Raw genomic sequence first — 70,655 nt, forward strand, 5'->3', positions numbered from 1 at the left:
CATCGGACGAGGATCGGGCAATGAAGTTTGCTCGAGGCTTGAAGGCGGGTTTGAGGAACCGTCTGTACACTAGAGGGCCCAAGAACCTCGATGAGGCTATCCAGGTAAAAGATCATTTCTTTTCATGTTATAAGTTGTATCAAAGTTTACAAGGTACCGTTAACCCTTAGATTGTAATGGATTGTTCCTGTCTGTCTCGGACATACAGGTGGCGACTCTCCTTGATGACGACTGGAAGGAGGGGCAAAAGTCCAAAAGAACAGAACGGGGGTTCAAAAACCCGAGTTCAAGAAGAGGTTTGGTGGAAAACGTTTCAACCATCAAACTAAGAAACCAAGGCATGACGGAGGTACCCGACACATGCCAGGACAAAATCAAAGGTGTCAGAAGTGCAATCGCTTTCACCCTGAACAACAGTGTCCCCGTGAGACAGGAGGTTGTCTCTACTGTGGAAAAATGAGGCATTATATCAAGGAGTGTCGAAAGAAGTAGACCAATGATGCACGGCGCGGCACTGGAGGACAACAGCCTCAGCAACATCGTGCACCACCACAGCCTCGGGCAGCTCCACAACGCGTAGCGGGACGTGTGTATGCTACTACAGCTGACCAACTGGAGAAGGGGGACCTTGTGCAAGGTACCGTGCTTGTTTCGGGTCAAGCTGCACTTGTCTTATTTGACTGTGGAGCTTCTCATTCCTTCATTTCTTTATATTTTGCAAAACAACTTAGAATCCCCACAGAATCATTGAATCAAGAACTAGTAGTGTATAACCCTATAGGATTCAATGAAGTTTGTGTGAACTATATGCCAGAAGTAGAAGTTATTTTAGGAGAACACAACTTACCTGCCAACCTAATCATACTTGATATGACCGAATACGATGTCATACTGGGTATGGATTGGCTCTTTGAACACTATGCTAGAGTTCTCGATTAGCAAGGCCTAGTAATTCTTTCTCGACCGGATATGCCTAAAGTTGAATTTCGATTAGCAAGGCCTGGAATCAAGAAAAGGGTTATTTTGACCCTCAAAGCCCAAAAGTATCTCCGTCGGGGAGATATGGCTTTCCTGGTTAGTATGATTGGAGGTGAAACAAAACTAACTCGGCTAGAGGATTTGGAAATTGTTCGCGATTTTGCTGAAGTATTCCCAGAAGAACTTCCTGGACTTCCTCCTCAGCGGGAAGTCGAGTTTGGGATTGAACTAATGTCGGGTACAAAGCCAATATCAAGAGCACCTTATCGGATGGCACCAACAGAGTTGGAAGAACTGAAGAAGCAGTTGCAAGAACTGATGGAGCGTGGTTTTGTACGACCGAGTATGTCTCCATGGGGAGCACCGGTCCTGTTCGTGAAAAAGAAGGACGGGTCTATGAGACTATGCATTGACTATAGAATGCTGAACCAAGCAACTGTGAAGAACAAATATCCTCTACCCCGTATCGAGGACCTATTTGATCAATTGAAAAGAGCAAAAGTCTTTTCTAAGATTGATTTGAGGTCAGGTTATCACCAGTTGAGAATAAAAGATGAAGATATCCCAAAGTCAGCATTTCGAACCAGATATGGGCATTTGGAGTTTGTGGTAATGCCATTTGGACTCACTAATGCCCCAGCAACATTCATGGACCTGATGAATCGGGTATTCAGGCCATACTTAGACTCCTTTGTCATCATCTTCATCGATGACATACTGATATACTCGGAAAATGGGGAGGAACACAAAGAACATCTGAAAATCGTTTTAGAAACCCTCCGGACACATCAGTTATACGCAAAGTTCTCGAAATGCGAATTCTGGCTTGAAGAAGTCATGTTCCTTGGATATATGATCTCGAAAGATGGAGTTTCAGTAGATCCTGCGAAAGTTGAAGCTGTGATGAATTGGTCACAACCAAAGAATGTCAGTGAAATCCGAAGCTTCCTAGGATTAGTTGGCTACTATAGGCGATTCATCCAAGACTTCTCCCGAATTGCTATGCCAATGACAAAGTTTCTACGAAAAGGGGTAAAGTTTGAATGAAATGATAAAAGTGAAGAAAGTTTTCAAACCCTTAAAGCAAAGCTTACCACAGCTCCAGTGTTAGCCTTACCGTCTGGAAGCGGGGGATTCGTGATGTACACATATGCTTCTGGTACTGGATTGGGGTGTGTATTGATGCAGCACGGCAAGGTCATTGCCTATGCATCACGACAACTGAAGATTCATGAGAGGAACTACCCCACTCACGACCTGGAGTTGGCGGCCGTGGTTTTTGCTTTGAAGGTTTGAAGACATTATTTATATGGGGAGCAGTTTGAAGTCTTCACTGATCATAAGAGCTTGAAGTATCTGTTTTCTCAAAAGGAACTTAATATGCGACAAAGAAGGTGGCTCGAGTTCATCAAGGACTATGAGTTTACAATCTCGTACCATCTCGGGAAAGCAAATGTTGTTGCTGATGCCCTTAGTCGTAAGGTTGGGGGGAATCTTTCTAGCCTGGTAAGTCTTGAATGGAAGATGATTTCTGAGTTCATAGAATGGAGACCTTTCTCCGACGATCAAGGCATACTTAGGCTGACTAGCCTGACGGTACGATCGGAACTGCAAGAGTGAATCATGATTAAGCAAAAGGAAGATTCACAGTACAGGAAGATGGAGGCATTGGCATTAAAAGAAGACACTGCTTTCCAGCGCAAGGAGGATGAAAGTATATGGTTTAAAAATCGACTATGGGTACCGAGTGATCGAAAGACCAGAGAAGAGTTATTGGCAGAGGCACATAAAAGCAAGTATACCATTCACCCGGGCAGTACCAAGATGTTCAAAGATCTTCAATACTGGTACTAGTGGAATGGTATGAAGCGCGATGTTGCAAGGTAACCAATTCACGAGAAAAATTTATGTGTTCTAATTAGGTTGTTCTTTTGTGATATAAGATCGGAATTATGCTAATTTTTTATATCATTCTAGATACGTCGCAAAGTGCTTGACATGTCAACAAATCAAGATTGAGCATCAAAGGCCAGGAGGAACGATGCAGCTGATGGAAATTCCTCAATGGAAATGGAAACATATCACAATGGATTTTGTGATGGGGTTACCGCGAACCCGAAAGAACCATGACTCTATTTGGGTAGTGGTTGACCGACTCACTAAGTCAGCGCATTTCCTACCAATGAGGAAGAATCAGTCACTTGAGAGCTTGACCGACCTGTATATCCAGGAGATAGTAAGACTACATGGGGTGCCTGTCTCGATCATATCCGATAGAGACCCTCGGTTTACCTCACGACTGTGGGGGCAGTTACAAACGGCATTGGGAACTAGGTTGAAGTTCAGCACTGCTTTTCATCCACAAATCGATAGACAGTCAGAAAGGACCATACAGACACTTGAGGACATGCTATGTGCCTGTATGTTGGATTGGAAAGGCGAATGGGATGCTCACGTGGTACTAGCAGAGTTCGCCTACAATAATAGCTACCATGCAAGTATTGGCATGGCGCCCTTCGAAGCACTGTATGGGAGGCCTTGTAGGTCACCAGTATATTGGGATGAAGTTGGCGAAAGAACAGTTGAGTCACCAATGGTACTTCAACATTACACTGAACAAATACAAAAGATACGAGATCGACTTAGAGCAGCACAGAGTCGACAGAAAAGTTATGCGGATCAGCGACGCAGAGAGCTTAGTTTCGAAGTGGGAGATGCAGTGTTTGTCAAGGTATCGCCGACCAAGAGCGTTTTCAGATTCGGAAAGAAGGGAAAGTTGAGTCCTAGATATGTCGGACCTTTCCCGATATTGGAGCGGATCGGCGAAACTGCTTATCGAGTTGAGTTACCATCTCAACTTGCTAAGATTCATAATGTATTTCACGTATCAATGTTGAGAAAATACATTCAAGATTTGTTACACGTGATTCAGTTCGAGGACATCAGTGTGCAAGAAGATCTGACCGTGGAAGAGAGACCGATTGAAATCATGGATCGCAGTGAACGGGTGATACGAAATAAGATCATCCCATTAGTCAAAGTGAGATGAAGACATCATGGCTTAGAAGAATGCACGTGGGAACCGGAAGCAGCAATGAAGGACAAATACCCACAATTGTTTGATTGATTTGTATTACAAATTTCGCGGACGAAATTTCTTTTTAGAGGGGAAGGATGTAAAACCCGAGAAATTTATGAAATTCTAAATGAATAAAAGGGATCAGTTATGTGAAATAGTAAGATTTTAAGTTAGAAAGTACAAATTTTATGACTTGTGGTTTCTAGAACGAAACCGAGAACAAACTCTCACAAGTGGTTTTGGATCCGGATCTTGGCAAGATCCGATGATCCGACCCGGTTTACGAGTCCAAGTAAGGAAACCCGATGGTTTCGGGATAATAGCGTGAGATCCGAAGCACATTTAACGTAAGCGAGTGCAAGTTTAAAACCAACGGGTGAAAAAAAAATCCACTTGAAAATGGAAGAAATCCATCAACAAGGAAAAACGTCACAATACGACATAAAAAGAATATTTTCGCAAAAGTAAACAACAAGTGGTGAAGTGAAGTTATGGTAGGACACATAGGGTTGTAGAGTTGCAACCTCAATTCAAAACCCCCTGTGCACAAATTATTTTTTTTTCACAAGAAAGTGATGTTTTCTACCTTGGTGAAAAGGGTAAAAACGTGGGATTATGTTAAGCCTAAATTTTTGGCTTTTCCATCTAGCTCTACCAAGGATTGAGGAGAATCCCAGGTGACATGGAAGAGGGGTACCCATAAAGCAAATGGTGAGGGAAGTTAGAGGAAATCATGCCAAAGACAGGAGGGGGCATTGTTGGAAATAGACATCACCCACCAAAAACGTAAGATTTGGGTGAGGTTTTAATGCCTTGTAAATTTGGTAACTTCCCCCTAAATAGAGGAGTCAAATGAGAGATTTTTGGTAAGGAGTTACATTAGAAGTATCTCTCTCTTTCTCTCTCTCTCACGGTGGTGGTCGACCTCCATTGGTGGACGGTGTGGACCTCTCTTGCTGAACGCGTGAACATTCATTATCGACGTGGGGTGCCGCTCTAACGAAGAGAAGGGGTTGCAGCCTTGCCGTCGTGAGACTCCAAAGAGGTAAGGAGCATTGCTATTTGTATGTAAGTGCTTGATGCCTTGTTTCACATCTATGTTGCAATAACATGGAGTTTACGTGACAAGCACCACCTATATGCAGGTATGTTTAGGGCCTTGAGACCCAGGTGGCATGAGTTGAAACACCTACTCGCCAATAGGTCAATATGTAGTGGTTCAGCCAATGGTTCTCACCCTTGGCCAACGTTGGGGCACTGTGGTGTTCTTTGTAAGAGCATTTTGTTCCTATGTGTGTGCCTGGTAATATGTAGTACTCATATTAAAACCTAGAGTTCGAATCTATGTAGGAAGATGCATATAGTTTTGGTGTGGGTGTTAGCCACGACGAATTCAAGATCGAAACAAAAATAAAGTAGGCAAATGGCGTGGAACCATAAGTATCTTGGATTATTATTCATGAAATTATTGTTTGGTTGTATTTTCTTGTTCAATACACCTTTCCTACTTTGTAGATTGAATGGTTTTAATCAAGTTTTAAGTTATGTATACGTGATTGCTATTTCACGTCATGGTAAAATAAAGATATATCATTCTTGTTGGGTAATTCGATTGGATTCGATGTTTTTGAGTGTGGAATGCACTCATATTTATAGTTGAAAGATTCCATACATTGAGGATGAAAGGGGTGGCAAAACAGTCTATTTTGAATGATCAAAATGTTTGAAAAATAAAAAGATACGCCCTTTTAAAAAGTTATAGAAAAAACGGCAAAATTAGTCGACTGAGACAATAGTTAGTCGACTGATAATATGTTCAGTCGACTGATAAAAACCTTCAGTCGACTGCTGCAAAAATTTCCAGAAAACAGACATTCTGTTCAGTCGACTGATAAAACCTACAGTCGACTGATGCTAAAATTTTTCCAGAAAATAGACATTCTGATCAGTCGACTGATAAAACCTTCAGTTGACTGATGCTAAATTTTTTCCAGAAAATAGACATTCTGATCAGTCGACTGATAAAACCTTCAGTCGATTGATGCTAAAATTTTTCCAGAAAACAGATATTCTGATCAGTCGACTGATAAAACCTTCAGTCGACTAATGCTAAAATTTTCAGAAAATTGATATTCTGTTCAGTCGACTGATAAACCCTTCAGTCGACTGCTGCTAAATTTTTTCAAAAAACGGACATTCTGTCCGGTCGACTGATAAAACTTTCGGTCGACTAATTTTATGATCAGTCGACTGATAAACCCTTCAGTCGATTGCTGCTAAACTTTTCCAGAAAACAGACATTCTGTCCAGTCGACTGATAAATTCTTCGGTCGACTAATTTTACAAAAAAAAATAACGTTTTGCTTAGAAGATTTGAAGCCAAAAGGGTTGGTCGACCGGTGAGCCTATTGGTCGACTAATAAACATGAAAATTTGAGTAAAGAGTTTTCTAAAAGGATTTTCATGAAGGGTTCTTTTAGAAAAGTTTTCTAAAGACTTTTTAGGTGAAATGCAACTGAAATATCTATGAAAAAAATAGTTTTGATGGTAAACTAAATAAGTGATTCACATATGGACTTTAAGATTATGTCCAATACATGAAACACACATGATAAAGTTGGATATTGCCATGTTGCGGAATAACCAGTGGGGGTACGAAACGTACACTCGAGCTCATAAACAAAACTGAAAATGCCGAATGTTTAAGTACTCGACACAAAGTTGAACCAAAATTATGAGAAATTGTTGTCGGTGCCTTTGAGGCATTCGATGGGTAATGTGCATATACTAAGATCAACTTGAGTATGAATTGGGGTTGTGAAAGTCCCCTGTGGTGCAAAGACTTGCATATAAGAATAAATACACATTAAATATGAGATTCTAGGTATACCTGAAAGATGGTATATGTTACTGGTTTCCTAGGGTTCTGGGTACATCTGAAAGAAGATGTATGTTACTGGATCCAAACAAACAAGAATGAAAATTTATACACATATAAATTAAATATGTGGGATTCTGGGTATACCTAAAAGATGGTATATGTTACTGGTTCCCCAGGGCTCTGGGTACACCTGAAAGATGGTGTATGTTACTGGACCCATGGTCTACCTTGGAGAGGGTAGGTAGTACAAGCTTCGTGGACATTCTTGTTCTTGTGAGAGCTAGGCGTCTCACCCGGTCCCCAGTCCACGAAGTTAGGGGACCAAGACTACCAGTATGTCCTAGGTGGTAGATCCAAGTCTTCTGCAGAAGTACAGGGTGCATCCTAATTTTTGTTCTAGCCACTGGTGAGTTCTCTCTCGGTCACAGACCGTCCCCTTTGGATATCCGTACGGCTAGTCATACGGGTTATTAAATAATAGACCCCCGTATGGTCTCGGTCCGCTACGAGGTCTATGCCTGTGCGTACCCACAGGGTAAGAGTAAGATAAGCATTAAATAATTTAAGTTGACTAGAAACTTATCTCTGAAGAATTATATTCTGTTGAGTTGACTTTAGTAAAATTTGTGAAATCTACAGCTTGTACTAATGTGGATAAATATACCTCTAGTTCAATCATCCTTTGCACTGTATCATGAATTAGAGAGCATAATCATCTTCTTAGAATGTTATAAACTTCCATGCTAGTTATATTTGCTGTACTTGCACATATTTGTACACAGGTCACTGAGCACCATATATAAATATAATGCTTCTTACGCAGACAGGGGAGTCTGACCCTTCTGCTTTAAATGTTTTTCAGGTAGCAACTAATTGGAGCATCGGGGTGTCATTTTGGATAAAGCCAAGAGATCTCATTTATTCAGTATTTTATGTTTGAACTCTGATTAGTAGATTTACATTTCTGTTATGGGATGTAATTAATGACATTAATGTTTCAATTAATGAATGGTATGTTTGGTACTTCTCTGTTTTACCCTGTAATGCGCCCGACTTGTGTTTTTCGCACTTCCGCTATTTGAAAAAAAAAATTTACTCCAAAAAGTTGGGGCGTTACATCTAGCATCACGTCTCCTTGATATTTTATTGGACCAAATTTTCATCTTTCTTCTCTTGATGGTTTCTGGCTCCTGTATGTTGGGCATATTGTTTCTCAAATTAGACCTTCCTTACATGCTGTGTTTCTTTTCTAATGTTCTCTTGTTTTAGAACTTCCTTTGTTTTTTGAGGAGTTTGCACCACTAACCACTCTCATTTCTCCATTTATTTTTTCCCTACCCTCACCATCTTTCTTGATTTCTCGTGTTCTTTTAGTCAATTTTCCACCATTAGGTTCTATTGGTCTGTGCCCATTTGCGTGCTTACCTGGCTTTTTACTTGCTACTGATCTTTTTTTTTATTCTTTTTTTCTTGAAAAAGGCAATTCTTCTGGTTAATTTTGCCACCACCATGCACTTTTTTCTTCATGTCTTACAGTTCTTATAAATTTAAGGGAAATTGTCAATAAAAAATTACCATTTTACTCTTTGGAATGTGCTGTGTATGATCATGGTGCTACCGTGTTGCCATAAGGGTGGTTCCCATCTGTGGTGGAATTGAAAAGAGTCTCCATTTGATCTTCTGAGAAACAAAACGGGTTGGTGCTGAAACCAAATATTAGTTTGTTTTTTTCATATTCAGAGGATTTGTGCATGAAATCTCTTTCTTTGACCATTGTGGGGAGTTTCGCATTCGCTCCCGGAGTTTCCCATTTTCCAGTGTCATGGATGAAGCTAAGAAACTAGCAAGTGACATGAGCTTTGAACCTAAATTTCGAGAAAAATGCATAACCCGAAGAAAGAAACAGTTTGATGAAAGTGGCAGTGACGATGTAATACTATCAAGTGAAGAATCTTTTAGAGTAGAATATTTTCTGTTTATAATTGATCAAGCTCGATCTTTCCTTCAACTCCGGCTTGAACAATTTAAACAATATGAAGAGACTTGGATTTTTGTTAAACTTAGAGATGTTGAAGACTGAAGCTGATCCCTTAAATAGCTTAAAGAAGTATTGTGAGAAGCTTGATAAATTTTTAAGTCATGATGGACGTTCAAATATTGATGGTTATGATCTATCTACAGAGTTGATGACCCTGATGTGTTATTTAACTACTGAAAGAACGACAATTGATGTACTACGTTATTTGGCGAAACTGAATTTTTTATTCTCAAATGCTTATATTGCTTATAAGATTTTGCTAACAATACTAGTTAGCGTTGCATCATCGGAAAGAAGTTTCTCAAAATTGAAGTTAATCAAGAATTATATTGGATCAATTATGTCTCAGGACAGATTGAATGGATTGGCTATGTTGTCAATTGAGAAAGAAATGGTTGAACAACTTGATTATACTGATTTGATAAATATTTTTGCATCTAAAACAGCTAGATGAGTAGTGTTTAAGTAGTTTATATAAATACTTTAGACATTGTTATTTGATATAATATAAATATTTAGAATATCATATTTGTTTAGTAAAAATATAAATCTTATCATTATTTGAACTCAGGTTGTGTCTTATTCTCTTGACTTTCTTGTTTCACTGTAATTTCTAATTTCTAATTCTTGTTAGCAGTTAATTTTTGTTAATTAATTACTATTAATTATTGTTAGTTAATTTTTGTTAATTGATGTTATTGCTAGTTAAATATAAAAATAATATAAATATTTGTATTAGTTAATCTCTGTTAATTAATGTTGAACAACTTGATTAAACTGATTTGATAACTATTTTTGCCTCTAAAACAATCAGACGAGTATTGTTTAGGTAGTTTATATAAATATTTTATACATTTTTATTTAATATAATATAAATATTTGGAATATTATATTTGTTTAATGTGAATGCAAATTTTATTGTTATTTTGATTCTTTAAAAAAAAATTGGAGGCGCTGCCCCCCGAACTCCTACTATTAATAGGGGGCCCATTTTTTCCCTCCGCCTCAGGCCCACTCTGATCCCATAGATGTGTTCAACATGATTGATTTACTAGAAATTGATACTTTGATCATGCATTTTGAATGAAAAAAATAGTAGTTGGAGCCTAAATTTTTTATGAAAATTGTAAGCCCTTGATTTTTTAAATCTTATAAGAACCTATCGTGCATTAGAATCAAATGCTCCAAAGAGTGATTCCTATAAAAACAAGCATATAGATCATAGTTGTATGGTCAACATTTCAAAAAAACACTGAAAATTTAATAGCATGTTTCATTTAGCATTGTCCGGTTCTGTTGGTCTCTCTCTCTCTCTCTCTCTCTCTCTCTATATATATATATATATATATATATATATATATATATATATATATATATATATATATATATATATATATATATATATATATATATATATAGGAAAACATTAATTGGCAATGGCACCATTATGTACAAACACCTTTCGATCTCCATGTACAAGTTTTTTTATCCAATGACCACAATGATGGATTCAACCTAACCAAAATAGTGAGAACTAGCTTTTGGATTATGTTATTTCGACAAAAAAATATGATTTTGTGACATGGAAAAGTATCGCACATGGTAGGCCTCTGATTTTTGAAGCCTCATAGAAACTGTATATGTGTAGATCATATATGTAAATGTAAGGTTAGTTTCATGAAAACAACCAAAACAAATGAAAAAAGGTGTCTTTGTACTTCAGGTAAGGGAGTGCATAGTTGGCTACTTTTAATAAAAATAATAACATTAATAAATAAAGTGTTTAAGTGCAATATAAGGCTTTAAGTGCACAGGTTTGGATTTTAACATACATCCCCACCTCCATTCCCAGTCCAAACGGGGCGAGGTGGGGTGGCGCCCCATTTTCCCTTGGTCCATTGCTATCCCTAAAAAAGGATTTAGGACGGTGCGGGGTGGGGCAATGCGGGAATTGGGACGGAGATAGGTGGGGCGGGGGAAAGAATAAGTCCATCCCCGCACGGGTTTTGATTTTAACCTCCATCCCAGTTTCATATCTTCCATCCCCGGTCCAAACGGGGTGAGGCGGGGCGCAGCCCCGTTTCCTCCGGGTCCACTGCCATCCCTAATGGAAAGTAGAAGTCAGTGTCCCAGTGCCTCACAAACAGTGTCAAACGGGACACGCTTGTTGGGGGTAGATTACAACAAGTCGGACACTGCGTTACAAAACGTGTCAGTTGTAAGTTATATATTTTGACCATTTTTATGTATTTTATTATTCTTAAGTAACCTGATGCCAACTTTTTAAGGGTAAAACCGTAATTTTCTTCTACAATGTTGCCGGTACTGGTATCGGCCCTGAATTGATTGAGCTGCATCAGCCGATACCGATACTCAAGTGAAGCGTTCTATATCGGCCCAATAATAATAAAAAAAACATTAATGTCAATCAGAATATGACATGTGTTAAAACCATTAAAATATTATTTAAAATTATTAAAAAAAATTAACTTTTAGTAGTTTTTACATTTATTAAAAGATAGCCGATTCAGCGGTGACGCATATCGATTTTCTGCAGGTACGATACGCATTGGCTGATACAGCCCGATACGAACCGATACTGAACATTGTTCTTCTACCTAGAAATAGAGTTTTGACCAATCTCCAGTTGAGCTTGCTAATTCAGGGTCTGAACCAGATCCATCCAAGACTAGATCTCAAGTATTAGCTAGGTTTGACCTGGACAATGCTTAAGACATGTTGGATAAGGAACAGGGCCCAAGATGGATTCGGACCATTTATAGCACTAATATCCAATGTTTCTTCTTAGTTTGGATAAGCTGTTAGGGCTTTACCAAATTGAGGGTCCACAGAGCATCTCCAATGAGGTGGGGCCCGGCGCAAGGTGCTCTGCCATCAAGTGTCCATCCCAAAGTAGTCTTGTGAGTGTGGGTCCTACATCCGACACGTGGGGTAGGCCCACATTTGTAATGGCCCATTTGGTACTACCCAATGGTGTGGAGTTCTAATCCCAAAATATGCTTGTGTGGTTGTGTTTAAGTGGGACCCACATGGCAAGACAAGATGCAAGCCAAAAGCTTCAGGTAGGGCCTACCTGTGCAATGATATTTGGTACTTCTATGGAATAGATCCAAAATATTCATGTGATTAGTGGACCCAGTATGTTGGGGTCGGTTTGGCTTCATGTAGAGCAAGACACAGGTGATACAGGATGGTCACTTGTTCAGCATGGGCATCAACAGAGGGGTTTATTAACATCGGACCGGCAGTGCCTGACCCGACCCGGAGCCCTTTATGACCTGACAGGTTCGAAGCGGTGGTTGACCCGCCTAAGCCAGAGCCCAGAGTTATCGGGTCCGGCTGGGCCTGACACTAAGGCTTGGGGCCAAAATTACAGCTACTCAAGCATGGAACAATTTTTTGGGGTACATGAAAGTCGTCCATTCAGGTACCCAGCCCCGTGTTGGGATCAGGTGCAATGACACTGCACAAATGCAATGTGCCGCTACACCTGATCACCATCGCTGTTGGGCCCCACTCTGACAGGCTGTACAACAGACGATGGAGGGCAATCAGGTGCCGCAGCACATTGCATTTGTGCAATGTGATTGCACCTGATCCTCCCTCAGCCTGCTCTTAGGGGATGTTTGATTGTGTGGGTGCAGCCTGTAATGGTGGGCCCTGCACCCTGCATCAAATGTAGAACGCTTGGTTTCCTCCGGTGAGAGGATTAGGTGCAATGTGATTGCACACTTTTAGAGTACTACAGCACCTGATCATCCACCATCTTTGGGGTACAGCCTGTCAGCTGTGGGGCCCAGTGGGTTATCAAGCGCAGCAGCACTTTTGAAGTGTGCATTCACATTTCACCTGATCACAATTCTGGGATGCAAGAGTCCATTTCGGGGTGCAGGATGTGAGTATAGGCCTGAAAGTCTGGAACACTCACCCTCCGTCTCTTGCGTCCCAGACACCTATATCCAGGACGCACTCGTCTGCGATGCGAACTCCCTCTTATGGTTTATAACAAATGCCACAAGACCCGGGTATCGCATTATCAGATCCGTTCTTGAACTGGGACTCAATTTTGGGAACCTCACATGATCCAAATCATAGCCACAGATATCGGTGATATTTTGACAGAAAACATGATAATCTCAAAATACCATGATTTTATAGCAGCATTACGCAACATTAATGCTTTTCAACCTTTTATGTTTAATATTTTCTTTATACTTTATATGTTTCTTTTTAATTTTATATATGTCAACATTTTCTTGATATTTTCCCCAAATACAAATTTTTTTATTTCTTGAGAGATTTTCATGCTGTGTGAAAATCTTTTATTTATTTATTTTTTGAATGCTATTAGGCGGGAAATCTTGATACCGTGATTTCATGGACTTGATCCAAGGTTAACTATCTTCCCACCCTTGGATCTACATTTACATGTGAAATGGTGTAGCTGAATTTCAAGTAGTTTTTTAACGGATTCGGGTTTGAAAACCTTTTTACTATATCCGACAAATTATTTTTTATCGTACATGAATACAAGTATCTTGGATAGCGGATCCAAATCCGTACCACTCAAAACCCTAGGTGAATATTTCTCAAGTACTAGAAAAACCTTTTGCTTTTGAATTTCAAAAAAGAGATTGCCAAAGCATGCTTATATGCACATACCCACAACACCCCAGGCTTGGCCGTGTACTGGGTAGCATGCCAGTACCTATGATCCAAGATCCAGATTTGGATCCTAATGGAGCATCCCCATAAAGGGCACATTGCAGAGCTGCACATGTACAGTATTGATTGTACGTGTACGGTAAAGTGAAGGCACAAGGGAGATTTCGTTCACTTTGTGGTGCTGGTTCATCGGTACCTGAAATTTGTTTGGTTGTTGTACGGGTTTGGATTGGAGATCTAATAGACCCGAAACTTACTCGATCTGATTTCGTTACCATGAATGGTAATGGCCTTTGAGTTGGAAACGGAAACCCAAACCCAAACAAAAAATCTTTTAGGTTATTAAGGCCTTGTTTGGATGACAACATATTTTCTTTAAAACCTGGTTTTTAGCAAACCAAGTTTGCTAAAACCAGGTATTGTTGGTGTTTGGATGACTCAAAACCTAAAAAAATGGGTTTTCATTTTTTATAAAACAAAAAAAATAAAATTAAAATTAAAAAATGACAGCCACCAGCCAAGAAATGGCCTAGAAGTTGCTACCCAGCAAGGGAGGCACCAATGTGGGAGAGGGTTGTGTATGTTCGCCCCCGATGATTCACTGAATCCCACGCCTGTGTTCGGGGCTTTGAATGAGCACCACGTATACAAGCACATGGGGCTCGTATTCCTGTGTATGTTGACATAACTTTGCATCGGACTCTGGTGTTGTTGCAAAGACTTAAGTACCCTTTATTGTTATTCTTCTCATAAAGTGATGGTTTGAGAAAATGACAAAAATGCCTTTCATTCAAAAAAGAAAAAACAAATAGTTCAAAAAAAGGACAAACATGTCCTCCATCCAGAAAGTCGAGGATGATATTGACTCTTCAAAGTCTTCTTCTTTTTCTGTTAAAAAAAAGGACAAACATGTTTTCTTCTTCTTTCTCTGTAAAACACTGTAAAACCCTTTCTCTCTCTAGAGAAGAAATCAAGGGAAACAAAGAGTTCTTCCTGGAGAAGGCCATGAACATCAACCCTCTCACTCTCTCTCCCTTCTCTCTCTACTTCTGTGCACATCCAACAGACGATCCTACATTGCTCCATCGTCATCTTCTTCTTCTTCCTTCTTCGTAAAACACTGTAAAACCCTCTCTCTCTGTAGAGAAGAAATCAAGGGAGGTAAAGGGTTCCTCCTGTAGAAGGCCATGAACACCAACCCTCTCACTCTCTCTCCCTTCTCTCTTTACTTATGTGCCTGATTTAAAGCTTTTGCCCTTACAGGAGGGGGTCCGGGGGCTCCCCCCCCGGCGCGGATCCCGCTACGCGGTCAGCGGGCGGGGGTCCAGGGGGGGCCGCCCCTGGCGGGGGGCTCGGGGGGCAGCGCCCTCCGGACCAATTTTTTTTTGGGCCTTCCAACAATGATTTGTAGTATTATCGGGCTTTCCTACAGCAATTTGTAATATTTGTAGTGACTTCCGTAAATCGCGAAACGCTATAGCGATTTGTAGTGTCTTCCGTAAATCGCTATAGCGATTTGTAGTATCTTCCGCAAATCGCTATAGCGATTTGTAGTGTCTTCCGCAAATCGCTATAACGATTCACAAATCGCTATAGCGATTTGTAGTGTCTTCCGCAAATCGCTATAGCGATTCACAAATCGCTATAGCGATTCACAAATCGCTATAGCGATTTGTAGTGTCTTCCGCAAATCGCTATAGCGATTCACAAATCGCTATAGCGATTTGTAGTGTCTTCCGCAAATCGCTATAGCGATTTGTAGTATCTTCCGCAAATTAGGACCAACTTGTCAGAGCCATATCTCCCTAACCGGAGGTCATATTCCAAATCCGTAAAAAGTGGTGTCTTCGTTATTGAGTCTAGTTTATTTTTGTAAATTTTCAGCAATTTCTATTGTCATTTTATTCCTCATTTTAACTTCAACGATACATTACAACCACAATCATCAAAAGAAAGATTGCCCAAGCTAAGAGTCACCGTTCTCGCCCTCCTCCTCGACAGCAACCCAGTTGGTGCAGTCGCGCTGAGGATGGCCAGCAGAAGCTCCACCACGTCATCTTCCTCTCCCTAGCGAGGAGGTCTCAGCGGAGCCGTCGTTCCGGTGACGGGTGTTCATCTTGTTCCGATGACGGGTGTTCTACGAAATGTAAATCCCCTCTTCTGTAAGGGCAAAAGGCCATGAACACGCTGGGAGGAGCCCCTTAGACCCCCTTCTGTAAGGGTAAAAGCTCTGAATCAGACTTCATAACTCTTCAAGTTGAATGATGCTACCCACACTGGGAGGAGCTCTCAGACCCTCCTTTCTGTAAGGGTAAAAACTCTAAATCAGACTCCACAACTCTTCAAGTTGAATGATGCTACCCACGCTGGGAGGAGCCCCCAGACCCTCCTCCTGTAAGGGTAAAAACTTTGAATCAGGCTCCACAACAGTAAATGTGCAGGTCAGTCGGTGCTTGATGGAGCAATGTATGATCTTCTAGTGGATATGCACAGAAGCAGAAATAGAAGGGAGAGAGAGAGTGTGTGAGAGTTGAATGATGCTACCCACGCTGGGATGAGCCCCCAAACCCTCCTCCTGTAAGGGTAAAAACTTTGAATCAGGATCCACAACAGTCAATGTGCAAGTCAGTCGGTGCTTGATGGAGCAATGTATGATCTTCTAATGGATGTGCACAGAAGCAGAAATAGAAGGGAGAGAGAGAGAGTAAGAGGGTTGATGTTCATGGCCTCCTCCAGGGGAGATTTCTTTCTCGGATAATCCTGCAGTGCAGAGACTGGGTCTTAAATAATCATCTTCGGGGCACTTAAGTCTTTATAACCACTCATTTTCAAGAGCCGTCATTTTTTTTTGCACCAATAGAGGAGAGGGTACTTAAGTCTTTGCAATCGCATCAAACTCCAACGCTAATTAATGCTGACAAACATGGGGATACGAGACGCACATGCTTACATACATGGTGATCTTTGGGACCCCCGATCATGAGATGTAGCTAACTGCCCTGTTCGGGGGGGAACATATAACCTGCTTCGCCAATGTGGTCATTCCCTGGCATGGGGTTGGCCTGAAAAAGGAAAAATAATAAAAAGCAAAAAACATAACAATTTAAAAAATGCTGGCCATTTTCTGGGCAGCCACCAACCGGGAAATGGTTGGTTGAAGCCATCAGCAAAAGGCAGCACAAGTCTAGCCAATTTCTGGTCGGAGGCTAGTCGAAAATGGCCCAAAAAAAACAGGAAAAAACTTGAAAATAAAAGAAAATAAAAGAAATACATCTAGTCCATTTTTCAGCCGGTAGCCATTTTCCAGCCATCGACCAGCTGGAAAATGGCCGGCATGGTACCAGCCAGAAACTACCAGGCCAGCCAGTGCCATCCGAGCCATTTTTTGGTCGATAGATGACTAGAAAATCATTAGGCGTTAAAAAAACGAAAAACGTTTGGCCCATTTTCCAATCAGTAGATGGACAGGCTTGCAACAAAAGTGGAAAAAAAAGGGAAAAAGCTTGGGTAGATAGCCAAAAAATGGTAGGGTTGCATCGGCCGGTGCCAACCCTGCCGTTTTCTGGCCATCTAGCTGAGATATTTTAAAAATAACGTTGGCTCCATAAATGATGGTGTGGCCCCGTTGGGATTATGTCTCAAAACTACGTAAGTTTGGTACCCAAATTCCTTCATTTGCCTAAGTTATGAGTTTTTTTACTTTCCTACAAAAGTTTAATATCATATTAAAATTTGTAGAAACTTTTATTGTTCTTATACGGGTGGTGCCTTTGAGGGCACATTAGATTTTAGACATTGAACATTGGATTTTGAATCTTTACCTTGAACTTATTTTGACTCTTGACTTATGACTTAGATTTGGATTTTGGATCTTGGACCTTGAGGTTGGGGCTTGGGTTTGATCTTTCACTTATCTTTTTAGCACTTGGGATGAATTTAAACCTTAAGTCTAAAATCGTCTTTGATCAACTCATTAATTGATTTTGACCCAGCATTAAACTTCTTTGGATCTTTTTGGATTTGACTTGGATTAGTTTGGACCTTGCCCTAACATTTTGCATGGGGCTTTAATAGTCTAGATGATTCAATAGCCACCCATTTAATTAATTGTTGACCTATTGACTCAGTCAAGGTCTATATTGACTCAGTCTTTGTTAGATTTGACCTTGTCACAATCATTTGTTTTCTTATTTGGTGCCCTCCTTAGCCAATTGATTGGGTTTTTATGGCTGGCCATTTTCGCCAACCATAACCCATTTATAGTTAATTGTTTTGTCCTTTATGGGTAACTTTGATATGGGGCCTATATAAACCCTAGTCATCTCCCATTTTTCTCATCATAAGGTCTTTCTTCTTCCCTCTCTCTCAAGTGCTTGCTCTGTCCCACGAGCTCTACTATGCTCTCTCTCTCTCTCTTCTTTGGTTTTAGAATTATAGTTTGAATCTAGATCTGATTTTGGTTCAGATTTAAACCTGATATCTAAATCCAATTGTAGTTCAGATTCAGATCCATTTGTTATTCTTAACTAAATCTAGTTGTTATTCAAATCCAGATTCAGTTATACTTTGGATTCCTATCTAGGATTCAAATCTAGTTTTTGTTTGGATCTCTATCCAGGATTCAGATCTAATTGTTGTTCGGATTCCTATCCAGGATCCAAATCTAGTTATTGTTTGGATTCCTATCTAGGATTCAGATCTTATTGTTGATCAAACCTATTTTCAGTTGTTGTTTGGATCTTGATTTAATTGTTATTCAGATCTAGATCCAAATCTAGTTTTATTCATATCCAAATTCAGTTGTTATTCGGATCAAGATCCATATGATTTTCAAAACTCAGTTGATGTTCAAATCCATTACTAAGATCCTGATCTAGTTGTTGTTTGAATCCATGTGTACTTATAGTTTGGATTCATACCCATATACAAACTGAGGATCTATACTCAATTCAAACCTAGATCTTCCTATCCTAGTCAAGAGGTTGTTTAAGGTAGTTTGTGTCGTAGTTATTGGTCTCACTCAATGCAGGGAGTGGACCAAATTTTTGTGAGTAGGCGAAAACTTAATTGTATCCTAAGAGCATAGTTGCATGACTACCCATTGCACCGAGGACTAGATCCTGAGTGGGGCAACTATCGCTTGAAAAACAGTGTATTTATGCATGCCTTCGAGCTTACTGGTTCAATCTCAGTTACCTAACCTGCTAAGTTAAGGTAAATTTTTCAACAATTTTCAAATGATAGTTCTGTAAAATGGTGATCGTGAAGGTTGAAAACCAAGAGTTGTCTCAGTTTGATGGTACAAATTTCAAACGATGGCAACACAATGTGCTCATCTTTCTCATGATTACAAAAGTCGTGTACGTGATCACATAGGACTATTTATAAGAATGGGAGGACGACACCATTATTGAAAACTATATGAAACTAAAGTGAAAATAGGATAACTTTGTGTGTCACAGACACATACTAAATGTACTCTCTGACACCTTGTTAGACCTCTACTCAGATGTCAGCACTTCAAAGAAACAATGAAAAGCCCTTGAAAACAAATACAAAATGGATGATGCAAGAAATCCTAAGTTTTTAGTTAACAAGTATATGGATTTCAAATTCTTCGATGATAAGTCACTGCTACCTCAAGTTCATAAGATGTAGATCTTGGCTAATTAGATCAAGTCTGAGGGTATGAATCTTGATGAATCATTCCAAGTGGTTGCAATCATTGAAAGATTGCTCTCATCTTGAAAAAATTATCAAAATGAATTGAAACATGAGAATAAGGAGTTTACCTTAGAACAACTTCTTCAACATCTTAGAATCGCTGAGGAATCTCCATATCGAGCTAAGATAGATGAAGTTAAAGAAGTTCGTGCTAAGGTAAACTTGGTTGAATAAAAACTAAAGTTTAAACCCAAATTTAGGAAAAAGAACAAGGAATCCATGTTCATTAGTGAGAAGAAAATAATGTTTTCTGATATATTTATGAAAAAACAGGTCACTATGCGAGAGAATGTCATCATAAAAAGAAATTTCAAGGCAATAAAACTAGTAAACTCGATGATGACCTAGTAGTTGTAATTAGTAAGATATTTATGATTAATTTAGATAAAAGGTAATATATGAATTCTGTATCGACGATCCATTCATGCAATGATAGAAGTATGTTCAAAACATGAAACCATGGGAGAAGTCCATATGATCTATATGGGTGATAAATATGAAGCTAAATTTCATGAAAAAGGGAGTGTGAAACTTTATTTTACCTTCAAAAAATGCTTAGCCCTCCAAAATGTGTATCACGTATCTACTATCACAAAAAATCTTATATCTATCTATCTACTTACAATTCATGTTTTCAAAATTGTAATAGAATTTGATAGTATTATATTATCAAAGAACCACAAGTTTGTAGGCAAAAGTGACACCATTAATGGGTTGCTCAAACTCAATTTGAATAAGAAAGTTGATTATTCTTCTCTTTACATGCTTGACTCATATAATTTATAGCATGTTAGATTAGGACATGTTAATTATAAGTCTTTTAAGAAGTATGGATAACTTAGGATGTATCCTTAAATGCAAATGTGATGTCTAAATTTTTAGATTTAATACACAGTGATGTATATGATTTAAAAAAAATACTCCAACTTGTGAGGGGAACAATTATTTTATAACTTTTATTGACGATTTTATAAAATATGCTTATGAAAATAAAAGATGAATCATTTGAAAATTTTAAGATTTTCAAAGCTAAGGATTGAAAGCTTTCATAATTGAAAAATAAAGTCTTTTAGAATTGATAGAGACGATGAATATATTTTAAATTAGTTTATTGAATTTTATAAAATTCATCGAGTACATAGACAAAATATTGGTCAAGAAAAGAAAGTTTATAAACTATTAAGGTCATTGTAAGGTTTGAAACAATCACCTAAACAATGACATGATTAATTTGATAAAGTATTCATTTAATATGGTTTTAGAATTCATGACTTTGATAAATGCATATATAGCAAAGTAGAAAATAATCATATTATAATTATCTGTCTCTATGTAGATGATATGATAATCATGAGTAATAATGTAGAATGCATAAATAATACCAAAAGTTTTCTTTCATCTAAATTTGACATGGAAATAGTTCTTCATTGACTCAATCTCACCAATGCAGGAATACAAACATTCCCTCAAACAACCAAGTTTGCGAAAAGAATAGGGTTTAGTCATCCAACACAACAAAAAAAAATAGAGACGGAAATGCAGGTCTAGCTACAAAATTTTAAATAAAAATGGGGTCCCATCATGATTGCCAAAAATTATTGATAAATAAATTTGGAAGCTTACATTTTAAATCTAAATTTTTTTTTTAAGTAATTTAAGGATGTCATTCGAACTTTGACCATCCTTTACTAAAGGGAAGGTAAAGTCGAAGCACATCTTTTGATTCTGTAGCATAACTCACACAATGGATAATGCAAATAAACAATAGAAATGTGTAACAATTTGCTCTAAACTAATAAAACTAACTAAGTGAATAACATAAACAAATAAAAGAAAGAAATGGGGAAATAGATAAACAAACGCACCTTTTTCGAACCCGAGGTCCATTTTAGGCTTTAGAGTTCTTCTCGTCATTCTCATCCATTCAGCAGCACTTCCGTAGGAAGGTGAGCGTTTTCTGCAGTTATTTCGGCAGAACCTCAGTGCAAGTACGTAAGATCGAATATATGAGTTTCAACGATTTTGCGTTCATTATTCTCAGTGTCAATGCTCGAATGTCTTCCTTCCTCCCCCTTGATCATAGAGGTGGGCCCCTATTTATAGGCATTCAGAATGGATTTGAATCATCAGACTTTTCAGGTTTGTATTTGGTCTAAATGGATTCATACTCATCCCAAATAAGAGATGAGGTTAATTGGAAGAAATCTTCTCTGAGAGAAATTTTATCCAGGGAAGAATATTTCCTCATAAATGTGCAAAAGTGGTTAGAGATGAGGTGAATGTGTCTTATTTGCTCAAACCGATTGAACAACTAAACTGGTTTGTCCATCCTAAGATGGACGAGTAAACAAGTTTGGTCATCCTCTACAAACAAAATAAACTAAATGTCGGAATGTCAGGATGATTGAACCGATATAGCCACCTAGGGACAGACAGTTGAACTGGGATAGTCGTCCAAAAGGGACAAGGCAAGTGTTGGATTGACTGGATGACTGAATTGAGATAGTTGTTCATGCAGCGGATGTTTGAACAACTTTATTCATGTAATAACTTTTCTCATATTGTCCTCTTTAGCAATTTGGGCATCTTAGAAAACATTGAGTGTCTACGCCGTTGTACTTGAAGGGTATAGTGATGCAAACTAGAATTTTGATTCCAATGAGTCATTATCAATAAGTCGTTAAATATTTATCCTTACATCTGAAGCAATTGCTTGGAGATCTAAGAAGCAAACTATGATAACTTATTTTTACAATAGAAGCAGAGTTAATAGTACCTGCATTAGCTAGTATGGAAGCTGAGTGGCTAAAGAATATCTTAATGAAGATATCATTAGGAGACAAGCCAGTACCCTCGATAGCTATGTGTTGCGATAGTCAAGCAACTATATATAAAGCGAGAAGTAATACTTATGGTGAAAAATCATGATGTATCAATCTAAAGCACAATTATATGAATAGTTTACTCAAGTAAGGAGTAATCACAATTGAATATATGATCCTATCAAAACTTATAGGATCTGTTGACAAATGAACTTTCTTGAGATATCGTATTTAAGACATCAAGAAGAATATGTTTAAAGTATATACAAAATAATCACCATTGACAGAAACCCAACTACATGATAAGAGTCAAACAATGTTGAGTGGTTCAATGGGAAGAATAAGTCTCTGAGTGATTGGATTGAGCACTTAATAATTTTTTCATTCTTAATGTCAAGTACCCAAAATCTGTGTAAGAAGTTTGAGTTTAAATTTAACTTTTAATAAGATCTATAGGCCTTATAGCTAAGGTGTTTCAAACAGGTTTATACCCTTGAAGGACTCACTTATATGAGTGTGAAGGTTGTGGCCACCTTCTATGAGACTTAGACTTTATCTCTAGAGCACTCATGAAAGTAGTATACAATACAGGGCTCTTAATGTGTGGCTTCTATATATTGGTAGACACACTATGACCACCTAAAGTGAAAGTATGTTACAGTGTCTAAAAGGTCAATTAGGATTCTCAATTCAAAGCTAACACTATTGATATCCCAAATTGACTAAGATTAAGTAACACTAACGTGAGAATTCAAACACAAAATGTACTTAACTATGCGCTGAGTTTTCGGAAACATCCTGAGATCTCTTCTTATAGTTTTGATGAACATGAAAAATTGCCAGGATCATGTTTCAAAACTACCTAGGTTTCCTACCGTAATTTCTTTATTTGCCTAAGTTATATGTTTTTGAGTTTTCTACAAAAGTATAGTCTCATATTGAAAGTTATTGAAACTTTCATTGTTCTTATATAGGATGGCGGTGCCTTAAAGGGCATGGCCCTCAAGGGCATTAGATTTTGGACCTTAAAGCTTGGATCTTGGATCTTAAATCTTGATCTTGATATTGATCTTGACCTTGATCTTGCCTTTGAACTTGGATTTGGATCTTGGACCTTGGGTTTGGTCTTTAACTTATCTTTTTAGTATTTGGGATGAATTTAATCCCAAGTCTAAAATTGTCTTTGACTAGCCCATCAATTGACTTTAACCCAACATTAAACCTCTTTTGATCTTTCTGGATCTGAATCAAATTTGTTTGGACCTTGCCCTAATGTTTTGCATAAGGCTTTAATAGTTTAAACGATCTAGTAGCAGCCCACTTGATTGATCATTGACCTGCTCACTCTGACAAGGTCTAACTTGACCTAATCTTGGTTAGATTTGACCTTGATAGAGCCATTTCTATCCTTATTTGAGTGCCCTCCTTAGCCAGTCATTTGAGCTTTTATGGTTGACCATTTTGGCCAACCATGACACATTTATAGCTGGCCATTTTGGCTTCTTAAAGGCCATTTTGGTGGCCTTGGGGTGGGACCTATATAAACCCCAACCCTCTCACATTTCTCTCATCCTGAGCTCTCTCCTCTCCCCTCTCTCTCTTCTGCGAGCTCTGCTCTGCTCTCTCTTTTTCGCTCTCCTCTTTGGTTTTGGAGTTGAAGTTCAGATCTAGATTCAGTTTTGATTCAGATTTAAACCTGATATCCAAATCCAATTGTAGTTTAGATCTAGATCTAGTAGTTATTCGGATCTAAATTCAATTGTTATTCAGAACCAGATCCAATTGCTATTCGGATCTTGATCCATCTGCTATCTAGATCCAGGTACAATTTGGATCCCTATCTAGGATCTAGATTCGGTTATTGTTTAGATCCCTATTCAGGATCCAAATCTAGTTGTTGTTCGGATTTCTGTCCAGGATCTAGATTTGATTGTTGATTAGACCTATATCCAGTTGTTGTTCAGATCTTTGATCCAATTATTATTCAGATCTAGATTCAGCTGCTATTTGGATCCAAATTTAGTTTCTATTTGGATCCAAATTCAGTTGTTATTCATATCAAGATCCATATGCTATCCAAACCCAATTTATGTTCAGATCCATTACTAAGATCCCGATCTAGTTGTTGTTTAGATCCATGCCCATTTATATTTTGGATTTATACTCATATCCAAACTCAGGATCCATACCCAATTCAAACCTAGACCTTTCTATCTCAGTCAAGAGGTTGTTCAAGGTGGTTCGTGTTGTGGTTCTCGATTTCACTCGGTGTAGGGCATTGACCAAATTTTTGTGAGTAGGCGAAAGCTCGGTTGTATCCTAGGAGCATAGTTGCATGAGTACCCAATGCACGAAGGACTTGATTTTAAGTGAGGCAACTATCACTCAAAAGACAACACATTTACGTGTGCCTCCGAGCTCACTGGTTCAATCTTTGTTGCCTGACCCACTAAGTTAAGGTAAATTTTTTGACAGCACCTAGTCGGCCATTGCCCGATCAGCCACTGACCAGAGATAGCCAGTAAATTAGAAGGGAGAGGGGATATGTTGGGGGTAGGGTGGGGTGGAAGAGGGGTGGAGGGTGAGGATGAAGGGTTAGCTTGATAAACTAGGCTACCTGTTGAAAAATCTACGTCAATTTTCAAAACCTAGTTTAATCTAGGTTTGGTGTCACTTGATGAAAAACAGGTTTACACTTAACAATAGGTTTAAAAACTACTTTTTGTTGTCATCTAAATGAGTAGTTGTTTTAAACTTATGTGACAGACTCACTAGTCGCTATGGTGTGAACTATGGGGGTGTTTGATTACTTGTCCAAGATTGAGCAAAACAATAGAAGGAAGGGAGGGGGATGAAGTGGATGCCATTTGTGAACATACAAAACACATGTTCTATCTGTTTTATAACAATTATATTTTTTCCAACGTTTGTTTCATTTGTACACAGAAGTTGTGTTCCTTATGTTCGACGTTTGATTTATGTTGTGCAAACAATCAAATAAACAACCCATTTGAGTCATACTCTATTGCATTTTATTTACCTAGCTAACATTCACTTCTTGTATTTCACTCATTACAACATTCCTCTGAACACTACTTGCATTTACAAGTATAATTAATTTTATTATAACAATATTAAAAACAACAAAATAATGAATTAAGCATGACTGCAAATACATGGTCATAAGCTTTAAATATTTAGTCCAAATCCAAACAAGGTTGGTGTATAACAATTCATCTTTGAAATTTAGGCTAGCCCATGCATGTGTGTGTGCATGTAAAAATCATAAAAACAATAAAAATCCCTAAATCCAAGTAAAAGCCCATTCTAAACTATAAAAACAATAAAAATCTAGCCATCCATAATGATATTCAACAAAAGCCTCAAATATAATTCTTAAATACAATTCAAATCAAGTCATCCACAATGAGATTCAATACATATAGCATGCAATTTATATCAAGTATATCCTAAAAAAAAATTGAGTAAGGTAAAAGCCCCAAATGTAAACCCTAAACATAGTAAAAATATGACCATTTAGTGAGATTCAACACATATAGCATGCCACTCATATCAAATATACCATATAATTAAAGCAAAATCCAAATCAAGCAAAAGCTTCAAATATAAACCCTAAACTTAGTAAACATTTTGACATTCAACACATATAGAATGTCATTCATATCAAATATACCTTACAATTGAAGCGAAATCCATATCAAGCAATGTAAACCTTAAACCTAGTAAAAATCAAGCCAACCACTATGAGATTCAATACATAGAGATAGACCTATGAAGGTTGCGAGAAGAACACCGGATGAAGGCTCACAACATCTAGGCAAAGTTTATAGCATCGGAGAGAGGCTCATAGAGGACGCCAAAAGGGTTGGCATGAGGTGGAGGCTCACAGAAGATGCTAGAAGGGTCGACATTGGAGAGAGGTTCATTATGTCAAAGGGAGGCTAACAAAGAGTGGAGGGGAGGACATCATAGAATTTGAGGACATCATAGAATTTTCTAAGTTCTTCTACCCATCATGTCATCCACGATTCTGTTGGTCGTCACCTTGCTTGTTCTGATTACTAGCATTATGTCTATGGTCATTCCTTCGATTATCGCTCCGATTGTTATTGTTACAATTATTGTTTAACTGTCTGCCTTAAAATATTGTATTGTGCTTATCGATCTCAACAAGCTTCTTGACAGTAATTAGCACCGCAATGAGAGTTGGAGGGTCCTGCCGATTGAGCTCTGTAGCGGCCTATCCATGCAATCTATGCATGAAGTAGAATAGCCGGTATGCATCATTCATGTCCTCGATGTCAAACATCACTAAGGTGAATGCCTTAATATAATCATAAATCGACCATGTTAGCTTAAATGTCAACATCTTGTTATGGGTCATTCTATCCTCAGTCTCTGCCAAAAAGTAGTTGTGTAGTTCTCTCTTGAGATCCTCTCACAGATCTACCACAACAAGCCCACATCTAACAATGCTTAAGCGACATTTACACCTAAGCATAGTATCATCTGCAAGGTACATTATTGTGGTGTGCAAGATATATGCACTCTCCTTGATACCTCCAGCCTCAAGTTACTGGTCCATCAAGTAAATAAAGTTTTCAAGATCTCTCAAGTTTCGAATGCCTTTATACTTCATAGGCTCAGAAAACTTGATACGCGACATATTCTCATATGCCACATTTCTTCTAGTTGAGACAATATTTAACTGTCATTCTAATTGATCATTCTTTCGTTGCACAATATTCACTTCTGTTGTCAAGATGTTGAACCTTTCTAGCAAATCATCAAATTTGATGGCAAGACTATTTACTGAGTCTTTCACTCCCTCCACTGCAGTCTTGATCTTGTGATCAAGAGTTACAAAAGCAGTATTTACATCACTAACCAACTACTCCACGCTAGTCACAATATTCTTCAGCTCGACAACATCACACACGAGAGTTGTCATACAGTGATCAGCCATGAACTCTTCTTCGAGAGAAACTCGACTTTCCAAAGCAATTTCATTCTGCTTCTTTGGAGGCATTGTCACTCACAACGTCGACATGGCTCTTATACCAACTTGTCACGGGTTAAAAGTGAAGCCCCAATAACGTGCCCTGGTGTACCCCAATATCAAAACGACCTTTCAAGCTCATAAAAGAAATCGAACTAATCATCGCTAATGAAGCGTGAAGTTGCACAAGCATATGCACACACATTCACACAAAGAGAAGGGGGAGGCAAGACCTTCTATTAGCAAAGTTAACGACTACATAGGAATGCCAAATTTACCATGTACCCCGGGGGTTCTTAGGTCAAAGGCCATTATAAGCACTTAAAAGAAAACAAAAGTGATATTTAGATCAAGTAACAAAAGCAAAAAAGTTGGCAATCTGAAGCAATTAGATTAATAGCATAAAACCAACAACATGAAAGTATGAAAATCAAGCCTGCAGATCAGGTGCAATCACATTTGACACTTTTAGTGTGTCACCACTGTAGATGGCCTCCACCTTTGAGATACAGCCTGTCAGCAGTGGGGCCCAAGAGCAGATTGAGGGTGGTGAGGTGCAGCGTCACACTAAATGTGCAATGTGATTGCAGTTGATCCACCCTCAAAACTGGGTGAGTGTGTTTTGAACTTAGGGCCGACCACAACAATAACGTTGCAAAAGAACATTCATGTTACCATTAGCTCAAGATACAGGATCCGAAAGGTGAACTCTTGTTCTACAGGATAAAATGGGGCCTGGACCCATCTATTAGGTCCACTAAACTAATGGGGGTTGAAGGCCACTTGCCCCGACCACAATAATGGGGCCAGAATTGGATCCAGATAAACCTTCAGAGGACCCGTCAGAACAGAATCCATGATGCCCTTAAATGCCGGAGGGATCTGGACGCCTGCCATGCTTACTGCCCCAAGCCAAGTACCCCAGCTACTGACCGTACCCCAATTGGCTCATTAGTCATTAGTGTAATATTCCTATAGCTAGGTTTGGATCTGGACCATGGTTCCACATTCAACGTAGGTCTGTCAATGGTTCAGGTTCTGACCTGTATCTCACTGGCCTGGGACCCATATCCTAGAAATGCACGCTAAATTTCATGGCTCTAATAGGGAACCGGTTAGTTCTTGGGCCCAATTGCTCAGTCCAAACCTGGACATAGATTTGGAATATCTGGACCGTCTCAGGAACGAAAACATATTTGGTTGACCGTTCAAGCCATACCTGGGTTCAGATACACCTGGATCTGGGCCCAAACTCAGCACGTTATTGGACCTTCCAGATCACGTATTTGGGCTAGGCGGAAAGCGGGTCCAATACCGCCACGTGATTAATTAAGCCAGGCTGGAAGCAGTGCTTGCTCTCTGTGCATTTGATTTGGTTATTCTGCCTTGAGTTCCAGATCCATCCAACTCTGTTGAATCAAAATTGGCCCCAAACTAGTCCAAATTTTGATATGTAAAAGGATCAATTGAGGCCAGATCCATACAGGTCAGCCATATCCATATCTGACCGTGCCATATCTCACACTTACAATCCTCTCTTTCACTCCATGGCCAGCCTCGGTTAGATCAGGAGTTGGGTTGATCCAAATCCAGAGTCACAAATATCACGGAGATTTTGGTTGCATTCTCGAATCCGAGGGAATCGGTTTCCTGGAGGCCAATGCTATGAAAAGGATGCCATCAAACACCGATTTCGTATCTCCGAAAATAAGAATTTGAGATTTAGATTTTAGTTGGTCCAAAGATACCTGTATCTCTAATCCCTGAATCTAAAAATCCGATCGTTTAGATTTGAAATTTGAGGAATTCAAATGCACCCTTTGAAAATCCTACATTACCATCCAAACAGTTGAAAGGCATACAATCTTGATAATGTCATGGAATTTTCAAAACCTTGCTTACTTCTAACATATCATTATAAGCAATTATTGTATACAATTTTCTTCTTATATAAATTCTATATGTCAGTAGTTTTCCGTGCTTGCTTACCTAAAACATGTGGACACGAGAACGTGTGACGCGGGTTTGACTTGTAAGTTGATTTTTTTTTTTGAAAAATAGGAAAATAAGGCATGAGGACATAAAAAGTTTTACATTTTTAATCAATATTGATTTGATATTTTAATGTTAAAATTATTTTTTATTGAAATAATAATTTAAATGATTAAAAATAAAATAAAATAATATCAAAATATTATCTATACGTGTCAGTGTCCTTGTCCATGTGTGTGGAAGCCTTGCATTGAAGGACATCATATGTTGCCAAAGTATGGTTTTGAACGTTTGTCAAAACGTATAGGTTATGTTTGGGAGTCATGAATTGGAGGTTGTGTTGTGGTTTCCGCAGTGTTCTCGTACTCTTGCTGTTTGAGAGCAGTGGCGTTGCTAAGCAATGCTTTGGCACCGGTGCTGGTGGAAACCGATCAGGTCATGCTGAACATGAGCGTTTTTTCTCGTGCCGACATCGTGGCCATCCGATTTGCATTTTAAAAAACTAAAAAGTCAACAAACCACGTGGCATTCATCCAAAATGCAAACAGACGGCCACGATGTCGGCATGAAAAAAAACACTCATGTTCAGCATGACCTGATCGGCTTCCGGTGCTGGCAAGCCCAACACCAGATTTCAACGCCTTTCTCACTTTGGGTCAAAAAAACGATTCAGCTCAGACCCAAGGGGTTTGGCATGGTGGGATGGAGCCCAGTCGGTGTCATTAACAGTCTAGGTTCAAATCTCAAGGGCATCACCTCCTGCATAAGCCAAAGCTTGGCGACTCCTTGAGGTCGAGGGGTAAGTCCTTGGAGTTGGCAACATGAACAGCGACTGTAAGCACGGCAGGCAGAGCCAAGGTGGCTAGGTCTCTGCGCCCGGAGCGGTTTTTTCGAGTAAAAAAATGACTCAACTCAGCCAAGCGTCATCTGTCAGGTCCACTCGGTTGTGTTGCAGGTTCATTATGCTCAAGTTGCACTTGGTCCGATTAGGTCAGCAGTCTGACCCAGTCTGACCCATTAGTTTAAACTGCCATACTTAATGTGGGCCCTACCCGCTGCTCAAAAGCTTATCTGGGTCTTAGATCCGGATCCAAAACCGAAACAGTGAGTATATTTCGCGTGTACTGTTGGCTACGTCTAGCCTGCAGACCATTATTGAATGAGGGATGTCGGAATCACATCTTCCAAAACGTTCCATTAGCAACTTGGAATTTTTGCCTTAAATTTCTGCCCCTGATCCACACAAAAATTTCCTAATAACCTTCAGACCCCATGTTTTACTGCTGAAGGCCCTCCACCACCATGACACATACGGCCTGCAAGAGCAGAGTAGGATCTGGATCATGAATGATCGATCCATATCCATTTATGGGTGTGACATGAGATGTCATGCCCTACTGTAAGTTTTTCGTGTACCATAAAGCTCACTCACTTCCATATAAGCTAGCTTGAGAAACATTAAAACTACATGATTCGCGCTTCTAAGCTTTACAAAGCTTGACGACTCCATGGGAAAAAAAGGGGTAAAACTCATGAAGTTTTATGCCAGTAATCATAAGTAGGGCATCAGCGCGACTAGGTTTATGATCCTGGAGGTGATTTCTTCGGGTAGATATCAAAATCTTGCTCATACTAGTTCGCAAATGAATGCAAATGCATTTTGAATGTCAAAACAATTGCGCCCACTTGTTTCAACTTTTTTTGTTTTTCATTTGCTCCATAAATACCTCTTGCTTATCCAACTCATAGTTATATCTAAAAGTATATCAAAATATATAGGAAACATTTCAGTTCCCTTGAATATTATGATCTTTCATGATCTGAGATCATAGGATTATAAATCTTAGGGTCTCTTACATAAGCACATATCTTTTGTTTGGCAAAAAGAGACTCCGGATTGGGTGCAATATGATTGCACAAATTTTTTTGCATTAAGCACTCCATCACCCTCCATCAGGTCTTGGGTCCCACACTCGACAGGTCCTTTCTTCCTAATCTTACATGGATGTGAAACAAATCCGACCCGACCCGTATTATACCATTTTCAAATTTCAACCCCAGAGATCAAGGTACGGCATTTTCATTTTCAAAGAGAATCTATGTTGGCTTCGAAGTTTTTCTAAATGACAATTGTGTCCTCATACGGCAACTTTAAGGGATTAAGTGCCTAAGTTCCACATATGAGAAATTATTATTGCCCGCTGGTTGTTTTCGGGTTAATTTTGTCATTTAAGTTGGAAGCAAGCAGCAGTAGTGGCTTTTTTTTTGTAGTTTCAATGAGAAAGCGCGGGTTTTTAGGTCTTTTTGTATAGAAGACAAGAATCAAAACCTGAACAAGACACGGAGACAATCGAATGAATGCAACTAATGTCATTTTTACAGATATTGCCCTCCACATTTAAATAATCCCCACCAATCTCATTCCCCAGGCTTCATGCTGGCACGACTCGTTTGGCATGGGCTCGGAAAATCGTCTCAAGTCCACATGCAAAGTGCAGCTAATGCGGCTAGGTCTGGTAACGAGACGAGCTTGAAGTATTCAAATCTTGACTCATTCTTGTGGTGAGCCAAGCCGAGTTCGAGCTTACAATGAGCTGAGTTCAAGCTAGCTTGTTTACAGAAAAAATATATTGTTTTAACAGTAAGAAATAGGATCACAAAAAAAAATATTATTTGAGATCCAGCAGTAATAAGATTTTACCACTAAACGATTTTTTTTGTTTAGATAAACTATATGATGTAAAATAAATCTAAAATATATTTTTACTACTTAACGAGTTCATACGAGTCAAGCTGAGCCAAGTGTCTACTGTTCATATTATGCTTGTTGGAGGCTATTTTACGAGTTTAAACAAGCTCTTTACGAGACAAACATCAGCGGAGCCAGAGTTGGCTTAACCTCAAGCTTGGCGTGAACCCAACTGGACTTGGATCCATTTAGATATAACATAGGCATTGTGTTGTTGGACCATATGAATCCCTGTGCTTGGTCCAACTGGGGTCAGGTTAGGTTGATGATAGGTCTAGGATGGAGTTGTTAACCTATGATTGTTGGAAGCGGGCTCAAACTTTGACCTAAGTGAGTCTGATGACAGGGGTATTGACCTAGTATATGTGCTTTAAGGGGATTATACTCCCACCGAAGTAAAGCGAAAAGGATGCTAAGTAGTTCTCTATGGGGGAAGCGCGAACCCATTTTGATATGAAAGTTGTATTTTTTGCATTTATTATGTGGGTTTTACCATATATTTCTCATGAAAATGTTAATTTCACTATTCTTAGGAAAGAGACCCTATAAGAAATTGGGCATGAAACAAACACCCCTAATAGAAGACCTGGGTCAGGAGAGGATAGGGTCCGACTCAAGTTAATTTAACCCCTGCTGCATCACTGACCAGTAGGGATGGCAGTGGACCAGGGGAAAGCGGGGCCCCGCCCCGCCCCGCCTCGCCCCGTTTGGACCGGGGATGAAGGGTATGAAACGAGGATGGAGGCGGGGGTGGAGGATAAAATCCATCCCCGCCGCGGAGGCGGGGCGGGGGTGGACGTGCACTTTTCCCCGCCCCGCCCCGATCCCCGCCTAATCCCTGCCCCAACCCCGCCCCGACCACTTTTCCCCGCAATATCCCCGCCCCGCCTCATCCCCGTTTGGACCGGGGATGAAGGGTATGAAACGGGGATGGAGGCGGGGGTGGAGGATAAAATTTTGAGGCGGGGCGGGGGTGGAAACCTTGTCCCCCGCCCCGCCCCGCCCCACTGCCATCCCCACTGACCAGTCATCAAATGGGATCCGAGTCGGTTCGTGTACGGTACCAAATATAAAGGTGATTAATCCGAGTCGAGGCAGAGGTCAATTTTCATCATTCTCAGAAAGCTCTCTAAGGGTATTTTAGTAATTAAATTTCTAGATTTACACCACAGTAAGAGCATCGTCGTTTTTCATATTTGTCTTCACCCTCCACTCCACTCCACTCCCCTCTCTCTTTTATCTTCCTCCCCTCCCTCTCAACCAATGGAGCTCACCGTTCCACGGTTCCGCTTCGGTGCCTCCGGCGACCCCCAGGACGGAAAATGCCGCTCTCACTGGAGGCGCTCCTCTCCCAAGAAGGGTTCCGGCGGCGTCCCGTGCCGGAGCGATCCACGCTCCGCCGGTCCGTACAGTTCCCGACCGACACTGATCAGCCGGGCCCGTCTGACCGCCCCACGCCGCGGAGGTCGGTCCGGAAGCCGCGCAATTCGGAGGCGGACTCCGTGTTCACGATCCAGCTCTGCCGGGACACCACCACGAGGGGGAGCACGAGGGCCCTACGCAGATCCGAGTCGGGGTTCCCGACTCGGATGAGTAGCGCCGGTACGCCGGCGTCCGAGACGAGGAGCTCGAGGGACCACAAGGACTCCGGGTTCCCGATCCAGATCTGCCGCGAAAGCAAATTGCTGGCCCAGGACGGGTCCTTCCACCGGCGGATGCCGTCGGACCAGTCGACGCCGCGGCGATCGGTCCGGAAGCCGGCCCTCTCCGACGCCGAGTCGAAGGTTTCCGCCCGGGTCTGCCGGGACGGCGACGCGACGGCCCCGGCGACCATGACGACCGGCGGCGAAACGGACGCCGGAGACGACGATTTCCAGGCTGTCGTCTCGATCCTGAGCGGGTTCGCCGGGAAATTCATCAAGGAGGAGAGGTTTAGAGTTTCTATTAGGGACAAGTGCTGCTCCTGCCTGGATCTCGATCCGGATTCGGAGAAATGGGGGCGATCGGCGAGGCGGACGGAGGAGGCGAAGGTTCTGGTGAGCCTTCGGTCGGGGATGGAGGCGGTGGAGCGGGAAGCGGAGAACCGGGCGGCGGCGGAATCTCTGCGTGGTCCGGTCCGGTCGCTCGGCGCCGTCGCCGGCCTGGCCTCGTCGAAAAAGCGGCACCTGACGACGGCCGGGATACCGAATTCCCGGCTGGCGGCGTGCGCGGAGCTCTACCTCTCGGTGGCGTACAAGCTAGCGCGGGACGACCGTTCGTCGGCGAAGCACCTGCTGCAGGTGTTCTGCGACTCGCCGTTCACGGCCCGGACGGCGTTGCTGCCGGAGCTCTGGGACTACCTCTTCCTGCCGCACCTGCTGCACCTCAAGGTGTGGTACAACCAGGAACTGGGTTCGATCTCGGAGGGCAACCACGTGCAGTCGAGGAGGGTGCGGGTGCTGGGCGGGCTCTACAACGAGCAGATGGACATGGGCACGCTCGAGTTCGCGCTCTACTACAAGGAGTGGGTCAAGAGCGGGGTTCGGGGAGCGGACTTCCCCTCCGTCTCCGTACCCTCCAGGCCCAAGCTCAGCAACTCCCAGCCGTTGATCAAAAAAAGCCTGTGAGTATATTCGTATCGCCTTCTCTTTGGATCTTCTGGATTTCGGGGTCCTCTTTGAATCATTTTGGATTTCGGTGGATAAAAAAAGTGTTTTTTCTGAGAAGAGAGATATCTTGGATAGTTGGGTTGGGTGTGTCATGCGGAAATTCTTCGATGCTTTTGGCTTTTCGAGATAAATGGCTTTTCGGTGGGTGGGGTTATGGAAGTGAATGATTGGGCTGCGTACTTTTTCACAGCTGTTGGCTTTTAGGATAAAATGGGGTAAATTCATTTGCTGTATATCCTGGTTTTTATGGATAATCGTGCCTATTCCAGAAATCCTGATGCGGGAGAATCAAGATCCCTAACTGAAGATGTTCTAATGCTTTGGGTGCCTCTTGACTGTATGGATCTCAAACCTAGAATGGAGATCTCAGGACTAGAGATGTATTTTTGAAACCGTCTCCCCCATTTTTCTCATGGTGTCAAAGTTAAGTGAATTTCAACTGAAATATTAAACAAATGCGTCGGTTTTAGGGTGTTTCTTAGGAAAGTGCCTCGAGAGAATGAAAGGGGGCTCCTTCCCACGGCGCTGAATCGAACGCTTCCATGGGCAAACGGTGCTGAGCCCGCCTTCTCTTCGTACAGAACATCCCATAATGTGAGGCCCAGCGTTTTCGTAGGCACGTTTCGTACGAAAACGAGTTGATGATTGATTGATACCTCCCCACAGGATAGGGGTTCCCCACGTTGGAAGTGTTGTCTCGAAAGACGTGCTTTTCACACGAAAGGCGCTGCCCATGAAACGAACGGGCCCTCACCTCCATTCTTAAAGCGAGCCCTGCACCAGTTTCAATAAATTTGCATGAGGGTGTTTTTACTGTAATTGATGGGTCTGGTCGGTTTTTTATCTTTTTTTTTCTAGTTTTTTGTTTTTTTCTAAATCCAACTATGAATGCGATCAAATATGCGACCCAAATCTAGACCGTGGGCGTCCCTACGTGGGATCTGATAAATTGATTTCAAATCCAGAACCAGATAAAAATCCAGACCCACACGGATAAATGGGGTTTGGTTCTTTGGTAAATGAGCAGAAGGAGCCTAGCTTGAAGGGTTTAAACTTGGCTCATTTTTTGTGGTGAACCGAGCCGAGCCAAGCCAAGCCGAGCTCCAGCTGGTTTGTTTAAAAAAAACATTGTTTTAAAGCTTAAAGTAATAGAATAATGAAAAGAAATTGCAAGTGAAATAATTTGATCATTTGTCGGTTCCAGTCTATATTATGTGATGTAAAATATATTTAAAATTACTACTTAACGAGTTTATACTGAAATGAGCCGAGTCAAACAAATATGGTTCATGCTCAGCTTGTGGAGCTTATTTCACGAGTTCAAACGAGCTCTTTACAGTCGAACCACGAGCAACTAATAAACCAGCATGTAGAGCTTATTTCATTAGTAAACCAACATTGGTAATGCTTGGGGTGTCTGTGTTTTAGGTACCAAACTGTGTTCAGCCCTGCGTGTGAAGTGGAGTGGGATGGGAATGGAGATCGCATTCCTCGAAACCATGAGGAAGTTGGTAAGCGGCTGTCGAGAGCCACATCCAGTAATGTAAGCCATTACCTCTCCCTTATGTTCCTCTTTTTTTCTTTTTTTTTTATATTTATTCCTCTGCTTTTTGGTCTGTGAACTGTTTTTCTGTTTGGAAATATAGTTATTAATCCTACAGTCAGTACCGAATGATTTCTCTGTTTATTCAAGGCTTATTACTTTTGTATGTACTAGAAACTTTTCCCGTCGACGGGCTCTGGTTAGGGGATTCGACAAAAGATAATTTGGACCCCAATAGTATCCACACAAAAAGAAGGGAAAAAACAAAATAAAGAATTAGAATGATGCCCATAAAGATAGAGAGATGAAAAAAACAATTCCATCATGATTTTTCTACTGAGGATTGATGGGGTTCATCATGCAACAAACTGATAAATGATTGGTTTTTTTTTTTTTTTTGGGGGGGGGGGGGTTGGGGTGGGGTGTGGCGGTGGTGCACCACATTATAATCATATTTTGGCTGTTTATTTTGAAACATCTAAGGTTTTAAGTAAATTTTATTTTTATTTTAAATAATTATATTATTTTGTTGGTCTCTAGGTGATACAACTAAACAAATATTTGTTTAGATGGATCTGAATGTTAGAGTTGTAATTATGTTTTAATTGTTTAACTTTACTCATGAATAATGTGTTTGTATTAGTTTCAATTAGCTTCATAAATTGTGTTAATATGTATTTTTTTTTATTGTTTTCTTTTTTTGGTCCTGTCTAGGCGTACTAGTTTTGCCTAGGCATCGATTAGGCCTTTAGGGGACTGTTGCTTGGGTGCTGACTGGCGCTTTTGACTACTTAGTTGGTATTAGAGAAATGCCACTTTTAATTATATTTTAGTATTTTATTCTAATCAAATAGTGTATTGAATATCCAAAAGGAATTGTGGGGCAGTCCGGATCAGGTGCCATATGATGACACAATTTTTTGTGCCTTACACACCTGATTGCCCTCCATCTTGGGGATAGGGCATGTCAGTTGTGGGGCCCAAACCTGATGGAGGGGTGCGTAAGGCAGGAAAAATTGTGCCATCATATGGCACCTGATCCGGATTCATTGTGGGGCAGTTTCCATAGAAAATGTAACTTTTGTATGCAGCAGGAATGTTTTCATGTGTCTTTCAATCCATTCTGTGTAGCCTTCGTGGTGCATTGTCCTTGTTATCACCTTTTAAGTATCACCTAATTCGAATTATCAAACTCTGGTCATGCTAGTTATAATGAAATGAGCAGAAAATAAATACAAGCCAACAAAGGGCATACAAACCCACAATACAACCACAAATCCACTTTAAGGATAACACAATAAGCCAATTAGGGCTTGCAAAACAATGTAAAAAATATTCTTAATTGTCAAAAAGCTTAGTGAGAAGCTTTAGAATAAATGGGGACATTATGCCCCTATTTATACAAGATAGAGGGAGCCTTGGGAGCTCCCATAGAGACGTTGGGAGCTATCCCAACGTCTCTATGGGAGATTCCCATAGAGTCCCTTACATTAAATGTAAATTACATTTATTAAAAAAAACAAAAAAAGACTATTTAACTAGCCTATTCCTAACCTAGTTACATAATGTGAAATGACCAAAATGTTCTTGATGGGCATTATATATATATATATATATATTCTTTTATATTTAATCATTCATATTTTAACAGCTAGTATGGTTGGGAAGTGAGCTGAACTTACCTCAACTAAATAGAAACTTGTCTCAAACTCATTTATAAAATAAATGAGCTGAGCTGGCACTCATTTTTAAGCTTGTTTAATTAAATGAACTGAGCTTGATCTCAATCTCAACTGGTAAGTTTGTTTTAAGGCATTATATATTAGGGAAAAATATTTGCTACCAATGAAGGTAAGGAACTAATGAGCTAGAAATCATAGGTGCAAGTTGTATCGACTCAATCTAACCACATGGATGGATGTGTTCATCATGGTTTGTTTGTTTGCTAAGGATCAAGCCTTGGGTCATGTTTTTCTTATGTAAAAATGTGATTCTTTGAGTTATGAAATTTTGGCACATTGTGGGCGGTTGATTTTTGAATCCCTTTAGAAATCTAATTACTTGTCATAATCACATGATTCAAAACAAGTTTCCTACTAAACAAACCATGTAGATCACATTGTAACATTTGATTTTACAAAAAAAATGGAAATTTTTGAAGAAAGGGTGATTTCTACTCATTAGTTCCTTACCTTCTTCAGTAGCCAATATTTACCCTATATATTAGCCTTATAAGTCTTCTTCACAAGAACTCATGCTTTGACAGTTAGTAGGGTGGCTTCTCAAACCTAAGATCACGGGTGTCAATCCTATACCTCCTTGTAAAAGGAATATTTTATTACATATAGCTTATGTTGGATTGCTGAACCAAGCTTGAGCTTCCTTGAGTTTTACCAATATGAGCTCAAGCCTGGCATCTATGTGCTGAGCCGATATCAAATACCCAGGCTGAAGCTTGACTTTGTCTTATATGGGTCCCAGTGCTAGTTTGACCAACAAAACTGTCAGAATGTGATATAAGAATGCCATAGAATTGCCTATTTCTCTCCCTCTCTGTGTGTGTGTCTTCCTTTTCTTTCTAACATGCTGTATACTATGTGTGTTATCTTTGTACCTTTTGCATCTTTTTTTTCTCTTACTTTGAGTGGCAATCAGCATCTTTGTATTTCTCAAATTCTAGAAATTAGGAACTTTATTATCATATTTGTTCTTTCTATGAATGCTTTTAACATTGCTTTTTTCTTTCCAAGGCAGAGTGTTTTGGGGTATCGTGAACAATCTTCGAGTCAGAAATGGGGAAATGAAAAACTTGATTTGACATCTGATATTTTGGCATCCGAATATTTTCATTTATTCTCATGTCATAGACAACCAGTAGTAGGCTCTGATGTCAGCAGCCACACTGAGAAAAATGAAGATGTTGGAGATCTGAATCTTGATATTCCATGTAATGATCTTGCTAGACCCATTAAGGTACTCTACACTTCAGATAATCTCAGCGACTGTGAAATTGCTGTACGTTTGATTGCCAAAGCTTGGTTGGATTCACAAGGCGACCCAATTGTGGAATTATCCCTATCAAAAGCTGCTGTCATTGAGGGGATGTTAGAAGTGATTTCTTCTTCGAAGGATGATGAGATTTTAGAGCTGGCAATGTCAATCCTAGCTGAATTAGTAGTAAGAAACAAAGTAAACAGGCAAATAATACTTAATGCAGATCCGCAGCTGAAATTTTTTGTCAGATTGCTCAGGAATGATATTCTCTTTCTGAAGGCTGGAGTCTTGCTTTATCTTCTGAAACCTAGGGCCAGGCAAATGCTATCTCATGAGTTGGTGGAACTGATCCTTAGGGTTTTAGAGTGTGGTGACCGGATGCAGAGCTTGTTCACTGTCAAATGCAGCCCTCGAGTAGCAGCACTTTACCTGTTGGGACAACTTCTTACTGGTTTCGACATTGACAAAAATGTAGAGAATGCTAAACAAATGGTCGCACTTGGAGGCCTGGAGTTGCTGATCCGAACACTTGAAGTAGGTGATTCCCATGAGGGAAAGAATGCTGCAGTTCTTTTAAATTCTTGCATTCAAGGTGATGGAAGTTGCAGGCACTACTTGGCTGAAAACATCAAGAAGTCCTCCATTCTTGAACTCTTACTGAGCAACCAAGGAAAATCTAGTTCGTGTGCTCTATTATTGCTGATAGAGCTACTATGCTTAAGCAGGTATGTCTATGTTTCCTTAGAACATATGTTTCTTCTTTCAATTCTTCATGGCGGTACTAGAAAAGCAAACGTATATTTGGATAATCATGTCAGCATAAGCAAAGTAAGTGCATATTCAAAAGTGTGAGTGCTTGGAAAGATGAGTCTATTGCTACACTATCATTTTTTTTATGTGATTTTATCCAAGGAAGCATTGGATCCCTAGATCTGTACTGTGAAAAACTTTAAACCAGGATAAGGCAACTAAGGCCCCTATTAATGACTGTGTACTGACATCATATGATTCACATAAACCTCGTAAACATCCTTTATACACCCTGCTGGGTGTAGTTGACTAGGTGCCATTTAGTCATGACAACATACACCCAAGTGGAGAACCTCTTTATGGAATGTTCATCATGGTGGTATGCATACTATTGTTTTAAACTTCTTTCTTGTGGTGTGTATTCTATTGTTAAAAAATTCTTAGTGAAGGATAGAGAAGAAAGATTAGCTTGTCAATCAAGGAGGAATGGGTGTTTGAGCTCTCCACCGAACTGGAAGGAAAGCCTCTAAAAGATTTCGGGAAGATTGCACTTATTCTGAAAACCATGTAGAGTGACCCAAGTATGTGTCAGAAGAGAATAAATATTGGACGCTTGGCTGCCTTAAGGAGGTTTCTGTGACAATAGTGACACAAGAGAAAACAGAATAGTGGCACGAATGATTACTTATTCTTCTTATGCATCAAGTTAAATGCTCGTAAACTGAACTGGTAACATTATTAAGCCTGTATGATCTTAAACCATTGCTCACAGGAATTGTAAATAACATGATCCAAATGTGTGAAGGAAAACTATTCTGGCTACATCTTGCTAGATGAGTAGTCTTTATTACTGGAAAGAAGACTGGGGCCCCATCTGGATGATGCCTAAAAAGGTGTTATGAAAATAGTTTTACCATAAAAACTTGTTTGGACTTTAAAATAAAGAAAAACACTTCTTTTCAGAAATGTATTTTGAACCTGAAAACACTTTTTTTAAGAAATAAAAAAGATCCATTTTTTCATGTTTTTTTTATTTTGTATTTTTTTCTTGAGGCTTATCTCCCTTCTACTCTCATCAATCTACCCTGTTCTCACGCTTCACCAGTGGCCACAATTTCTCATTCTATGTTCTCGCATGTATTGAGTACCCATCATATTCTGGTCATTCTATCATGTTCTCTCAGGGAAACGTCTTCAAGTGATCTGAAATCTGGATTGTAGTTTAAATATTCTAAATGAAATTTGTAGTGCTTGATCAGTCTGCATGGCCTGCCTTTGGTGTGATGTATCCTGTTCTCTAATTGTTGAGTACTCAGACCAGTGAGATAGGTGCTCCAAGAATGAAAAGCGCATTAATTTCCTCCCTGCTTTTCTGCAACAAGTATACCAAACACCTTGATAATTTGAAATGCTTAATGGTAGTGGCATCATATATGAAAGATTCATCAAAGTTTTGAGCATATTTTATCCTCTTCCTTGGAGCAAGTTTGACCATATCTTCTTTTGTTTGGTTCAGAGATAAGGTATACCAAATTGGAGTTAACATGACATGTAGCCAGAATCCAGATTATTTATTTCATTGTCTTTAGTGCATCTTTTCTTTTTTTAAATTTCTGTCAGGAGTCATTAACTGTTCCATATATATTACTATCTACGGGAAAGAAGTCAGTCTCAAGCTATTTGTGAAACCATAGTATCTCTTGGAAATTGTTCTAGGAATGTGTATGATGAAATCTTGTGAATGTCTTGGTTAGAGCAAAACAATACTGTTACTATATAGCCGGTAAGACAGAAAATTGATCTTCTTGCTCACTTGTGCATGCCTCAGGAGAAATCAGATCAACAAGTTCCTCAATGGATTGAAAAATGAAGGCTCAGTGAACACAATGCATGTCCTACTGGTCTACCTCCAACGTGCACCTATAGAACAGCGGCCCTTAATTGCTGTTGTTCTCTTGCAGCTTGATCTTCTGGTATTTTTTCTCCATAAGTTAGTTATTGAAATTTAGTAAAGCTGTTTCAGAACCTCTATAGTCCCTATATGGAATGGCAGTTATATTGCAGGGTGATTCTCTCGGGCATAGCGTATACAGAGAAGAGGCAATTGATGCTATTGTAACATTCTTGGATTTCACTTCGCATGACGTGAAGGTTCAAGAGCAATCTGGCAAAGCCCTTTTGCTCTTGGGAGGTCGTTTTTCTTACTCAGGAGAAACATCAATTGAAACGTGGCTGCTAGAGCAGGCAGGCATGGATGACATTTGTTCCAACACATTTGATGACAAGGGTGCTATCATGGATACTACCCAGCAGGTATCATTTACTTGCAATTTTTTGTGATTATCACTGATCACACATTGCACATCAGAAATTCCTTTATTGTCAATATTCTTGAACTTCATGCTGAAAATGCTATTCATTGTAATTGATCTTGCTTTTATTTTTATTCTCTTGGAAGATTTTCTAAAGGGTATCTAGTTATTTTTCAACAATTTCAGTTTTCCATGCTTGGACTCTTTTCTAATAGATGAAACATTTACTGGGAAAATACAAATTTTTTATTATCCATTTCCTTATTTCTAATTTGTTGATAATTTTGAGAAAAGGTGAATGTTTTTTAGCAGTTTCTATGTAAATTGCAATATGCAGCTGAGTTAGATGGCTGATAATCATATGTTTTCCATGTGAGCATCAAGAACAAGACAAAACTCTTTCGATGTTTGAGCATCATTTATGAAATAGTTATTTTCCACTACTCTTTTGAAAGTTTGTCTAAAGTTACTTCTCCAAGTATCAGTAATGAATGATCGGTCAAAGCTCTTCTTTATCACTATTCTAGAAATTGATCATGGGCATTTATAAATACCTTTTGAAAATGTCATAAGTAGGACCCAATGTTGTGAAAAGCGTTGAGGCATAGCGAAGCGTTCTACCAAAAATGAAGAGAGGCGTAAAGCGTAAGCCTCAAAAATATATTTTTGAAAACTTTAAAAAATGAATAAAAGAAATTCTTTATTAATGAAGCAACAACCAATAAGAAATAGAAAATCTCAAATAAATACCGAAAATATGAGATTAACACTGTCACATAGGTGCGGGTGTGGTGATGCGGCACTTTAAAAAAACTTGGGTGCGGGAGGGTATATATATATATATATATATATATATATATATATAACTTATCCATAAAAAAAGCTCTCAATAAAAAAATCTGTTTTTCACCAGAAACAATAAAAAATTAGAAGTATTGCTTAATCAAATTTTTAATCGGGTATTGCTTAATAAGATTTAGATTTATATACATTTAATATAAAAGTCTATTTCAATGCAATTTTCACTTTTTTTTATTAATGCATTTAATACAAAAGTTTGACCTACTCGGTTCTCCACATTTAATACAAAAGTACATTTAATACAGAATCTAACCTACTCGGTTCTCTCTATTTAATACAGAAATTCATTTCAATGCAGTTTTCCCTTTTTTATTAATGCATTTATGACAAGGCTCTATAAAAAGTATAAAAGAATGTAATGACTCAACTTTTTATGACAACTTTTTAAAAACAGTAAAAGAATGTACGTGGCTCAAAACATTTAATGCATAACTTTTCAAACTTTCAAAACTTTGTATATGGGACAAAACTTTAAATAATTTAATTTTTTTAGGGTAACTATTTTGGACAAAAATAACCCTAGGTACGGGTTGACCGCACCCAAGGTCACATTGATCACACCAGGTGTGGCACCTGCACCCGAACCCGCATCACGTCAATGCGGGTGCGACGGCCTCTATGCTGAGTCCTTGTGACATAAGATTAATATGTAAAAATAACATTAATGCAACAACTTGATCTATGTAAGTATCTAACAAATAAAATATGAGCATTCAATAAAAAATTAAGTAACAAAACTACTAACAATCAAATTTCTCAACATCATGTCATCATCATATAATGCATATTAGCATATAAAACAAGCTTGCTCAAATTCCAATTTCTAATACATTTACGAAAAGCAAGCTAACTCTAGATTTGAAATTCTGATGCACCACAGGTGGTTGACAAACTTCATGCAGATACCTTCTTCACAAAAACAGCAAGTGAGCAAGGCCATTCATAACTATGGCCCATAAAGAAATTTAGGAATGTAGTGCATTGTTTTTCACATACATGAATTTCTTTCCATTTTAAAATATATGATACATGATGCCAAAATATTAAATGACAAATAAAGTAATCTTGAAGCAAATCTTCAACCATTTTTACAAGCAAACCGTAGAAAGAGGACATGACATTCCAAAGCATTGATTTTATCACACAAATCCAACATTAATTGGAATTTCCAGCTTTATATTTGGTACATAACAAACCAAATAAAAGATGGAAGTCATGGTCTATCAAATTCAGACAATTCACTGGTTTAAGAGCCAAAAAAACCAAGAACATCTGATTGTTAAAAGACAATAGAGCAATTTTGATGAAAATTGTAGAAGAGAAGAAGAAAAGCGGAGAAAACAAAGAAGCTGGTTGAAGACAAGAGACAAAGAGAGAGAGAGTACCTGTTGGCTGAGGGAGACAACACAACATACCTTCTTCTTCTTCCTTTCGGCAGAGAGAGGGAGAGAGACAAAGAGAAAGGGAGAGCGAGAGGCGAGAGACTAGAGACGAGTGGGAGAGACAGAGAGTGAGAGACGAGAGAGACAACACAGAGAGAGGGAGAGCGAGAGACGAGATATGAGAGAGATAGCAAGAGGGAGAGGGAAAGAGAGGGAGAGCGAGAGACAAGGGGAGTGCCCTAAACAGTCAGGGCCTCCCCTAATTTGGGTTAAATGTGGGTTTTGACCCCCAGTTGACCCAAACATTGCGAGGCACGCGCCTTAGCCTGAGGCATGCCTTGCCATGAGGCATACGCCTCAAGCTATTTATGTTTTTTTAGCGTGCCTCCAGGCTCAAGGGGCCTTGCCCTTGAGGCGCGCTTTTCACAACACTGGTAGGACCTTTATCTTCCCTAGCACCATTATCCCCATATTCTGCCTCAAGTATGCAATTAGGTATATCATTGCAATGATGAAATTCCAAGAGCAACTGACAACTATGAATCTAAGCTAATAATTGACTGCAATTTTGGGGGAAGGACATCACATAAGAATGTGGTTGGTACATCTACTTGCAGCTTTGCTAACCTAAAATAGGATGCAGATACTGATCAAAGTTTTCAAAACTGTCTTCATCAGTATGTATATTTTACAGAGGCTGAAGAGCTTCCAAGTTGCATTCTTGATCTCTATTAGCATCTTTGATTTTCAAAATTCCATCCAGAAAGCATTGTTCATGGCACTGGCATTTTTACTTGTATATGCTGATATAGTTGCAAATTAACTATAATTCAAGACATCCAAAAAACATTCTCAACTGTCACATAGACATAAATGCAGATATGACACAGATACACATAATATGAAGAATTATCTATATATGCGTGTGTAGAACAAGAGAGAGAGAGAGAGAGAGAGAGAGAGAGAGAGAGAGAGAGAGAGAGAGAGAGAGAGAGATGAATAAGAGAGAGAGATGAATAAGATATTACTATTATATAGTATGGCAAATTTAATTCATTTTACTTCCTAATTAAAAGATAAGAAACTTCCTAATCGCATCTTAAGCATGTTCTAGTTTCTCATTTATGAGTTCACAAGGACCTAGAAGGCCTTCATTTATTGCTTTCTGGTTTCCTGTTTCATTTCTTGATTCTATTTCCCTCTTTAGCAATGCTGCATTCAGCTGTTAACAGTCTAGGAAAATGTATTATTTACCAATGTAGTTATAGACGTTCGAGAAAGGAAGCAATGGAGTTAGCCTAATACTCGGTGGATCTTTTTGTCCAAGCCAATTATAGAATGCAGCTGAATTTTTTGTTGAAATGATGAGATCATTTGGGTATGACAATAAGTTCACCGAGGAGATTCCATAGAATGCATCTTGAGTTGATTCAATTATTTTGATGGATCTCCAATCAACTTGTTTCCTATGTATGATGGCATAAGGGAGAGAGATTGTCCATGCCTTTCCCACATATCAGAGAAAGTATCCTCTTAGTATCTGTTGCATTTATGAAGAAGGATTTCACACCATACCTCCCAGAAACATGCCAACAATTGGCATATTTCTTTGATTGTATTTGTTCTCTAGCTATTTTCTTGGGGTGACTTCAAATGTAAAAATTACAATTGGATAATTTATTACATCATTTTGGTTCAGCTGAAGGGCAATTTATTATTTCAGTATTTTATAGTTGATTTTCTTCTTTTTAAAAATTGTTATTGGCTATGTATTTATTGTAGTGTGTATATATATATATATATATATGTGTGTGTGTGTGTGTGTGTGTGTGTGTGTGTGTGTATAGCTACGGCTATGTATCTTGACCCACCTAATCTTCTTGGCTATGTCACACGGACTCTTCTAACAGGGCACCGCACCCGCGTTGCACCTAGGCGGGTGTGACACTTGGACACAGCTTCCTTTGTGTTAGGTGAAGTCAACCACACTGAGGTCCATTTCTATCCAAAAGTAGATTCAGTTAACCCTAATCAAGTCCATTTTTTTCTATATTATATTATATAAATACATAAATGCACACAAATATACATAGTGTTAACTTAAAACTGTTAATATATATATATATATATATCCTCCCCGCACCCAAGTTTTTTTAAAGTGTCGCATCCGCACCCGCACCTATGTGACATAGCTTCTTGGTTTTAATCTTATTCATGAACTCTTTCTTGTCTTTATCATTGTCTCACACAGATACCAACAAAGAGATTCATCAAAGCAACTCATCCTATATCAAGATTTGATTGATTGATCTGGTTGCAATTAATCCAGATTTTGGTCAAATTTGAATAGAATGGAATGAAATAACAACAGTTCCATGCAGATAAGAAGATTTCAACTATAATGGGAATTGCATTATTTGGAATATAAATGGAAATTTCCCCTGTTGAGTGTCAAATATTGGTGAAACAGTCATACTTTCTTCACCTAAACAAGAACTTTGTTTAATGGCTCTTTATGATAAGGCAGGAATGCAAATGCATACATCTCCTTGATAAGCGCCATGATGGGTGGTCTTCTTAATAGAAGAGACATTTGGTGATAAGTGTAATGTATTAAATAAATTACCTCAAATGCCTTTGATTTTAGTAAGACTACATCTTTTATGTAAAACATTAAGAAGAATTATCATTTGTCCCTCAGTTTAGTTAAGATAGATCAACTGCAGTTGCCCTGCTATAGGAATTACAATTTCTTAAATATGTGAACATTTTTATTTTAATGGAAGTAGATTTCTTGTGTTTAAAAAAATTATGTACTTTGAAATGTGCTTCCAATAAAATGTCAAACAAGCTTTAGAAACACCTAACTTCTTGCTTTCAAAGTGGTTCCATGGAATCAAGCTTCCTGGGATGTGTAGAAGCTTCCAGTAACTGTGGCTAAATGATTAGAGGAAATCCATTAGGTGACACACTCTTTTAGTATATTTGCTAAACTTTGTTGTCCAAGTGAGATATAACAAGACAATTTGTCAGGTTATCTAATGATAATGACCCTGGTTCTTTATAGATAACCTTAAGTAGGTCAAAATTGAAGCCATGAGGTAAAATTTGACTGATGGAATGCTTTTATGTTCTTTACTACCATATCCAAGCACATCAGAAAGAAGGCAACTCATTACTGCAGGTATGGTGACAACCTGATCACAGAAGGGCATTTCATCATTTTCTCAAGGTACACGTAGGCTGGACGTATGGTGCAATATATGCAAGTTTCTACACAAGATCATACCAACATAGATTAGGAGTTTAGGATAGCTTGATCCTTTTCATGCAATCAGACTCAATTAGTTTAGTTGTTATTACCAATATGTGGGTGATAGTGTGCATTGGAGGCATTAAGTCCATTCACAAGGATAAAGCTCTCTTAGACCTCCTTAGGTAAGAGCTATCCTTTCTTTTAGTTATTATTTTCTAAATTTTTCAATACTATTTATGCAGCTTAAGTTTCGTTTTCCTCTTTATGTGTTTTGAAATGATTTCAACTTATCATTCAAGCAAGTATTAAAGCTAACATTTATTTGAAAAAAAAGAGTCATGAAGCTAAAAATCCTCAAGGAACTGCTGGTTCTTGGTTGATTTTGTCAAGGAACTCTATAGGAGTTTGAGCTGAAAAGATTGAGCAAGTTTGAGATGACATAGGTTGTATGCCTTGATTTAATCGAGATATATGGAGCAGTGGACTCCATTTTGAACTAACTTCTCAAACAGCCATTTTGAGTATCCATCTTGACAACGAGGAGTCATATGAGCACAGCAGAAGGACCTAAAGGATGAGTGCCTCATGAACAAATAGTAGGGATAAGATTGGACCCTAGGTCACCTATAGACATGCGATCTTTTAAAAAAATCTTTGGTTCTGGATTTAAAGGACACCATGTCTTCATGGTGCTTTTTCAACAGTATGGGCTTTAGAAACCCTGGTGCCCAAATTGGAATTTCACAATTAAGGTTTTTGAGATGGTGAACACTCCAAGTGGAGCCACAAGAAAGATTTATGGCAAAAAATGCATTATGGTGTCTTTGGGAACTGAAATTTGAATGTTGGACCATCACAGACCCATAGCGCAAAGGTTCCACAATGAGTTCTTTTCTCATTTTTGTAACTTGAAAATAGGACTAAGGATGCTACCAATTGACATCTAAAATTGATCTCCAGTAAAACTAGAACCCCCAAGTGTGGCCAGATTCAGACTTTTTTGTTCTTAAGGCTTTCTAGGTTGTGAATTTGAAGGATATCTGACCACAACAAACACTGATAGTGAGGAAGAAGTTGACTCTTGAATTGCACTAAAATAGTTTTAAACGATAAATAGCAAGAGGCAAACAACTTTAAGCTTCTATGGAAGTGAAAGATCTCTAATCTTGGTGAGAAGATTTGGAGTTTGGAATTTCCTTCCTAGGCCTCTTATATAGATGTTGGGGGAGGTTCTTTAGGATAAGGACTATTCGACTTTTTAAGTAATTAAACTAATTGATCCTAAATACATGAAAACATTGAAAAGGATACTTAAATCTTTAAACCTGATAGTTCATTTTAGAAGCTTGTACTAATGGCAGCATATGACAGGTCTACATCTCTTTGACAAAATGATAAAATACCCTTGAATGAGAAGCTTCTTCATTCCTTTACAAGTACTCATCTTTCCCTGAATCTTCTTCAAGGTTGCAGAAGAAAATTTCTCCAGAAAAGCCTCTTCCTCACGAAATACTTTTCCAGAAGATTGAATATATTGCATCTTGGATTCTTGGTTCATATCTTGACGTTTCTAAGATGACTTTGTAGTTAACAAGTTCTTTGTTAATTTTTCTCTAGTTTTGCAGAAATGTGAATGAGATATAATTACCATATCTGCTTTACCATTAATTAGAAGTTAGAAGATAGAAGTTTTTTTTTTTCACATTTTGACTCAGAGTGGATCATGCAGGAGTAAGAATTTCATGGGTGGTTTAAGCATAAAGACCCTTTCGATAGATATAGTTATTATCGTTACAAGAGGTAAAATGTTACTTCAATCATGTCAGCAGTTCCACTTCCCTTATCAGATACTCAAGAACTCTGATGCTGTTAAAATGTTTGCCACCTGATAAAGTTGGATGCTCTTGAAGCCAAATTGCATTTGAACATTATAACTTTTCATTTGTTAAAGAGCATTATCAGTTGTGCTCTCTAGGTAAAGTCAAAATCCTTGTGTGCAGCCTTTTTCTGATGCTCTTGATAAGATTATTAAGATCAAATTCAGGAAAGCTGGATCCCAGTAATTTGAAAACCAAGGTTGTGAGAAAATAATTCACTTGAGCGTGTTCCTAAGATTCAACCATCAAGCCACATCTGTCTGGCTTAGATGTTCATTTTGACTGACTTTTCAGTTTTTTTCATTAGTTATCATTTCAAAGTTCTTGCAGACCTTGTCTAATGTATGACTTCTTGCATTTATTAATTTCTTTTCCCTATGATACTGTTGTGGTAACCCATTTTTTTCCTTAAATTGTGCTGATCTTATTGTTATGGCTGAATATATTCTTCTTTCCTCCCTTTTCTTTTTTCTTTGATAAATTCACCAGGATGAAGAGGAAAATTTGATTGATAAGTGGCATATAAGTGTTTCAAATGTGCTGCTTACTAATGGCAAGAAGAGGTTTCTGGAGGCTCTTTCATTGCCTCTATGTCATGGGACCCGTTCTCTTGCTCGTTCATGCCTAGTCACTGTTGCATGGATCAGCCACACACTTGCAAAACATGAATATGTCGAGTTACTGTTGATGGCATGTTCTGTCTTGGCACGAAGTCTGATTGAAAGCTTGAGATTTGACAGATCAGTCGAAGAAAGGGTGCTAGCCTCATTTTCACTTCTGAATTTCTCCAAGAATGCAGGTACTAGGCTTTAAATTTCTCCAAATCCATGAAGTTAGGTTTGTTTGCCTTCTGAATTCGAGGCACTGTTTGAACAAATGGCGGAGGCTTGGCTGGTCAACGTGTATGATGCTCTTATGTGATGACAATAAGCTCTCCTCTTGCTTCCCACTTTTAAATCACTTCCCGTATATAAACACAGCATAGGGCTTCTCGTAGCTGGTATTTGGATGTGGGTTTACATTTATTCTGTTGCTTATATCTAAGGAAATACATAAATTGTCAAGCATGTTACTCTGATTGCATCAAAAGTTCTTTAGATATTGGTCTATTCCTCTGGTTCCATAAAAGGTGTTACATTGACTCCTGATGTTGGGATTCTTGTCTTACAGATTGCCTTCGTATGCTTTCTGCCCATCGGGCTGAGATTGTGGGTTCTTTAAGGAGTCTGACACAGGTCACATGGACAGCTAGAGAGCTTCTAATTGCTACAAATGAGTCAATATACACAACAAAAAAGACCATCTCATGAAAACCTTTTTGAATCAGCATCTAATTGTTTGAACCAGAGTTGCAGTTCAACTTTGTCATGAGATCCACAGGTGGTTTCTATTTTCCGGAAGATCTGGATAGAGTAAAGTTTGGATGGAAATCCTTCCCAAAGCCAACCCGGCTTTGATGGAACTTTTAGATCCACTCGGCTTCTACTTGCCATGTGTTGCTTGTGCCAATTCCTTTTGTTTCATTAAATTTTTGCTGCTACCTTGGAGAAGGTTGCGTCCTTTGTGCAGATGATATTATTATCTGTTGTGCTGAACTTCTTTGGGAAGATGTAAATTATGAGTGACATAATTAAAATTTGTATTAAACTATTTGTTATTCAATTTGTTGTGTGGTAATGATGGAATTTCCCTCAGATTCCTGTAGTTGATCGATTAGTTTGTGTTAAGCTATTCTATTAAGCACAATGTTTCATTGTGGATATAATGAACACAGATGCATTGGTAAAATGGTAGCGTAATGATCATTTTGGTTGACAGGAGTTTTCATTAGCATTTTGATCAAGTTACATTAGTCTCTCTTAAAACGGGCTTTTGATAAAATAAGAAAGCAGTTATTGGCAATTGCAGGACCTGTTTATCTCCCCTTCTACCTTCCCTCATGCAGACCTCTTTGATCTCAGGACCCGTTTACCCTAATCTTTTTCTTCTTGTTTCTAATATTTTTTTCTTTGTTTGAAATTTGATTGATTTACATGGTATTAAAGCAGTTTTCCTTCTATACCATGTTTAGACCATTAATCCTAACACTTTTTAGAGATCCATTCATCTTTATTGAATTCTGAAATATTCTCTCTCTGCAACCTTTTCTTTTCTTTTGGTTCTGCTTCTCCTATTTTGTTCTCTTCATTTTTTTTTTCTATTATTTTCTCTATTCTTTCTTTCTTTTCCTTTTTTCTTGTTTTTCTTCTCTTTTTCTGCTTCCATTAAGGAACATTTGATGATCTTGGATCTTAGATTGGAGGGTCAGATTTTGATTCGAGGTTCTGAACTGACATCAACCCATATGCTAGTTTTGCAAATAGAGAATCTCAGATCCTCAGCTCTGGGATCCATAGGACCTCCCCTAGATACATGGATCACTTGCCTGAGAAGAGGCGCGTGAGGCCAGAGGTCCTATAATCTTAGATTACTTTGCATCTAAGATCCGAGGCTATCAAACACACCCTTATTTCTAGTGATCCTGCTTAATTCAACATCGATGTCATAGTTAATGTCAGTGCAGTATTATTGATGCACATGTGATCAATATTATTGACAAAAAAACAAAACTTTTTTTGCTTTCATCATGCATCAGGTTGTAAATTAGCTTTGTTCATATACAAAAAAGATTACAAGTTTATATTGTCTAGTGCTTACAAGCATATCTAAATTTTAATTCTTTCTTCTATACATCTGGATGGTTGTGTCTCATATTTCTCAGAATGCTGGTGTTCAATTCCTCTTAGTAGCTATTGGATTCTTGCACAAAGATAGCCAACCTAACATAGATCTCCAGGAGCTATATCTTGAATATAAGTATCCCTCCAGTGCTTAAGCAGATCCAGATTCTGTATAGGCTTCATTCATCCAAGCTTGAATCCAATCAACTTAACGTCGAATTATGTCCGACCCAAAGTCCAACCCGATATGCATCCCTAGTTTGAAGGAGAAAGCTCCATACCACTGATTGAGCATGGTGTGGAGCTTTCTTTCCAAACCCTAGCCTTATTTGCCAACCTACAAAGCTCTTCCTCATATGAAAAAGTTTTACATAACTTTGGGAATGCATGATTCATTTTTCTCGTATCAAAATATCTCAAAATGAAAACACCACGTGAAAGCAGGTTTTTCTCAAGCTCTTGTGATTATAAATTGCAATCACACAACTTTCAAAACCAATGCAAACATATGAAAGTTGAATCACGGGCTGAAGAATCACAGTTGCGATTCTATACATCTTTTAACTTGTGAAAGTTGGTCACAAGTGTGATTTTTGTAACCAAGAAGCTGAATATGAACAATAGGTACTCAGTTCGGCTTGACTCAGAGAAGCTCGTTAGGTATTAAGAAATATATTTGACATATATATTTTTTTGTAATCATATTTCTCTCATCTCTAAAACAATATACTTTTTCTATAAACAAGCCAGCTTGAACCCGGCTTGCTTAGCTCGGACTCATTATGAACTCGAATTCGGCTTGGCTGGCTGCAAGAATGAGCCAAGCTTTAACACTTCAAAGATCGGTTCTTTCAGCTCGTTTACCAGTCTCCTAGGGACGCAGGCCCACACCTTGCTGTTGATGCGGGATGTGGGGCCCACAGTAGATGGGACATACTCATCCCAGCGGACGAGTGCGTGCAGCCATTCAAACGGCCAACAGGAAGCTCTCGGCTCACATGGTCTATGTTGGGGCTCACGCGGGCCCCAACTTTCCTACGGGAAGCGATGGTTTTCGCATGAAAACACTTTCCCAGGGTCACTCCCGTGGGAACCGTTTTCTTCACGGTTAACCGTACGAGTCAATCCCTTTTTCTCTTTTGTCAATCCGTTATATCTTTCCCTATCATCTCCACCCCCCCCCCCCAAAAAAAAAAAAAAAGAGAGAGAGAGAGGATGGCGAGATCGACGACGAAGGACGCCCAAGATCTCTTCCGTTCGCTGCGATCCGCCTACGCGGCCACTCCCACCAATCTCAAGGTCCTCTCCTTAACCCAACAACTCTTAATCCCTAATTTCGATTCGTTTCGGTTTACTTCTTCTAACCCTCCTAGGGATTTTGATTTCTTACAGATCATCGATGTCTACATCGTCTTCGCTGCTCTCACCGCTCTGATTCAAGTAACTTCCTTTTCCTTTTTTCGTTTCCTCCATTTTAATTCAGTATTCGTTTGAATTTTTGCATCTTACATGAGATTTGTTGTTGTTAAGTTTTCTGTTCTGTAAATTTGTCAAGAAATTGGTTGATCACCAACTGACCTAATTCCTGTTTCTGTGTTTTTATCGTTTTCTTCCAAAACCCATTTTTTATTTTCTTTATAATTTGTTGTTTGGTGTTAGAGACACATTTTTGTATAGGGGAAATAAAAAAATGCAAGTGTTTCGATTTCTTTTGTGGGTGACTCCCTTTTCTGTGGATTAAGGAAGAATGTAACGATTGAGGTTTGATTGATTTTCTTCGCATTTGATTCTTGGTGGTGCCATTGGAGAAATGTCATGGATAGACATCTCAATGTGTGATCTGGGAGTGTTGTGAATTTGAAGTGATTGATTAGCTTTTGGGAATTGCTGTCCTTTTTGTGCTTGTTTCTTTCGCACAGATGTTTGTGGGGCCTTGTGTATGAGATCTCAAAGTTGTAGGAGAAAGCTTTGTGGTTCTTTGTAGTTTTACTTGTAGCACCTGGGGCCGTATGCATTCTAAAACAGTGACCTTCATCGGGTGTTGAGTTGTTAAATTTCCAATACGATCTGATAGTGAGTTGAAGATTCTCTGCAGATTGGAGGTGTGATGAAGTTAACCAAGGGAAAAGTGTGACCTTTTAGGTTTTCTTGTGCTTTTGTCATTCCCATGGTGCGGAAGCGGGCTTGCATTCACACATGTTGAATTAGATTTGATTGTGTCGATTTTTAGTTTGTAACTATGTCACATGGGTGCGGGTGAGGGGGTGCAGCAAAAATACAAATATATATATATATATATATATATATATATATAAAGTCCAAAAGTTGGACATAAATGATCCTAGGTGCGTTGACCGCACCCAGGGTCAGGTTGACCGCACCGGGTGCCACACCCGCATCGCATCGATGCGGGTGCGACACCCAGTTGGCCGAGTCCCTGTGACATAGGTTTGTAAGGTCAATCTTCTAAGTTGGTCGTGTAGCACCTGGGGCTGTATGCACTCTAAAACACTGACCTTCACTGGGTGTTGAGTTAAATTTTCAATACGATCTGATAGTGAGTTAACGTTGAAGATTCTCTGCAGACTGGAGGTGTGATGAAGTTAACCAACGGAAACATGTGACCTTTTAGGTTTTCTTGGGCTTTTGGCATTTCCATGGTGCAGATGTGGGCTTTCATTCACGCATGTTGAGTTAGATTTGATTGTGTCAATTTTGAGTTTGTAATCTCGATCTTCTAAGTTGGTCATCTTTCTCATGATTTCTGAGAAGAGTAATATACATTCTTCTCTTTCCATTTCCTTTCTGATGCCGCAGCGTGCAACTTGTAGTAGTACATCCATTGCTTTAATACGATGGTTCCAATATGTCATATGTTTTTGATATAGGAGCTAAAAGGTGTCGTTCTAATGTCTGCTTCATTTTGGTATATTGAATTGAACGGGTTCATATTCTTTAGTGATACTTCAAGAAGATTTATCAGATATATAGGGTGAAACTGAATGTTGAATCATCCTTGTATCAGTACCATTTTGATTATCCTATTTTGGTAACTGATGCTGCTGGACTTTAGTGCCTCTGCACAAGATTCATGAGCCCTATTCCGTGGTGTCCTCTTTGGCATAACATTTGGAGCTATTGTGTTTAGAGTGAACATGTCACAGTTAGATTTTAAAATTAAATTGTGCTCGATAAGTTGTTCACAATAGCTTCCACTGGAAATGTAACCTATAAGCAAAATTATGGTCCCCTAAGTCTCTATGTGCACAGAATAATTTCTGGTATGATATTCGTGAAGATCGTGGTGTTTCTCCTTTTTAAACTTATGAATCATTGTATACCTTTTTCATGATCCTTGTATGTGAGAACCCTTTGGTGGCCGTAGATGACTCTTAGTAGTGAACAGCATATAAGATGTCCAAAATTTTGTAGGAGCACCTGCGGTTGAGCAGCACACCTACTTCCTTCTGTTTCTTAGAACTTGACTAGAATTTTTTTGTTTGGTGAAAATGATAAGCAAATACATGATGATTGGTGGCATTAGAAACTTAGTAGACAAAAGTGCTAGGTGGTGCCTAAGCGTTGGCGCTCCAGGTACTAGGTGGCACCCAATCGAGCGCCTAGACATTCCCTAGAGATCCACAAAAAATGTAATTATTTAAAATTAAATAAAATAAATCATAAAAGAAGAAAAAAGCTGAAAAATTAAATATTTTAAAATACACAATGAAGGCATGATTATATTGTTTTAAACGTTATAGAAAACAAATAGTGTACCACCCTTGGTGCCCTCCGGATGCACACTTGCCTAGGCAGCTAGGCGCTCCTAGGTAGGCCTGTGCCTAGGCGTGACTTTAACTACTAAGATTAGAAAAGGGTTTTGCATTTTTACTTTTTCCAATACCACTGAGTGTATGGGTGGGTGGGCAGTTGCAAGTTTGTGTTGGAAATTTACTAGTGAAGTCATGTATGTTCTGTTATAGGACTCATTTTGAGATCTTCGAGGATAAGACATTTTAACTTAATAGCATCTCACCTTGTAATAACTTCTGAAATAGTCCTAAATTGCAAAACAGGATATTGTCTAAGCCTGCAGTGTACTCAGTAATGTTATTTGCGCCTGCCACATAGAGTGGAATACTGCATGCTCTTAGCATCTGGAAGCTTCATGATGTCCTGCATGATATATCATATGATGCTGGTTTGTTGTTTTTCTTCACATTAAAATTGTTTGATTCCATGGCAGGTTCTTTACATGGCCATAGTCGGATCTTTTCCATTCAACTCTTTCCTCTCAGGAGTTCTTTCATGTGTAGGAACTGCAGTTCTAGCAGGTACCCTTATTCCAAGTGTTGCATGATGCATTCATTTCTCATAGAAGGGTTAGTTTATAATAATGAACCTTACGAGTCACTTTTTAGGTGACAATATTCATTGTTCTAAGCTAATCTTCTTAATGTGTTACTCCAGTCTGTCTCAGGATACAAGTCAACAAAGAGAACAAAGAATTCAAGGTAAACGTGTTTCTCGTGTCACTTTTCATTGAAGTATATCATAACTTGTTGATGTGAAATGTCTTTGGTCATTCCAGGATCTGCCTCCGGAAAGAGCTTTCGCTGATTTTGTGCTCTGCAATCTAGTCCTCCACTTGGTGATAATGAATTTTCTGGGTTAGATTGGTTTATAGTTTGATCTGTTGACTAGTACTAATGAGTAAATCTTTTTGGGATCTTTACCAGTTTTAAGTTATGCACAACACAAAATTTGCTCCTTCATTGGTCTGTTTGAGGGCACTCTGTTTCATGATAAGAAACGATTTGTTTAAATTTTGATAGAACCAGGATTTTGCAAGGACCACCAGGAACTTAGGAAAAGATTATACGATTTACTGGATTAAAATATCGTGAAATTTTCCTAAATGCTGCTCTCTTCCCTCCATCCCTTCATTTCTGCAGGTTTTTTTAAAATTCAAATTTATGAAGTACTCGGGTAATGTGGTTTTTTTATTTTCTGCTTATTGGGGAGAGAGAGAGTGGTGTATGCACGGGTATTTTTTCCCTGTTCCAGAGCATGTGGTGTTCATTTAATGTCAGTTTCCCTATTCATTTGCTGGTGAATGAGCTTAAGCCTTTTAAATTCTGAAGATCTTAGTTAGCTGATACACGTTTTTGAGAGAGAGAGAGAGAGATTGGTGTATGCAAAGGTGTTTTTTCCCTGTTTCTGAGCATGTATGATGCCATTTTTTCCTATTCATTTGCTGGTGAATGAGCTTAAGCCTTTTTAAATTATGATGTTTCATGCTGCTGGTACACTTTTTTTATGCTGCTAACTTCCAGCCAGACTTTAGGTTTGACAGTTCCTGCATTCTCAAGGCATTACTTTTGCAATGTTTTCTTCATGATGGGAATGCTACATGTTAATTGTTCCATCACTGTGCATTCTTAGAAGCAATTTAATAGCTAATAATTCTGATTCCTGCTCGATCACTACTAAAAATACTTGTATCAATCAACATATAGTAGAACAGTACTGGACCTGAGGGAGATTTCCTCAAAGCTGTTTGGTTTGGATGAAATACAAGTTAGCAGCCAAAAAAAGACGGTTATATATCTTGTGATCTATTGCACGATGCTATCTAGTACAAATCATAGTGCAGGCTTTTTCTGGTTAATCTGACCCCATAGCTCCATTGAAAAATAATCTGACCCCATAGATTCGTTCAACATAGATTGTTTGTTAGGGATTGTGCTATGGATTATGTCAATTTGACAGAAAAACATGTTTTTCTGAGTTCTGTTCTATTGCATTGTGTGCCATTGATTCTTCAAACCTAATATACAGTACAATTTCCAAAATATAATTTCTACTAAACAAAACATGTAGATCATATCTGTAAGGTTTACATTTATGTAAATAATGGTAGTGTACTCCAGGAGCACCTTCTCTGAGCTAGCAAAAGCTGTTTTTTCAAAATTCTTGAGTTTTTTTTGTTGATCTAACCTTATAGGTGTGATCTGAAAAAATTTGATTTGCTCCAAAGTCATTTTTTGATACTCCCGTTTCATCATGGACATCTGTGGCATTGGACACTTCACGGTAGGGCTACATATGCACTGACCCTGGGCTGTTCAAGCTCTGCTTGTTTAATTTGAGCTATGCTTGGCTTGGCTCTGCTCGAGCTGAAGTGTAGGTATATTTAAAATGTTTACATTTCTACCTAAAGTATATTATATTATAAGTTTGTTGTAGTTTCTGCTTATTTCAAGGATATTATGAATTAGGACGGGACAGCTTTCTTATAAAAATAGATCTTGTATGCATACTTTTAATGATGATGATAATAAATAAAAATAATTGTAAGAAGAAAAAGTTGGAAGCCTGTATTTTGCCTCCTTATATTAAGAAAGAGGTGAATATAAATCTCATAGTCTTTTGGTGGATTTCTCTAGTGATGGCCTCCCTGGTCTTGAGTCTTCCTTCAGAGTTGTGGTTAGAGTTGCTAAAAATGTTAGTGAAGGTGCAAAGCATATTATTGTGAGCAATCAATCAATAAGTTGTAATACTTAAAAATCAAATAACATGGGATCTCCTCACAATAAGTTGAATTCATTCCAAGATTGCTAATTGCTTGATTCCTTAGAATGCTTGATAAACAAAGTAGCACTTATTGGACAGACAAGCCCCCGAAATTCATGCCCAGTTTTAGTGGGACGTAAGCATTAAAATTCTTGATCTCAATCAATCCTCTGTTTACTTGAACTCAATACACGGGTCAAATGGCAAGACTTAATCCAATGATCTCATCTCATATAGGCTTGGCTCATACTCACAAGGGAGATCAGATCCAGTGATTGGCCTTGAGTACTTGTCAAATTTCTTGAGCCCTCAAAATTCTCCACGTGTACATTCCATTTATGTCATTTATGTCATTTTTTGAGTTGCTGATCACGGCAGCAATTTTCAAAATTGCGCGGGTATATTTAGGCTTTGTTTGGGATACTACTGTGGAGGATGCTTGAGAGGAGATGCCAAAATTGTTTGGGAGGAAGGTATTATAGGAATCATGCTAACTGGTATAGCATTCCACATCATCAAAAACCACCCATTTCCTTAAATCGAATGCTTTCATGATGATGAGGTGGTAATTACTAAAATTAATGCCGGCTGCCCATTCAAATCCTCCTGCCTCCACAACTACCCCCTGCCATAGCTGGCAACGGTTCAAGTCAGTTACTCAAACGGAACCAAACTACTAGACAGGGTCCTCTTTCTAAAAATTGAAAACCATCTTGCTTCATGCAACTCATGGGATGATTTAATTTAAGTGATATAATTGAAACAACAATAGAAGCAATGCCAATAGCAATATAGTATGATACATATCATTATTTTAGGGGTTTATGATACGATACATACTTGTAGTGCATCGTACGATACACAAGAATATTTTTTTTTTTTGCATTTTAGGTTTTAAATACTTTTTGAGGGTCAACTTTTTCATTTGTCTAGAGGCCGTTAGAAGTGTTTATTTCATTATTTTTTTACTCAAAAAAGTTGGTTAAAAAAATGCATTTATACTATTTTTTTATTAAAAAAAATGAGTTAAAAGGTAAAAAAATCTTTATTATAAATAAAATTATAAAACTACTATCTAACATGTTTTTGCCTCGAGAGTGAACTTACCACGATCTGCAAAAATTAAAGATTTATATTAAAGTGGAAATCAGGCTCTACACTTCTTCAACAAAGATGACATCTGATGAATGATCCGGCATAGCAATGGGTACTCAGGTAATGATTAGAAGTATTGTGACATGTTTTTAACTTCAAGATATTTTGTATTGTTTTTTGGAATTTTTACTCTTTTTTTATTTTTCTGAAATTTCTTGATTTTTTTAAAAAAATTATTAAAAATATATGATTCAATATGAGGTTATTATTGGCCCTATGATACAGGTAACAATATGCTACTTACAAACTTGATTAGAAGTAATATTAGAACTAATGCGAACAGGGCAACAGCTGTAGAATGGAGGAATATTAATGCAGGAATAGTATATTATCTATAATGCTGTATTATATCTATTAATGAGTGTTTCCCAAAAACAAGCCTACGTACCATGTTGAGCTGTTTTTTTCAAAAAACCAAAAAGACCACATGGTTTACTTATACATACCAAATAGAATATGAAGGTTCCTACACCAACTCCAGGAAATCCATCTAGAACATGACCCTTCAGTGACATGCCTAGTGGGACCCACACTTTCCATTCATGTTTGATGGATGCACATGAATGATCAGTTTGACTATCGACATACATCTACATGATCCCACAGACAATCGAAATATGACGACTCATTGGTAACACCTGCAAGGATTTCTTGTGATGATGATGATAATTATATTGTTTTTTCAGACAAAAATGAATCATTATTGTTGCTGTAGCACCTAAATAAGAAGGGCTATAATTAGGGGTGTCAACGGGTCTTGTTTGGTTCAGACCCAGGTTGGACCAGACCTGGCCCCCGAGTATGGTATCGTGTCTAATCGGACCCACAATAAGAGAAATCATACCTGGACCCGGTAAGAACTATATGAGCCAGTCCCAGGCCATACCTGGTAAAATAATAATTTTTATCATTTTTACATTGAAAAGTTGTGGGTCTTAATCAAAACTCGGGTCGGGCTCGGGTTTGTTATAAAATTTCACAAACTATACCTGGATCCATGTATTAATCGGACCTTCAGGTCCAAACCCAAGTCGTAATCGGGTATTCTTATTTATCACCATACCCGGACCCTATAGGGTTTGGTATGGGTCGGGTTCGGGTAAATCCGACCCATTGGCACCCCTAGCTATAATATAATGTGCATTTAGATACACCTATTTATCCAAAAAAAACAAGATATTTTGGTATGTGAGTGTGTGGCCGGTTAGGGTTTGATTGATGAGGGCTTTTGAATTAGGGTTTGATTTTTTTATAACCCAAAGAAACCACACCCGTCATGAAGACTGGTCATGCTGGCTCAGCCTGCCATACCTACGGTCATCGTGCCGGCTGCGTAAAACTTTGAGGCTAGGACTCTTGCCCCCTGGGCCTATGCTACGCATTGGTTTGCGCAAAGGGGTGACACCTATGGGAACCAAACTTTGACTGCCCGTCTGGTAGCCAAGGCCCCACCCCATGGGAATCAAACCTTGATTGAATAGGGCTTTTAAATTATGGTGTGATTGGTTAGGGCTTGCGAATTAGGGTTTGATTGATTAAGGCTTTTGAATTAGGGTTTGATTTGATTAAGAGTTTTATATTTAAAACTTTCCAAGAATTTGTTGATAAAATATTTATTTTTTGAATTCCCCAAAATTTTGTCAATAAAAACTTAAGAAAAATAAAAAAGTTGAAAAATCTCACGAGGAATCATTTTATGTGTTTCAATATAGAATGTGATTTTGAATATGGGGCGTAAACCATGTATATATATTTTATGCATTCTTCTTTTTATATATTATACTTAAATATATGTTATACATAAAAAATATATGTATTTTATCTATACGAGTTCTCCTGAGCTAAGCCAAGCTGAACACCTTGTGTTAAGCTGTTCATGGCTCAGCTCACCAGCTATACGAACCGATCACAAATGATTTCATGACGAGCTGAACCAAGCCATAGTCAGGATCTGTTCGGTTTGTTTATCATCCCTAATGACTTGTTTATGGTGAACTTGAGCTTTGTTCATCCACATTGATCTACCAGTGTCTTCACCCCAATTTCCGAATTCCCATCATCCAATTATAAATTATGATTGATCCATGGATGGGTCCTAACATGGTTAAGTAATTGTAGGTCCTGCATGTTGTCTTCTGAAATCTAAGCCTTTGATGTTTTAGTTGACAATGTAGATTCTACCAAGCTAGCTTGCCTTTATTGATAGGCAAGCCAGGAATAAACCAGGTGGGTTTAGAACGCGGGGCCCTTTAATTATGATAGTGCAACCTAATAATCGAACTCTCTCATTCAGCCCTAAGCATACATTTTCTTCAAATTATTGATGTTCAAGTAATCGGATTTTGTGGTAAGCCCACGGAGTTTTACGTTGCGAGTTCAACGATCTTAAGTATGGCAGGCAGAGTCAGTGCAGCTAGGTCTCTGATCCTGAGGGTGGTTTCTCCATTAAATATAAAAAATTAATCGGATTTTTTAGAACCACTCACGACTATTTCGGATATATCATAGATATTTCTAAAAACCAATCTCCTAGGTTGTGGATAATCAGTGAAACCATTCGAAATAGTTGGTTGATACAACAAAGGAGTTTAGACATGAGAGGCAAACATGAGTTGGTTAATGAATACAAAATCAAGGAGCTTTGGTCAATATACAAGTACCCAACTTTTCTAAATGCCTTACATGCAATATTGGAGGTTGATGCAGAAGACTAAAAGCAAGGTTGTTAAATGCGATGAGGCGAAGCGAGGCGTTGAGCCTGCATGCGCTTCGCCTCTGAGGCGTATGCCTCAGGTACTGAGGCGTACCCCTCTCACAACACTGACTAAAAGGTTAAAAGTATGGTGAGCGAGATCCTCTTGAAATTGGGAAAGTGGCACATGGTGAGCAATGTGTGAACTTTTCAAGTTGATTATAGGTAAAAGCAAAAAATAAAAAGGCCTACTCCCACATACAAAGGCAAAGTGGTTACACTCACCTCACAAAAGTAGGAATCATAGATACTCTCTAGGTCTAAATCAACGAATACCCCTTTTTTGAACAAATATGATGAGAGAGTATCCAAATGGATGTGGGTGTTGACACCAAATTGGAATGCATATGTGGGGAATGAGAATTTTGTAAAAAAGTGTTATCATTGCTTTCTATCTTGCTAGGTAAGTTGGTTAAAACAAAAGGGAATAGTTAGGTTGGTTGATGGAAACGATAATGGAGGGGGGAGAATTAAGTAGAGAGGAATGGGAATGCATCCACAAATCCACTCATGAGAAGGAATGGACATCCTTTTTCTCTTTCCCTTTTTGCTTTAATTTCTGAGTTGGTACATTGAAAGCAGAGGGGGTAGAGGGCACGCCGATGTGTGCATCTCGTAGGAGGGGGAACCTGACTTTGACAACCCGAGGAGATTACTTTTCTCTTTTTTCTTGACCGAAAAGGTAACTAAATCCACTCCTCCATGGGAATTACTTTTCTCTTAATATATGACATTGGAAAACTAATATAACCTGTGCTAATCTTTCTCTCTTCCCTCTCTTTATATATATATATATATATATATATATATATATATATATATATATATATATATATATATATATATATTGGTATTGTTGAAGGCAAGAAACTATTGAGTATAAACTACATTTTTTTGATATTTTTTACTTCATTTTTTTATATAGATCAGAGTTTATGAATGTGATCTACAAGGTTTGTTTAGTAGAAAATTAGCTTTGAATCGTATGATTGTGAAATGTAAGTAGGTTTTTTAAGGGCTTCAAAAATTAATGACCCACAATGCATTATCACTCAAAAAATCATATTTTTTTATTGAATTAACACAATTCAAGGTTCGATTCAGAGTCAATAAAGACTTGAAGCTATGATTTCTGGCTCAATAGTTTTGTGCCTCCAATAGACCAAATATTAACCCATATATATATATAGAGAGAGAGAGAGTGTTTTGTTCCTCCTAGTACTAAGAAGGTACGGTCTATTTATTTTCAGTCTTTTAATTGTTTTTTAAAATCTAGCATTTTAAATCTGATTTAATTTTATATTATGATCCAGAATCAACCCCAATTTACTTTTGTATTATTTTGATTTTAGTGAGATTTAATATTTTGATTTTTTTCTTCAATAGAGCGGCTGTAGCAAGTGTTTGGTTTTGGATGTTAGTATTTGATCCATTTAATTTTAAAGAAATGAGTCGGATCTCTACGGACCCGGGTTCAACAGTTATTTCTAACCCAAATCTAGCTAGAGCTCCAAACCCAATAAAAGATTGGGCCAATGATCCTAGTGCTAAGATGGATAATCTAGTCAGCATAATCATGTTTTTATCCTTTTATTAAGAAATGTTACATAGTATAACTATGAAAATTATATTTCACGCAAATCATGTTTATGTGGTTCAAAATTCACCTGGCACTTGTGTGTGTATGTGTGTTCTTACGTACTGTTTTGACATACATGCATACACGCACAAATAGATAAATTAATTGAAAATCATGATATTGGAGATTCACCCCCCCCCCCCCCCGCCCCCGAGCTCCGCCTATGGATTCAGTGAATAAAATCTGATCCATTGACATCCCTACATAGTGGCGAAAATCAGCATTTTTTTGAGAAAATTTACCAACCATAAAAATGTTGAATATCAATAGAAATCAATCGAGATATTCTTAAAAAAAAAAAACTAATTCTATTGAGATACTGTGCTGATAAAGCAGGAGAAAAATAAAAAAGTTTCCAAATCTTTATGAGAAAAATGTTATCTTTCCGTTTTAAAATTTTCTCACTATGAATATAAAAATCTAGGAATTTTCAGCATGTATAAAAAACTATAAAAAAACATATACCTAAAAAAGGAAGTATAAAAGTAAACTTTTTTGTTTTTATAGCCAAGCTGAAAATAGGCCCACGAGATTCGAACCTGATCCCCTTGATTATGATTGTGCAACCGAACCGTCCAACTATATCATTCGAATATCACACTAAGGGGGCGTTTGCAACAGGATTGCGGCAAATGCAGCCCAAGGACAATGCGGTCACCACAGCAAAGTTGTTCCCTATGTCACAATGACACGCTATTTATGGTGCGTGTCATAGGTGATAGGTCGGACACGCTATGACACATGGACACACTCATGACAGACATTAATTTAATATTTTAAAATATTATATTATTACTTTTTAATCAAATTTCAATAAGAATATATTTGTATACATTTAAACATAAAAAATAATTAATATTTTTATTTATTACAATATTCAGAAAATCCATGTCGCCGTATCTTAGTTTTGAAATTTTCTCTCAATGTGCGTGTCAAAATCGAGTCATCGGGGTCATACCCGCATCTTTGTGTTGTAAGGGATGAAAACAGGTCGGGTTTATTATCCCAAAATACATTGATAAGTCGGATCGGTTCGGATCTCGAAACAGCCAAATTTTACAAATTCCTCCTGATGAATCCGACCCATTTACAAGGAGTGCCCTAAGGACAAAATGGGCACAGCAGGGGCGTTCGCACAAAATCTTGAGACGTCCTGGACAAAAGCAATCAAGCGATTTTTGTCGAGGGAGTAGCTCAAAGTAGGGGATATTCTGAAAATATCGTCATTTTTAGCGTTACATTGCCTCTAAACTCATTGATAAAATCACGATATTTTAAGAATATCGTCGACATCTGTTGCATAGGTCAGACCTCGACATTGAAATAAAAAGCATCAAATGTGAAATAAAGGCCGTCCATCTCGAGAATCCAACGGTGAAGAACATATTGCTCATGATGAAGTGATGCCCTCTCATCATCATCCGGGTATATATATATATATATATATATATATATATATATATATATATATAGAGAGAGAGAGAGAGAGAGAGAGAGAGAGAGAGAGAGAGAGCCCGCAAAAAAACAAATTTGGCGCAGGGTGACAACTCGGGCGGAGCGTCCAAGTACGGGATTTCGGTTGTCAACTTCCTCGAGGAAGGACGAACGTGGGAGCGCAACCCCTCGCATGTGCCGCACCCGCACCCCTCCCCCACCTTCCTGCCGAGACCTTGCCATCTGGACTCGGCCAAGGTTCGAATAGTTTGGGCACCAAAAACCTCACCGGACTCAGTTTCATACAAGCGCATGAACCGTGACCAACATGGCTCGGCGATCCAGTTAGCCAAACCGAGCTATGCAATGCGGGATTCTCGCAACATGAACTCACATGACTCGATCCTTTGAGATGGTCAACGTGTTGATCTTTAGTGGCTTAGCCCGCTCTCGAGCTTTTTCGATTCACCTGTGTAAATGTTTGGACCAGCTCGTCAACGTCGTCGCCAATGAGACGGGCCGACTCTCCCGAGATTCTAAAGAGCTCTACGACTGGACCAAGCCCAACCAGAGCACCTAACCTTTTTGGCTCGACTCGGCTCAATCAACAAGACTACAAACGTGTTAGGAGGCGCGCTCCTACACGTGCGAGGGAGGCGGTGGGGGAGGGGGGAACGAGTATCACGGTGGACACGTGGCAACGAATAACAGCGACAGGAGGCTTGCCACGTGGCGAGCGGTGCGGGTTGTCTGGAGGAATTCATTTTTATCCCCTCCCTCCCTCTCTTCGTCCTCTATTTCCTGCCTTCCCTCCCTCCCACATCTCTCTCTCTCTTTTTCTCTCTGGGGGTTCATACATACCAACTGCCTGGTGAATTCATCCCACCCCATGTAAAACTTGTAAGCCAACGAACCAACGCCAATCTCACGCTCCTCTTTTTTTCTCACCAAACCGTAAATATATCCCCCCACCTTACCCATCTTCCTCATTTCCTTCATCTCTCTCTATCTCTATATGGCTGTTGATGCTCAGTACCATTCTTTCATGGCACTGTTGAAGAACAGGTATTCTCTCTCTCTCTCTCTCTCTCTATATATATATATATATATATATATATATATATATATATATATATATATATATAATCTTTCTCTCTCTTGAAGAAATCCTCAAGTTCATAGCATTTGTTCATATGGGTTCACAGAGAAAAGGGGTTCGGTGAAAACGCCAACAACTTGAATCTGAGTTTTGGGATCCCCATCTCGCTGGCAGGTACGTTACAGGACCTTCCGGCAGCGGGAAACGACCATCCATACACCAATTCCGGTGAGCATACAATGGAAACAACGGGTGTGCGTTTGTTTCTTTTCCTTTTCCTCCCTTTCTTGGTATTGATTGTTTTTAGGTGGTCCAGATCTCAATCTCGTGATGAATACTGCGGTCCTCAGCGGACCCCAGGCTCAAAGCGGTCTCACTAGCACCAACGTTGTCGCCAGTTCGAGGAAGCGTGGCCGCGAGTGCTGCTATTCGAATCCTCTGCCCTGCGGGATTCAGGCGACTCCGAACTTCTTCGCCGGAAACATGTTTTCCTTCTTGGGTGAGGACGTTGGGCAGCAGATTCAGCAGCAGCAGGAGGAAATCGAGCGTTTCATTGCTCTTCAGGTACCCCTTTTTGCTCTCTTGGTATTGCTACAAAAAATGTAGGCATTTTCGATTAGGGTGGTATTCTATGGTTACAACGATTCTACCGGATACGTTGTTTTCAATGTTGCGGGCATTTACTGAATTGATTTGATTTTGATCGTGCAGACGGAAAGGATGAGATTAGACCTCGAGGAGAAACGGAAGAGGCAATCAAGGCGATTGCTGGCCGTTCTGCAGGACACCATCGTGAGGAAACTAAAGCAGAAGGAGGCAGAGATAGAGAGCATAGGGAAGATGAACTGCGTCCTGGAGGAGAGGGTGCGGTCCCTGTCCATCGAGAACCAGGTATGGCAGAACCTCGCGAAGAGCAACGAGGCGACTGCCAACGCGCTGAGGGAGCAGCTCCTCGCGCAGGCCAACGAGGGCCGAGGAGACAGCGAGGAGGACGCGCAGTCGTGGTGCTGCCGCAGCGGCAACGGAAGAAGAAGCAGTGAAGAAGGTAGTGGCCTGTGCAGGAACTGCGGGGAGGGCACGTCAAGTGTACTGCTGCTGCCATGCAGGCACCTCTGCCTGTGCGCCGCCTGCGCCGCTGCTGTTGATGCATGCCCCATCTGTAAATCCACCAAGCGTGCCACCGTGCAGGTCTACTTGTCATAGACCCACTTCATTCACCATGCCGCCATCATCATCATCATCTTTTATGAGGAAGCATGCTATCATCATCACCATCTTTTAAAAAAGTTGAGAAAAAAGCTTAAAGTGATGAATTATCGACCCCAACTTTACAAGAAGATCAGGGCAGCCAGCGAAAATGGTTTGAATCCAACGAAAGTCCATCGCCGGCCATCATCATCTTTACCATCATCTTCATCATTATCATAACATATGTATGTATATGATAGGAACATTAAAGACAAAGTAAAAACTTATTTGTTTGATTCATTTATTTCATTTTCATCTTCCTATTGGCCAATCAATGCAAAAGTTATTACCATGCACCACCCTTGTCGGTACGTTATTAAAAAGGCCAACTAAGGTGGGGGAGATGGTTATGACAAAGTTGCGTTGGTATGTGCTATGCCTTTTTCTTCTTTTGATTTTGAAACTTTGGGCACCACCGCGGGGGTCGTCCGCCTGGCCAGTGGGGTGGTTGTGAAGGTCCTGAGATGAAGGCACCGGATCAAACTCCACTGGCCACTGGCCCACGGATGTGTCTGCAGCTTTCAGAAGTGGGGGCGAGAGGGCGAGGACTCTCTGTTTGAGGGAAGCAGATTGAGTTGCCTTTGCTTGCTGTAACCATATTAAAAGGCTGGCTCGAAGTTGGATCTGGACCTACGGATCATAACACCAAGATCCGAAGTATACGAACGTGTGAAACTGTAAACTAGAATTTGTTCGTTGCTTGCTGCATCTGATAATATCGGCCATGGTTAACAAAACTGAAATCCAAACCGCTTGAACTTATCTTAATCTGTGAATTGTCGAGGGTGACCTCGGCTTGAGAGATGGTCGACGAGGGAGGATGAAGGGTATTTCGGTCAATATATTTGATGGGAGAGAGTAAAAAAAATAGCGCGAAAATTGTGCGTTTGCTTTGGTAATTATGGGATTTGGTTGAGGGTAATTTTGGGTGGGTGAGTAGATCTCGACAGGTTTGTTGGAGGTTTTGTCCGCATATCCACTGGGCTGCCACCTCGGATTCACGCGATCGACGTGTGACCGCGAACGGGCGTGGGTCCCGCGTCGACGAAGGACTCGGGAACCGCGAACCAGTTTTCTTTGGATGTGGGTCCCACAAGGAACACCGGACGCCGTTTGGACGTGCCCCTAACGTCACGCTCTTTCGGACGTCCCTTGAAGACCTAAACCCTAGGGATGCAAACGGGTTGGACTTTTAATTCGGATCCAGATTGGATCTGTTATTTGTTGCCGATTGGGTCAAACTTCATCCACTCCATATTTGAACCGTTTCCGTATCTACACATGATGCCCACCGGATCCCAGGGCTCTAAGTGGGTCATGACCGATCGGAGTGGCACTGAAGACAGTACAAGTCTTCATTGGGCGATGAACGCGCTGGAGTTTGATTTCGGATCCAGCGGGTTGGTCATAAGGTCCGATGCAAATCTGTTGGGTTGGCCAAATTGAACCAAGCCATATTCCATGGGGCCGCTTGTGACTCCTTTGGGTCCCTCTCTTTGTTCCATAAAGACGGGTGGACGGTGGATGATGGATAGGATGCAATCCATACGAGTCTACATCACATGCGTGACAAGCACCGAAGCCATGGCAACGCATCTGTTCAACAGTAGAGTTTAGTAAAGTTTGTTGTGACCCAAATTGTTGCTAAGCGTCGGCATTGCTCTGTCCCTACTGGGTTTGTTTTGGCGTAAAACCACCCGATTGCTTGTATATGTATCCCTTGCCGCAGCCGCAGGGTCCAAGCTGGGTGGACTCCCCACCAGTTGGCAGGGGGGACCTCAAGGGTTTTGTCTAACTGGACGCCAGCCAATGTGCCGTTTGTGATAGACAAACTTTTACCTTGGACTATCCCAAAAAAACAAGATCATTATATTACTACTACTTTTTTGTGATTGTAATATATATATATATATATATATATATATATATATATATATATATATATATATATATATATATATATATATATAGGGAAACGAAAACCTCCCCAATGAAAACCCTCCCAAACATTTTTAATGGATGTTTTATTGGATTTTTGGTATTTTTTTTTCAAAATTCTGACTGTACATATATAATCTATATGTTTGTTTTTATAGGAATCAGTTCTTAGAAGCATTTGATTCCAATGTATAGATAGGTTTTTATAAGTTTTTGAGGCTCCAAATACTAATTTTTCTATCCAAAATTCATGACGATTTATAGTAAATCAATCATATTGACCACATCTATATGGTTAGAATTTTAAAAAACACACCAAAAAAATTTCATTGGGGGAGGTTTTCATTGTCCATATATATAGAGTGAGGGGTAGCTGTGCAACCCTTAGGTGCGCAGCTACCTACGTCTCTGCAGGCTGTTCTTCGCAGCCTTGATGGACAACAAAAAAAAAAAGCTAAAAAATACGCTAAAATTCATTTTTTTTTGTGTTTTAGCATCTTTT

General features: G+C 39.1%; 3 protein-coding genes across 4 annotated transcripts; all 3 read left to right on the forward strand.

The window, feature by feature from the left end:
* Positions 1-33,291: 33,291 nt before the first annotated feature.
* On the forward strand, positions 33,292-51,254 carry LOC149831121 (uncharacterized). Its single transcript, XM_090012936.1, has 7 exons — positions 33,292-34,571; positions 36,046-36,160; positions 38,915-39,879; positions 41,733-41,877; positions 41,958-42,217; positions 50,082-50,391; positions 50,763-51,254. The coding sequence occupies exons 1-5, from the start codon at positions 33,292-33,294 to the stop codon at positions 42,021-42,023; spliced, it is 2,571 nt and encodes an 856-aa protein (XP_089869062.1). The 3' UTR covers positions 42,024-42,217; positions 50,082-50,391; positions 50,763-51,254.
* A 2,230-nt stretch (positions 51,255-53,484) lies between these two features.
* Positions 53,485-57,232, forward strand: LOC149831122 (dolichyl-diphosphooligosaccharide--protein glycosyltransferase subunit DAD1-like). Its single transcript, XM_090011983.1, has 5 exons — positions 53,485-53,611; positions 53,705-53,752; positions 56,559-56,646; positions 56,783-56,826; positions 56,904-57,232. The coding sequence occupies exons 1-5, from the start codon at positions 53,528-53,530 to the stop codon at positions 56,985-56,987; spliced, it is 348 nt and encodes a 115-aa protein (XP_089868109.1). The 5' UTR covers positions 53,485-53,527; the 3' UTR covers positions 56,988-57,232.
* An 8,758-nt stretch (positions 57,233-65,990) lies between these two features.
* Positions 65,991-68,438, forward strand: LOC149831123 (putative BOI-related E3 ubiquitin-protein ligase 3). 2 transcript variants are annotated; one of them, XM_090013682.1, is made up of 4 exons: positions 65,991-66,933; positions 67,074-67,195; positions 67,284-67,531; positions 67,679-68,438. In XM_090013682.1, exons 1-4 carry the CDS (start codon positions 66,884-66,886, stop codon positions 68,168-68,170), a joined length of 912 nt encoding a protein of 303 aa, XP_089869808.1. In that variant the 5' UTR covers positions 65,991-66,883; the 3' UTR covers positions 68,171-68,438. The 2 variants fall into 2 exon arrangements, with proteins under 2 accessions (XP_089869808.1, XP_089869809.1); XM_090013683.1 differs by having other exon boundaries at positions 67,074-67,141.
* The last annotated feature ends 2,217 nt before the right edge of the window (positions 68,439-70,655 follow it).

This window comes from Nuphar pumila, chromosome 7 (assembly GCF_984573655.1).
Source record: "Nuphar pumila chromosome 7, dmNupPumi1.hap1.1, whole genome shotgun sequence".
NCBI lineage: Eukaryota > Viridiplantae > Streptophyta > Magnoliopsida > Nymphaeales > Nymphaeaceae > Nuphar > Nuphar pumila.

What these genes read in the sequence shown, in the direction of transcription:
- LOC149831121 (XM_090012936.1), top strand. Translation starts at nt 33,292, where the DNA reads ATGCCGCTCTCACTGGAGGCGCTCCTCTCCCAAGAAGGGTTCCGGCGG. An exon ending in CCGTTGATCAAAAAAAGCCT is followed by an intron (nt 34,572 to 36,045) that starts GTGAGTATATTC and finishes TCTGTGTTTTAG; the next exon opens with GTACCAAACTGTGTTCAGCC. An exon ending in GAGCTACTATGCTTAAGCAG is followed by an intron (nt 39,880 to 41,732) that starts GTATGTCTATGT and finishes TGCATGCCTCAG; the next exon opens with GAGAAATCAGATCAACAAGT.
- LOC149831122 (XM_090011983.1), top strand. Translation starts at nt 53,528, where the DNA reads ATGGCGAGATCGACGACGAAGGACGCCCAAGATCTCTTCCGTTCGCTG. An exon ending in AGGAACTGCAGTTCTAGCAG is followed by an intron (nt 56,647 to 56,782) that starts GTACCCTTATTC and finishes GTGTTACTCCAG; the next exon opens with TCTGTCTCAGGATACAAGTC. An exon ending in AAGAGAACAAAGAATTCAAG is followed by an intron (nt 56,827 to 56,903) that starts GTAAACGTGTTT and finishes TGGTCATTCCAG; the next exon opens with GATCTGCCTCCGGAAAGAGC.
- LOC149831123 (XM_090013682.1), top strand. Translation starts at nt 66,884, where the DNA reads ATGGCTGTTGATGCTCAGTACCATTCTTTCATGGCACTGTTGAAGAAC. An exon ending in CCATCCATACACCAATTCCG is followed by an intron (nt 67,196 to 67,283) that starts GTGAGCATACAA and finishes TAGGTGGTCCAG; the next exon opens with ATCTCAATCTCGTGATGAAT. An exon ending in AGCGTTTCATTGCTCTTCAG is followed by an intron (nt 67,532 to 67,678) that starts GTACCCCTTTTT and finishes TTGATCGTGCAG; the next exon opens with ACGGAAAGGATGAGATTAGA.